General features: G+C 39.9%; 6 protein-coding genes across 6 annotated transcripts; 3 read left to right on the top strand and 3 right to left on the bottom strand.

The window, feature by feature from the left end:
- Positions 1-2177: 2177 nt before the first annotated feature.
- LOC109470176 lies at positions 2178-11547 on the bottom strand. Its single transcript, XM_019768982.1, has 7 exons — positions 11246-11547; positions 8799-9052; positions 7686-8070; positions 7132-7332; positions 4340-6084; positions 2987-3227; positions 2178-2499 (listed from the first exon to the last, which is right to left on the bottom strand). The coding sequence occupies exons 1-7, from the start codon at positions 11490-11492 to the stop codon at positions 2303-2305; spliced, it is 3270 nt and encodes a 1089-aa protein (XP_019624541.1). The 5' UTR covers positions 11493-11547; the 3' UTR covers positions 2178-2302.
- A 13005-nt stretch (positions 11548-24552) lies between these two features.
- On the top strand, positions 24553-42687 carry LOC109470182 (nucleolar GTP-binding protein 1-like). Its single transcript, XM_019768992.1, has 19 exons — positions 24553-24634; positions 25568-25738; positions 27273-27376; positions 28724-28860; positions 29334-29397; positions 29523-29652; positions 30662-30811; positions 32052-32093; positions 32417-32482; positions 35098-35187; positions 35951-36139; positions 37069-37120; positions 37341-37441; positions 38356-38421; positions 38805-38851; positions 39517-39604; positions 40640-40708; positions 40981-41127; positions 42266-42687. The coding sequence occupies exons 1-19, from the start codon at positions 24584-24586 to the stop codon at positions 42416-42418; spliced, it is 1917 nt and encodes a 638-aa protein (XP_019624551.1). The 5' UTR covers positions 24553-24583; the 3' UTR covers positions 42419-42687.
- Positions 42688-44173: 1486 nt separating this feature from the next.
- Positions 44174-52976, bottom strand: LOC109470230 (kelch-like protein 40). The gene is made up of 8 exons (XM_019769076.1): positions 52815-52976; positions 51560-51745; positions 49615-50712; positions 48863-48994; positions 48151-48253; positions 46650-46831; positions 45864-46010; positions 44174-44540 (listed from the first exon to the last, which is right to left on the bottom strand). The coding sequence occupies exons 2-8, from the start codon at positions 51724-51726 to the stop codon at positions 44417-44419; spliced, it is 1953 nt and encodes a 650-aa protein (XP_019624635.1). The 5' UTR covers positions 51727-51745; positions 52815-52976; the 3' UTR covers positions 44174-44416.
- Positions 52977-53024: 48 nt separating this feature from the next.
- On the top strand, positions 53025-57010 carry LOC109470199 (transmembrane and ubiquitin-like domain-containing protein 1). The gene is made up of 3 exons (XM_019769024.1): positions 53025-53206; positions 54491-55279; positions 56379-57010. Exons 2-3 carry the CDS (start codon positions 54516-54518, stop codon positions 56797-56799), a joined length of 1185 nt encoding a protein of 394 aa, XP_019624583.1. The 5' UTR covers positions 53025-53206; positions 54491-54515; the 3' UTR covers positions 56800-57010.
- A 4882-nt stretch (positions 57011-61892) lies between these two features.
- LOC109470163 (protein wech-like) lies at positions 61893-62726 on the bottom strand. Its single transcript, XM_019768946.1, has one exon. The coding sequence runs from the start codon at positions 62724-62726 to the stop codon at positions 61893-61895; it is 834 nt and encodes a 277-aa protein (XP_019624505.1).
- Positions 62727-69613: 6887 nt separating this feature from the next.
- Positions 69614-70072, top strand: LOC109470162. Its single transcript, XM_019768945.1, has one exon. The coding sequence runs from the start codon at positions 69614-69616 to the stop codon at positions 70070-70072; it is 459 nt and encodes a 152-aa protein (XP_019624504.1).
- Positions 70073-71782: the final 1710 nt, after the last annotated feature.

The following is a 71782-nucleotide window of genomic DNA, read 5'->3' as shown; positions in this document are numbered from 1 at the left end:
ACCAGAGGAATAACTTGTAAAAACTGGTAAGTACGTCAGAGTTACAGTGTTTTTTCAATTCATACAAGCATTGACAATGTATCCAGAGCGTTGGAAAAGTTAGTTAGCCCATGTATACTGCATATTAACCCATTACGCGGTCGGTTGCGGTCAGTTGTGGTACGTATTTAGGCATACCGCTTTTTTAGGCAACAATGCTATGTAACACCTAGAAACAGCGATTGACATAACCTTAGGAACATCATGGATCTATTGGCTAAACCAACATCATTGATGTCCCACTATAAACATAGTTATAACTAGAAAGGCCAATATTTGCTTTGGAGCAAATACAGCGATGGGTTCACCACATTTTACCACATGGCAGGGAAAAAATGAGAAACACAAGGGAAAACAATGATTTACATTGATATAACTATAATACGAAGTAACATACAACTAAAACAACAGTTGGATAGCTATTCCCTACTTTATTGGTTAGGATTTTTAATTGCATAATGCAAACTGTTGATTTTCAAAATAAAATAAAAAACGTTCATGCCCCGCATTCCAATGCTGGAGCAGAAAGCTTGAAATACCTACCAAAACACTTGAATAAAGACATACTGTCAGTATGGAAATGCTCTGTGCAGGTGTTAATCAAGTTAAATCCCAACAGCCAATCAGCAAGAAATGCTCTGTGCAGGTGGAAATGCTCTGTGCGGGTGTTAATCAACTTAAAATCCCAACAGCCAATCAGCAAGAAGTATAGAGAAAAGCTGCATGCCTATTGGTTGATGCCCTGCATTCCATTGTGATGACTCATGCCCAGACGTGGTAAACACGGCACACTAACACAGTAATACATTTGCTATAACACAGCCAAAAACTCAAATAAAACCATTCTAAAAGCCTGTATCACAAAAATTTAAAAACGCCTAGGGGTATTTGCCCACTGTACCTCCATACCAAATTTCAGGACCTTAGGCCCTAAAATGAAGAAGCTGAATCCATTTAAAGATATGGCAGGAGGAGGAGGAGAAGGAGGAGAAGGAGGAGAAGAAACATCAGAAAAAGCAATATGGGTTCACCACCACTTCGTGGTGTGGTGAACCCATAATTATACAGTAAATGTACCAGTCTGTTAAACAATACTGTGTATTAAAAAGTACAAACTAAAGTAGATTTTGTTGCTAAGAGGATGATGTTAGAGCAAATTCAATGTTGACTTTAAACAACAGTGTTTATACAATGTAGGTTGGAAATCACTAAAGATATAATCTACATGTTAATTCATATCTTTAGTGATTACGAAAGTATACACACCCAACATATGCATATGGGTGTAGACAAAAACCATTAAGTTTGCTTGTGCAATCCAGTCATATACTATAATATATAGTTATAGCCTCATCATCATCAACATAATCTTTGTTTCATTGTTTGGCACCATCGCATCAATGCCTACAAGTATATAGTATAATCTGTAGACTGATAATTTCAGCAAGTAAATTTTGTGGATGACATCCTCTGCAGAATCCAAATCTATTGCGATTATAACAAATATAAGGGGAAAAAAAACAAGACGGGCCAAAAAAGCAAGATTCCTATATTTTTAAATTTTGACAATCATCATAAACCTTGTTAACCAACAAATAATGTATATTGTGCCAAGTTTACTGGCAACTGGCAATCTATTTGTTACTGAAACAACTTTAAAAAATAAAAGCTTTAATCATTGTACGTATACGCATGTTTTCGATTTCGTGAGGACATCACATATGAAAGGAATTAAAAAAAAAAAGATTCACTGCATCAAAGTACCTGTAAAGGCAATTAAACAATAAATCAGTCCTGTCTATAGATCTCCTCTCTTCAGCTCTATCCACGTTCTGGGATGGCAATAGACATTTTTTTCACATTTTCGGCATGTTGACCACTGTCAAAGGGCAATAAATTTTTTTCCCCCAAAATCAGGTGAAAATTAATGTGCGCGCTGATGTCATACATAAAAATGACTTGCTATGGCCTTAATAAGAATGCTCAATGTATTCACAATTTACACACTCAGGTTGAATGATATGCTTCAATCTGTTATCATGAAAGTACATCTGTGTTGGTAGTAATTATAGTAAAACACTGAACGTCATTCCAACACACAGTTTACAGAGAGATCTAATTTTCAGTGACCACTGTCGCCTTCATCAGGATAATTAATGACCAATCACTGTCGCTGAAAATGTGATCTCTCTGTAAACTGTGTGTTGGAATAAAGTTCAGCGTTTTACTATGAAATGCTTCTGCTGTGAGTCATGCTACATGTTTAGGTCCCAGTAATCTTCTTGACAAGCTCCTTGAAGTGTTGTGGTCCCCACTTGAATAGCCTGTCAGGGTCCAGGGTGCCGTAGCCGCGGTCTGGTGTGTGGAAACCGCGGCTGGAGCAGGCTTCACGCAGGAGCTCCCGTATCATCGTGTTGGATTTGAGCTGGTCACGCAGGCTTTCCTCACCTGGAGTCTCAGCTAAACATAAAATTGAAAAGCATAAAGCAATATACTATTCTAAATACACTTCAAACTCAAGCTTTACTGTTGTACATGATGCCATACTCACCTGACCTTTGAACTTACATAATGATGTATGAATTGGCACTGATTTCGAAGCTGGCATTCTTTAGATTTCAAGGAATTTTCTTATAATTTTGACGGTTTACAAAGTTTTTAAAGAAGCTTGATCATGTGCTTTAGAACTAGTTGGGTCACTTTAGTACATGTCACAGTTTAATGCTCAGGTGAGTGTACATGTATGTACATGTATGACTGGCTTTATCACAATGCAAGTCATGGCAAATGATGGGAGAACTCTAAACTATCGTATAATGATGGACTGAACTACATGTAGAACACCTGAGAACTTGACTTTTTGGGGTATATCTAGCATACTATAGTATGATTTCCAATCCTAGATTTAAGATGCAGTTTAAAAGTTTAACTTAATAAAATGGCTTACAGACAGATTCTGCATACAGCAAGGTGAAGCCGACTACTGCTGTTGCCATGGCAGCGGCCACTGATGTCCCAGACACGCTGGAGTACTTGTTGATGCTCTTTTCTCCCACCATGAGGAAGTCCATCTCCCGTCCCTTCACACCGAAGCCGGAGTGACTGCCCACACAGATGACGTCACCATGTCTGGCTGGGTAGGAGATCTCTCGTGCCTCTGTGTTGCGAGCTGCTGCTGCAATCACAATCTGTGCACAATACATACAGGACATTCTAAATAAATAAACCAACAAGTGTATAGCATATGGAACCATTTTGAATTGTAATTACTAACACAGGAATTTTTACTTAGCAATACCCTGGGTGTTTTGTGTTGGAAAGTACAGCTCAAACTTGTTTCATAATGTCATGATGATCACTTCTACCAACACAGAATGATCTACTAGTAAACTAATTGTATAACTTGCAAGCTAATGCATAACTATTGTATACATGTACCTCTAACATGATATTGGCCTTGTACATGTATCCAATAAGCACAGTTACTGTTACAGTTACTGTAGTACTTTGATTATTAATTAATGTACATGATTCAATACAATGCATGTAAAGTACTATTTATGGGTTCACCACAAAGTGGTGAAACCATATTGCTTTTTCTCATGATTCTCCTTCTCCTCCTGCCATTTCTTTAAATGGATTCAGCTTCTTCATTTTGGGGCCTAAGGACCTGAAATTTGGTATGGAGGTACAGTAGGCAAATACCCCTAGGCGTTTTTTTAATTTTTGTGATACAGGCTTTTAGAATGGTTTTATTTGAGTTTTATTTGAGTTAGTGTGCAGTGTTACCACATTTGGGCATGAGTCATCACAATGGAATGCAGGGCATCAACTAATAGGCATGCAGCTTTCCTCTATTCTCCTTGCTGATTGGCTGTTGGAATTTAACAGGCTTAACTTAATTAATACCTGCACAGAGCCATTCCATACTGACAGTAGGTCTGTATTCAAGTGTTTTGGTACGTATTTTAAGCTTTCCTGCTCCAGCATTGGAATGCGGGGCATGAACGCTTTTTTTTTCTTGAAAATCAACAGTTTGCATTATGCAATTAAAAATCCTGACCAATAATGAAGGGAATAACTATCCAACTGTTGTAGTCTTAGTTGTATGTTACTTCATACTATAGTTATATCAATGTAAAGCATTGTTTTCCCTTGTGTTTCTCATTCTTTCCCTGCCATGTCGTAAAATGTGGTGAAGCCATTGCTGTATTTGCTCCAAAGCAAATGTCGGCCTTTCTAGTTCAGGATTGTAAAATCATAATTCTATAATACGGTTTTCTCTAGATTTCATTCTTACCTTGCCATTCTTCTGGGCTTCAGTCACGGCCTTATACACCCTGTGGTCAAACTTCTCAAATCCTACTGGGATGAGGATGACGTCGGCTGGATAGGTGCCGTGGTTGGCTGCCCAGTCGACTGCCCTGGCCACCCATGCTGGGTTTGACTTGCCCTGTTCATCCATGACTTTTGCTGTCAGAAGCCGAGTATGTGCAGGTGCAAATGAAGTGGCAATACTTGCAAGTGCTGTTCCTGTTCCGAGTGTGTCCACTGACAGATCCCAGCTCTCCTGGGGTACAAAGCAGGCTTTGTCCATGATGATTTGTGTTACATCTTTGTGGTCTAAGTTGATGCCACTTCCAAGTACTGCTACTGTGACGTGAACGTCTTCCTTCAGGTTACCCGCATGCTTCTTGATTGTAGCACGTAGTGACGCTGCTCCATCTCGAGATGTAGGATTATCGCATGAAATGATATCACAGGCCATGTCTTCTGCACTTACAACCTCCTTCCTGGTCGAATTACATGTACAACCAGGAGGGCATGCTTCAACGGTAACAATGCCACCAGTACCAATAGTATGCTCCTTCCCAACTCGGAAACCTTGTGCTTGTCTCCAGGTACACACAGCAGCAGAGTCACGGTGGTGGATGATGACTTTGACATTCACATCAGAGATGTCTGAGAGATTGCCTTTGAGTTCTTTGATTTGGTAGAAATGCACGGTCAGACTTTGCGCTGCCTTTCGCTTCTGTTGGAGATATTGGAGTATCTCTGTGAGATGCTGCCATTCCAAAGGTTCATTTTCAGTGCCCCCACACCACAAGTGCAAAAGATTGTTGACTTGTCCAGTCTCGTCCAAGACTGCCTTCAAAGCCTCCACTCCCTCCATGTCTTCCAATACAGCATCTGATACACAAGGCAAGATTAGACAGGACACTTTCCCACGTGGTTTGACTTTAGTTTTGACTGTGTTCATTGCTTGAGACAACAAAGTCTTCTTTCCTTCATCAGACTTTGGTGAGATGGGGAACTTAAGGTTGATCATTGACCCATCTTTACTGACAACTTGCTTCTCCCATGGCCCGGAGCTCTGATGTGAATCACATGGTACCTTTTGTCGGCACTCAGGAGAACATGCCTCTACAGTAATACATGTATTGGGAAGCGTGTGCTCCATTTCTGCAGGTTGACCTGTTTGTTCCACCAGGAGTCTTCTGTACTTACACATTTCATTGCCATGATGGATGATTACCATCACATTGGCAATGTGCGGGATTTCGTCTGGCGTTGGTTTGAACTTTATCAACTCCAGCGCATCAACTTCTTCACAGTGAACTGTCAGTTGACTGGTAGAAGCTGATTTCAGAGCACGAAGCGCCTGCAGGATTTTCTTGATGTCTTCTATTGTCAGCTTGGTCTCCGTTCCTTTAAGCCACAGGTCTTCCACACTGTTGACAAGGTCACCTCCAAGCTGGGTCAGAAACTCCGTCAAAGCAGCTGATCCTGTTGTGTCCCCATACATGTAGGCTGCATCTGATGGTGAAGGGAGGCTGAGGCACGAAATCTCTGTAACTTCTGTTTTAATTTTGTTACAGAAGACCTCGAGATCAAGATCTTTGGGCTGATTTGAATGTTCAGGAAGACGTAGAATGACAGACTCCATGGTTGACGCAAACTCAACGTCCTGTAGTAGCTGGTCTGGACGAGTCATGTTGGTTGCCACTTTTCTGAGGTCATAGTTCCTGAGCTTGTAGTCTTCGTCTGAAAAATATTTGTCAGACTGATATGAATTATTATGCCTTATGTATACCATCTTACTAAACCTGCAGAATGCAGGGCTCGAAATTAAAGGTGGTCCAATGGCCACTGACACCTAAAATTTAGGCTGGGAGCTAAAAAGACACTTTGGGACATTTCTGGGACAACAGAAATATAATCAACATCAGAATGTCAGCCCTTCTTTTGTTTATCAGGCACACGTCCCGACTTTTGAGTCCGGAAAAGTCCCTCCGAATTTCCTGTCTACTCTACAATTACAGTGCACCTGGGAGTGAACCAAAATAAAGACGACTTCAAGTTGAAGTCATACAATACTTCCCAGAAAGGAGGTTGGGACAGTTCATCCTCACTTCGGGACAATTGAAATTCATTTTTGGGACACAGTAGTGCTGGAACAACAGGAAGACAAGTTAATTTCAATGCCTGGCATGAGAAGAGATCCATCCACAATTCAAATCTTCTGCTAGTAAGGTAAGCAGTAACATAATTACATTTTGGACGGAAGGCAAATCAAAGTCACAATAATTATTGTAGGACTCAGTAGTTTTAAATAGACTTCACTAAATGCAACTTGGCAGCTTTTAAGCCATACATGTAATTATATACATTGTACATGTCACAATGTAGCTTATTAAAATTACATGTAAGCTACATTGTGACATGTACAATGGCATTTAGTGTAAATGCATGCACAGTATACAATCACACTTCCAAGTGAGAAGTTTAATCAATTTCAGGACTCGAAATAGTAGACTCTGACATAATTACAATGTGTGTACAAACTGTATGTTGGTGCAGGTACAAATGTATTGACTGTCTAATACCATCTATAAAGTACAAAACAAATAATGGCGATGGTTTCAAGACAGTTTTAGAATAATCCATACTAGCTAGTACATGCACATTTTGTACTTCTCAAAGTTGCCTTCTAAAATTTGTCTGTTGCAGGTAATTTTCAATGTTACCTCATGCACCAGTGGAGATATGCAGAATTATTTCAAGCCCAGGATTTAATGACTATTTCTGTACCTGGTTCAGGAGGAGGTGATAGAGGTGTGATGTTCCCCACTATCTGGCGAAAGAAGTCATGTGAGAAGTCAAAAATCCGAAGCAGATCCAAAGAGCCATGACCACGGGACTGGCTGTGATCTCCAGGTTCTGATGCCATCTCTCGCAAAATCTGCTTCATCACCACGTTGTTTGAAATGGCATTGCGGAGGCTTGGTCCACCTGAAAAGGAACAAAACTTACTGTGACATCATACTATTAATCAGATTCTCCTTTTCTGCCTGATGTAAAATATGTGACATTTTGGTTTCTGAATCAAAAAACAACAATGGTAAGTTTTTCCACCTACCTGTACATACCGGTTAACTATTAACGTTATATATATATACATAATTGTTTAAAGAATGTATGAATTACAAATAGCTGGTCTAAGGAATTTAGGGCTCCTAGCATTTGGGGCCATCATAAGATGTCTTTCCCTGTTTTGTTTTGTCCTGTCAGTTAATATTTTTTTCTAAAAAGTCGATAAACAAATCAAATTGATGTGGACTCATATAACATTACATTACACATACCTATTCGCTGGGCATTTGCCAAGATGATTGCCACTAGGCCAGCTACAAATGGAGCAGCAAACGATGTTCCTTCAGCTTCGTCAACAGCATTTGTGACCTCGGGTTTGCCATGGACAGGACAAGCTGAACTTAACTCTCCTGGTCCCAGGATGTCGATTTCTCTTCCCACAGGTGTGAAGTTGGATGCATGGCCAAGACAGTCGTGGCTCCCCACACAGATGACATGACCAAATCGTGCAGGAAACCATATAGCATTGGAGCTCTTATGCCCATCATTACTTGCTGCACAGACTACTATGATGTTGTTGAGTGAAGCCTCTTGGATGCACTTCTCTAAATCTGCATTGTACTTCTCCAACCCCATGGACAAGGAGATTACATCCACCTGTAGATTGTTTCAATTAAAAAAATTAAAGATCACATTCATTGTAAGTTTATTGACCGTTATGTTTATACATTGATTATAAGCAGCTTTATACCACCACAAAGAAAAGATTCTGTGCTACGTGCACCCAAATTAGGAGTTGTGCACCCAATTTTTTTCTGTGGGTGCACCAGTACTAGTGCGGGGTTCTCCCAAGGATTTTTCCACAGCGTAGGGGTCACGTACAGAAGGGCAACTTTCTGATACCCAGAACAGATGCAAACGGGCGAGCAGGGCATGAGTTAGGGCTGAAGTGGGAAAGGAGACTTTGCATATATCCCTGGTCTGTGATGCAGAAAAGGGCTGTGTGCAATGCGGATCTGTTTACAGGACTCCTTAGCTTTACGGATGTTGCAATGCACTTGTGGCACCTCCTGGATAAGCCACAGAAAAAAATGCCCTGATTACACGCATAAAAAATGTGCTGTTTAGGTCACGTCGTGCAGCGCAGCGCGTCAAATGACACCCAACAGACATATTTTGCTGTGTAAACCAGGCCTGTCTGACAATGAATACAAGAATCAACAGATCCTTAATTTTTTTCTGCTTTGCCATTCTAAAATTTAGTAAAAGAGTGCAAATATTGGAATGTGTACTATTATTAATTGTACTATTATATAATAATATTTCATTCTTATAAGATAAGAAATTTTAAAGGACAATTTTTTTAATAACCTTAGATCACTCACCTGCAGCCCACTGTTCTTCTTTTCTCCAACCAGATTCTTGATTGCATCAACAATCAACTCAGTCTTACAGATGTAGAGATTTACAAATGGTGCTACTCCATTCCAGAATGGAAATGGATCAGCATTCTTCTTTGCTCCTTTCTTGCATTCACTCTTCTTTACTACTTTCTTGTATTCTTCTGCGATGTAACACCCTCCTGCGATGATGGCTGCACATTTGGTCCCATGGCCCTTATTCTTTTTTTTGTCATCATCTGGGACAAAGACACAATCATTCTATCTGTTAATGTTGTTCTGAATGCCAATAAAAAAAGAGAGCATAATTTCTGTCTTAACATCTCTCTCTAAGCATGATACAGTAATCATCTTAAGTTTTCATTAAAAGATCAAAAGCTTTCGTCAGTGACTTAAAGACCAGAGGAGAAATGCAGGTTTATAAGCACAAACTATTAAAATTTGCATATCAATCAATAGTTTGTGCTTATAAACCTGCATTTCTCCTCTGGTCTTTCTCCTCTAACAAAAGCTAGTGGATGCTAACTGAAACATTTGACCGTTTCCAAAATCATATCCAGTTGCTTGAGTAACTCTGGGCTCAAAATTAACAGTGTCCTGATGGCCACTGACCGGTAAAATTTAGTCCGGGAAAACTACTAAAAAAAGACACTTCGGGACATTTTTGGGACAATAGAAAAATAATCAACATCAGAATGTCAGCCCTCATCAGGCACACATCCCGGCTTTTGGATTCGGAAAAGTCCCCTCAAATTTCCTGTCTACTCTACAATTATAGTGTGCCTGGGGGTGAACATATTATTAAGCAAAACAAAATTGACTTCAAGTTTTACAATACTTAAAAAAAAAACAGGTTGGGACAGTTCATCCTCTCTTCAGGACAGTTGAAATTTATTTTTTGGGACAGTGCTGGGACAATAGGAAGAAAAGTTGATTTCAAGGCCTGTAACTGCATTTTTACATTACATGTACCTTTGATTATTTTCTATATTAAGATAAAGACCATCAAACCTTCAGTTGGAAAGATGTGAGGTTAATTATATACACGTATACTTAGTATCACCGACAGGTGACCATGAGTACTTTTAGTCCAGAATCCATCGCAAGAGACTACTGATTATTTACAATCCTGCATATTCGGCAATTGAGAGTCTTCATGGGGGATCCTGGCATCGCTTAACTCACAGTAAATTCAGGAAGGCCAGTAAATTGCAGTACAGTTTTTCTTGTGTAAGGCTTGAGAAATACTTTACTGTCAGATAGTGACATGGGGTTAATGGAAAAAGGAGTCCAGTCCGATTGGCGGAAAAAGCAGTCCAGTCCGATTTTGGGGTGGAAAAAGCAGTCCGGTGGTTTCTACGAAAGACCATAGGTACAATTTTTTCTTGTGTGTGTACCTCTAGTTTCTATGGGTACTTCGAGTTTCTATGAGTACTTCGAGTTTCTATGAGTACTTAGAGTTTGTATGGGTACTTAGATTTTCTATGAGTAAGTTTGTATGGGAACTTACAGTTTGTAACTTACATATCATCATCATCATCATCATCATGCCTCCGGATTATTACATGTAAGTAATAATAATTAGTCAAAAGATGAAGCGGTCAACTGACGAAATTTCCAGGGCCGATCCTGCTTGCAAGTAGCCTGATTAAATCGCTTTACGGTTGCCAGCTGCCCAACATCCAGTCGGCCCCTGCTAAAGCCACGTATGGCAGACTTTGCATTACACCGACAAGCATGTAAGTACCGGAAATACATTATTGTAAGAAAGAATCCCTTAATAATTAACTTTTGTTTATTGTGGATAGGTGACCTGTATGCATAGAGACTACTTTTCGGTGGTCCCAAGAGGTGTAAATCGGTTGTCCGCTATTCCTCACCCAAGGCTGCCTGAATTACGGGTTAAGGCGGCATATAGTGAGTCACATATATGCTAATTCAAGTTCCCATACAAACTCTAAGTAGTCATAGTAACTCTAAGTACCCATAGAATCTCTAAGTACTCATAGAAACTCGAAGTCCCCATAGAAACTAGAAGTACACACCCAAGAAAAAATTGTACCTAAAAAATGTATGGTCTTTCGTAGAGTTTCGTAGAAACCACCGGACTGCTTTTTCCACCCCAAAATCGGACTGGACTGCTTTTTCCGCCGATCGGAATGGACTCCTTTTTCCATTAACACAGTGACATGTGGTGTCTGGAAAAACTTACTACTGAGTACTACGAGTACATGTACGTAGTAGTCTGTGGACACCATATATTCTTTTGTGATGTTAGGACAATCTGGTGTTCTTGATGAATTTAGTAATGTACTAAGTAACTAATTACTAGTATACGGATGTGACGGAAAAAAGAATGCAGACCCTCTGCTACAAACTGTATTTATCATAATATGTCGTTACACATTGTAGAAAAGTAATTATAAATTTACCAATATTATCATCATCAGTCCCAGGAGAAATGAAGTTTTTCCCCTGAATCTCAGCTTTAGGAATATGTGCGAACGCTTGGTGGTCCCTCTTGATGCCAGAATCCAAGACAGCTACCTTCACCGGGTATTTTTTTCTCCATGCAATCCAGGACTCTTTAAGGTTAAGTGAATCCGCTTCAGAGAGACGGCTCCAACAGTCTTGTATGTGGAGGAAGCCATACTCGTACTTACTCCCTTGCCACTCCATACTTTCATGTAGCCTAACTGTCCATGAAAGAACAGAAGACCATCATGCGGCAACTGGTCCTGTATGGATATCAGAGAGGCAGAAATTATATAAGATATGTAGGCCTGCATGCTGTTTAGCATAATGAGACATTTTCATTGCCTTCGTCAGAAGGGTACGTTTTCCGTTTGGGCCTGGTGGAGCAGCTGTGGTTTGGGTATGGTATGTAGCTATAGGTCAATGCAGGACTCCAGTACTTGTGGATGGATCTTAGATCTTATTGATAATGGTATGTTAAGGCCACACCAATTTAATTTGTTGTTTCTCGGATTTTTTCAGAAAAAATATGAAGCAACAGGGCAGAATAAAAATTAAAAAAAAAAAAAACTGGCCAAGGCACCATATGATAGCCGGAAATGTTACGATATGAGCCATGAAGTCAACATACCAGGCTGGTTTATAATTAAAACAATAGTTTGGAACTTTTAATTAAACAAAATTGCATTGTTACCAAAACCTTAAGAACTAGGAAGAAAAGGACTTACTTCAACTGTTAGGGCCAAAATATGTTTCCATTGAGCATTTCGCAGTTAATTTAAAACTGAAAAAATTTTTTGTTTTTTTTGCAAATCAGAAAAAAATGGACAGAGCGATCCGAGAAGCAACAAATTAAATTGGTGTGGCTGTGAAAATGAAGGTCAAGTTCAAAATGGTGTAGGTGGCTATTTCCAATAGTACTGTGCACAGCAAGCTATGCATTTGTTGACTGTACATCACGGTATGTGTACTGCAGCTGTGAATGGAATGTTAACAATATTTGGTAGGTGAGCAGCACTTATGGAAAAATGTTCAAGTTAGGAAATGATTATCCTGTGATGTTCCTATGTTGCTGCAATGGGTTGTGTTTTTTTTTTTGTTTCTGTACAACATAACTCGACAAGCAGTGGATGGTTGTTAATGATATATAGTGGATGGTAAGTGGCAGCCAAAATGAAAGTTAAGTTTGACAATGCATATCATTTTAACCTCCATAACCTGCACGAAAGAGTCTCGGCAGCTTTCGTAAGTACTGTGCCGCTCTATTTGTGCCCAGACTACTCTTGACCATGGATTTTTTTTTTGTATTTTAACTTACTCCATGTTTTGACTATGGGGTTTGCCCATAAATACATTTGTAACTTGTGTTATGTGACCTGTTCAAAGCATCATTTTCCACCATTTTCAATGTCACGTACCATGTCAGGGGAGGGTCAGGGAAAAATTTCTGGACCAACTGGACCTAAAGCCTGCCAGCTGCAGGCTAGCCAGCCTTTTCCGTAAACCCCTCTCACACACCACCCCTTCCCCCCAAAAAATTTCTGGACCAACTGGACCTAAAGCCTGCCAGGCTAGCTAGCCTTTTCCGTAAACCCCTCTCACACACCACCCCTCCCCCCAAAAAAATTTCTGGACCAACTGGACCTAAAGCCTGCTAGGCTAGCCAGCCTTTTCCGTAAACCCCTCTCACACACCACCCCTCCCGTGTACACTATATGACATCCAGTAAATTTCTAGCGGGGACCAATCATAGGGCTGCTGACGCGTCACCGACTAGCGGCTATTAGCACCTTGTTTCATGTAAATGCCATGAACTCAACCAGAGCGCGTATATTGTTTCTTGTTTACATCAGTACTAAGTACTAGTACTTCCACAATCAGTTAGTAAAGTCATACCTTAGTAAAATCTACTTTGATGAACGAATCAAAACGGGACTGTTACATTTAAGTTTTACACATTCAAATGTGGCTGCACTAGCGCTAATGGAGCGACCACTACGTACGGGAAGGAACGGATCTTAGCGAAGCCGAGATTTGTGAACCAAACCCAACCCATCGAAGACGGGCCGCCAAACATAAAAATGGAGGAAAATGACAGACAACAAGCCAACAAAGACAACATCACCAGACCAACAAACTTGGAAAACACCACTTCAAGCGCTAACGTTGTAAGAACTGTGGAACCTCAAACTAGTATGTTTGCGTCAGCGGAAAGGCTGTCGAAGTAGCCACTACATGAAAAACTGCGGCGAAAAAGTAACATGGGTTCGTCCCAAATCTAGACGCAAGTGAGCTACAAAAGTAATAGAACCTATGCATCTTGCTTGTTGCTGTCAACTTACCCGTTAAAGATTGAACCGATACATGTACGTACTATAACTTGCCATACCCGGGCAAAGACGACTACATTACTGTTACTCTTTATTTTGTGCTGTATAATGTTTATCCGTTACATTATCTATCATTGTCATTTCTGTGAATTCCTTAAAACATCTACTGATAGTTTGTGTAACATTACGTAGTGCTACAATCTGCGTAAAAAGTGGGCTTCATTACGTGTTATCTGCTAAGTCGTGTTGGTATTGAAAACTGTTTTATTTTGCCGTTCTTCTACAAACAACCAGCAGAATTATGAAGATACTCGTTCTCAATACACATGCTGCAAACTAAAGTAATGGCAGTCCTACGAAAATTCTGTTTGTAATGTATAAGCGCTTTATGTCGACGTACAATGGGTGTGAAATACATGTTTTCGCCCATCGTGTGCCACCGGCTCGGTGGTAATTGGCTACTTTACAAGTGAAAGAACCGCGTCCGTGGGCCTTGATAAATTATTCAAATTATTCAGCAGCCCTCTGATTGGTCTGAGACCGCTAGAAACTTACTGGATGTCATTCAGTGACGAGCCCCCCCCCCCCGATGGTAAAATGGTTCATTGAGGAATAAAGCCACTAATAGTTATAATAAGTGTTAAGCTATAAATATCTGTTCATGATTACCTTCGCCAAGAATTGAGGAAGGTTATGTTTTCCTGGCTGTGTGTCTGTCTGTCTGTCTGTCTGTCTGTCGACAGCATAACTTGAGAAAGCTTGGATGGATTATCTTGATATTTGGTAGGTGGGTAGGTCTTGATGAGACCTGGAAATGATGAGATTTTAGACCACCTAGCGGCTTGTTATGGTACTGCAGCTGAAATTCCGGTTTTGATATCTCATGATCTACACATGCTGGGGTGACGAAATGTGGATGGTAGGTAGCTCTTTTTCTGGGGAAGAAGTGGTGTGAGTTTATTCCCCCTAGCCGCTTGCTCTGGAACTGCAGGGCTATCTGTTTGAAAATATTCAAAAGAGGATAACTCAAGAACCGGTGGAAGCATCATCGTGATTTCTGGTATGTAGGTAGCTTACGTGATGCTTGGTATAATTATGCGGCAATTATGCAAATCTGGACGTAATTTGCATAATTAATGGAGAAATTCTATAAATCAGCTGCATTACATTATAGGACTATTCAGGCTTGTGACACGTAATTGAGAACGAGAGAAACACAGGCAGGTATTGACTATGTAAATCAACACTTAATTTGCATAATTAATGAGAAAATGTAATAATTCCATAATGCTAACTGCCTGGAATTTCATACTTGGGGTTGCTGGTGTCTTTTCCAAGTGACCAGTGTTACTACAGTAACGTACGGACCTCCCAAGAAGCCCATTTCCGAACTTGATCTTGCTATCGTCAACGGTAACTTGCTCGCAAAAAATCGTGAACACCCATTTAAAGATTCTCGAGTTATCTTGTACACAAGAAAAAACACAAAAAACAAAGGTCAACTGCAGTGACATAGAAACCCCCACGGGGCCCCTTTTTTTAACTTGACCTCGGCATTCTCAACGGTAACTTGCCCACTAAAAATCATGAACATCCATTTAAGGATACTCGAGATATCCTGTACACAAGGAAAAAACACCAAAAACCAAGGTCAACTACAGTGATGTAGGAACCCCCCACGAAGCCCATTTTTAGCCTTGACAATGGCCACCCCCAAGACAACCTGCCTGCCAAAAATCGTGAACCACGGACCATGCCTTCAAACTTTACCGTGCATAATCTACAAAACAGGCCAAAAGCGAGTTCATAGCCTTCTCGTCGAAGGCAATAAGCAGCTTTGTACCACCACAAACAAAAAAATTCTGTGCTATTAAACTGGGCTCAAAAAGGGGCATGACTGCACCTCAGTGCACCCAAATTTGGACCTGTGCAGTCCTGGAGGAAACACATCAAGCTCCTGTAAAAGTCCAGTGTGCGGCCTGATCACTACAATCTAGAAGAAGAACTTGCAACATGCAGCAGATTCTTAAGTCAATTTTTTTATATCCAAGTGTCAGAAAAATAAAAATAAAAAATCAATGTCATAGTACTTTTCTTTAGAAAAGAAAAATTAGTTTTTGACAGTTTACTAATTATACTATTTTATATGGTGCACCAAAAAAAATTTTGTGCACCAGTGCACCTATTCCCAACAAGAATTCTGAGACCTCATACCTCCATGAAATATGTAGAGTTTATGTAAATGTTTTGTTTCATTGAATATGGAAATAAGGTGGCAATTGATATAAAGTAGTTTAATTTATGGTGTTATAAACTCAACTTACAATTACAACACAATAATTTTGCGTGTCAAACTCCTATCCATTGGCAATATTTAATTTAAACATCCTCATTTAAACTTCCTCATTAATTATGCAAATTGCATCTATATTAACATAATATATGCATAGTGTTGTTAACATTTAAGTAGCCTACACATGTCACAAGGTACAGAATTGCCATCATTCACCATTAAGAAATCATATAATTTTCGCAATAATTATGCAAATTAGGTAATCATTTGCATAATTGGTATCTGTGGACGTTCTATCTGCCATAGATTACATATATTACATGTATGAATCAGAAAGTACTTTAATGTAAAACACTGTAATTATAGAATTTCCTCATTTATTATGCAAATTAGGTCCTCATTTGCATAATTTGCATTTAATCGTGTACATCTCTCTCTCAGCTAACTACCCACCAAAAATGATGAAAATATGTTGTTCCTATCTGGACTTATTGGCTTTGAAAGATTTCGCCCGAAAGTTCCCTGCAGTTCCAGAACAAGCTGGTAGGGGGACCAAACCCACACCACTTATTCCTGACAGGAAAAGCTATCTGTCACCAAAAAGTCAAGACCACAGCATGTTCAAGACAAAAGATTAAAAAACCGGAAGTTCTGCTGCAGTACCAAGGTCATCCACCAGGAGGCCCATATTTGACGTTGACCTTCGTCTTCGTAAGACTTACCAACATACCAAATATCACCACAATCCATAGAGGCGTTCTGAAGTTATGATGACCACAAAGTTGCGGAAACACACACAGACACACACACACACACGGACACACACACACACACACAGACAGACACGCCAAAAACAATACCTCCATTTTTCATTGAGGTAAAAATGAATTTCGAGCTTTGCTGAGGGTGAAGCAGGGTTCTCCCCAGGATTAATTTCCACAGCATAGTGGTCATGTACAGTTCAAGGGCAACTTTCTGCCGCACAAGCCATGCTTAGGCCACAGCAGGGGTCTGGTAGTCTAAAAAAAAAATCATAATCCCCCCCTAGACACTATTTCCTGCTTATTTAGGGATAGATTTTGTGAAGGTTATGTTTTTCCTATGTTTTGGCTTCATTCTAAAATCAAATTTGTTACTTTTTACCTCCATGAAAAATGGAGGTATTGTTACCTCCATGAAAAATGGAGGTATTGTTTTTGGCGTGTCTGTCTGTATGTCTGTCTGTCTGTGTGTCTGTGTGTCTGTCTATGTGTGTTTCTGAAACTTTGTAGTCAGCATAACTTCAGAACGCCTTTATGGATTGCGATGATATTTGGTATGATGGTAAGTCTTGGAAAGACAAAGGTCAAAGTCAATTATGGGCCTCCTGGTGGATGACCTTGGTACTGCAGCAGAACTTCCGGTTTTTGTATCTTTTGTCCTGAACAAGCTATGGTCTTGACTTTTTGGTGACAGATAGCTTATCCTGTCAGGAATAAGTGGCGTAAGTTTGATCCCCCTAGCAGCTTGTTCTGGAACTGCAGGTTAGTTTTTTGGTAAAAACTTTCAAAGCCAATAAGTCCAGATTGGAACAACATATTTTCATCATTTTTGGTGTGTAGGTAGCTGAGAGAGAGATGTACATGATTAAATACAAATTATGCAAATGAGGACTTAATTTGCATAATTAATGAGGAAATTCTATAATTACAGTGTTTCATATAATTGTACTGCTATACATGTAATCTATTCAATCTGTGGCAGGCGGAACATGAACAGATACCAATTATGCAAATGATGACCTAATTTGCATAATTAATGTGAAAATTTTGTGAATCCTTATTGGTGAATGATGGGAATTTTATACCTCGTAACATGTGTAAGTTACTTAAAGGTTTGCGTCGCTATGCATATATTATGTTAATGTAGAGGTTATTTGCATAATTAATGAGGACAAAGCAAGTATGTTTCTGCTAAAGCAGATCAGCATCGCTTGGCTTTTCTTGCCGTTCAGGAGCATCTCGTTGCGGTCCGCCCAGGTGTCAAGCTGCGACGCTTCCTCTGTCATAGTAGTGTCCGTGCCAGCATTCTTCAGGGAGACTGATCTGGACAAACTCACGTCGTCTGCGTAGCCCACGTCTAAAGTGTCGCTATGGACCACTTCGCGTGAGCTCATGAACAGAAGGAACAGATAAGGCGATAACACTCCACCTTGCGGTACCCCTGACGTAAGCTGCCGCCAGCCACTGAACTCGCCGTTGGCAGCCACTCGCTGAGTGCGACCCTGTAGGTAGTTTTGCAACCACGCTACCATCCATGGACTTGGCACAACGTCGTTCACCCGCTGTAGTAGTATTGCGTGGCTCACCCTATCAAACGCTTTGCTCATGTCAGCAAAAAGGGTCTGAACACAGGTTTGATCCCTGGAGTCGAGAGCGCTCAACCATGTATGGATCATCCTGATGACGGCGATGACGGTGGACGAGCCATTGAGGTAGGCATACTGGTTGGTGATGACAGGTGTGATAGACGGGAGGAGTCTCTTCAGTATGCACCTTTCCAACAACTTGGCTAGGACAGGGAGGAGAGACACAGGTCTCATGTCGCTGGGTTTGGTTGCTCCCTTTGACTTTGGAATGGGGACTACGTTTGCTGCCTTCCAAACACTCGGTACCGTACCCCCTCCATAGGAAGCATTGAAGAGGTGAGTGATGACGGGAGCAAAGTCCTCTGCGTACTCCTTAAGTGTCCAGGTAGGAAGATCGTCCGGACCACTAGCCTTGTTAGGGTTTATGTCCTTGAGTAGGGCTTTGACTTCCCCGATCGAACAGAGGTCCACAGCTTCGGTGGGGCGTTGGAGAGGAAACAGGTACAGAGCATGGCCAGGACACCACGCCTCAGAGAAGTGCTGGTTCAGAACGTCAGCAACATCCCGGTCTGGCACATTCTCAATGGTGGTGCGGTTAGATCTCTCTTGAGATCTGCCAAGTTCTCGGTTGACAAAACTCCACCATTTGCGTGGGTTCTCCAGCTTGAGGTACTGGATAAAGTTCCGGTAGTACCAGAACTTTGCCTGCCTTATGATGGTCTGGGCTCGGTTTCTGAGACTCTTCCAACGATCAGATTTCCCATGACGCTTGAACTCTGCAGTTCTGCTCTTGATGGCACGTTTAACTCGCTCTGTGACCCACTTCTTGTCACAGGCCCTGACTGACGCGACCTTCACCGGGAGGTGCTGGTTAACCAGTGCCCTGGTCAAACCGTAGAACGCGTTAGCCTTCTCCTCCACAGAAGCCTCACTGTAGACAGGTGACCAGTCTGTTGTGGCGAGAGAAAGACCAAGGTTCAGCTTCCCCACTGCAGTGACCACCCTCCGCACAACCTTGACTGACTTGGTGCACTGGGGTTGTAACTTGTGGGGTCGGAGTAGGACACTGGAGTGGTCACTGGTTCCGACCGGTGCAAGAATGAGTGGGTCATTGTAGTGTTGGGCCATATTGGTAACGATCATGTCCAACGATTATGTTTATATAGAGATCATTTGCATAATTAAAGAATAAATGCACATGTCAAGCCCATATTTCATGGAGGTATGAGATCTCGGAACTCTTGTTAAAGATTTGTGAAGGGCTAGAAGGTTCTGCCCCTTAAACAAAACCCTATACGCTGGTTGACAGACAGTGTAGGGGGCTTAAAATTACAGCATGGCGGGTACAAATCACTGGGGGCCCCTAGGCCTACGTATACGCTCAAACAACCTACTAGTACATGCAGTGCACTCTGGTTGGTTTGTCAAGCCTTGAGCCATTCTATGATCTATTATTTTGAAAAATTCGCATCCTGCATACCTGTCTGACAATAAATACTAGTACAAAAATCAACAGATCCTTTATTTTCTGTTTTGTCATTCTCAAAATTTAGCAAAACAGTGCATTGGAATGTGTATAATATTTTGTACAATTTTTTAACATCATCTTAGATCACTCACCTGCAGCCCATTGTTCTTCTTTTCTTCAACCAGATGATTGATTGCAGCAACAATCGTCTTAGTCTTACAGATGTAGAGATTTACAAATGGTGCTACTCCATTCCAGAATTCAAATGGATCAGCACTCTTCTTTACTCCTTGCTTGTATTCTTCTGCCTCGAAACACCCTCCTGCGATAATGGCTGCACATTTGGTCCCATGGCCCTTATGCTTTTTATCGTCATCATCTGGGACAAAGACACAACCATTAACAGTTAATGTTGTTCTGAACTCCAATAAAAAAAAACATAATTTCTGTCATCTTTCTCTAACTCTAAGCATCTATACAAGGGGTAAATCATCAGCAGAGCTTTCTTTTTTCATTAAGTGAAATGAAACACATGAAAGAACATATAATAAAGCATTTAGGATACGATGGTCAGGTGTACTTAATTTGCATCTAGTTTGATATCAATGACAATACAATGTACCTTGAATAAAGACTAGTACATGTAGTACCAATTGCAACATACTGAAGGTTACCTTTATTTGATTGTCTATAGACCATCAGTTGGAAAGATAAATGTGTCAGCGGTGAATTATACTGCAGTATATATTCATAGACAGGTGACCATGAGTACTTTTAGTCCAGAATCCATCGCAAGAGACTGATTCAGCTGCTATGACAGTCTTCATGGGGGATCCTGGCATTGCTTTATGTTCTCTTTAGGAAGGTTGGCAATGCTTAACGGTAAATTCAGGAAGGCCAGTAATGCAGTACAGTTGTTCTAATGTGTAAAGCTTCAGAGACTGGATAGTTCTTTCACTCATGAAAAACTTAGTCACTCTGTGGACACCAGATAATTTCTTTTTTGATGTTAGGGCAATTTGATGTTCTTGATGAATTTAGAATTCTTTTAACAAATTCATGTAATAAAAATGTGTTCGATTACAAGGACACAGAAAAAACATGCATCTACCCTCTGCTACACACTGTATTTATCAAAATATGTATAGATCACAATCAAAAGTAATTAAGATTTACCAATGTTATCATCAGTCCCACCAGGGATTAAGTTTTTCCCCTGAATCTCCGCATCTGGAATATGTGTGAACGCTTCATGGTCCCTCTTGATGCCAGAATCCAAGACAGCTACCTTCACTGGGTAGTTTTCTCTCCATGTATTGTTATCAGCAATCCAAGGATTTTCTGAAGACAGACAGCTCCAACAGTCTGATATGTGGAGGAAGCCATACTTCTTCCCTTGCCACTTTGGATCCTGAGCCATACTTTCATGTATCCTTATTCCATGAAAAAACCACGAGTTCAACAGACCATCATGCTGCAACTCAGATCCTGTATGGATATCAGAAAGGTAGAAATCATACTAAGAAATATGAAGACCTGCATGCCGTTTTACATTATCAGGGCTGAAATACTGGTTGCACATGCACCTGGTGCACGGCCAAATTTTTCTACATGTGTGCACCAGTGCACCCAAATTTTTGTAGGTTTACGTATATATCAAGATGTGAAATTTTGAGTAGTAACATTTGTAGTATTCAGCATATTTTTTTAAAACACCTAAGGCCACACCAATTTAATTTGTTGGTTCTCGGATTTTTTCAGAAAAAATATGAAGCGACAGGGCGAAAAAAAATAAAAATAAAAACAGATCTAGGCATCCTATTATAGGCTTAAATGCTACGAAATGAGCCATGAAGTCAACACAAAAGGCTGGTTCAAAATTTAAACAATGAATTTTGAACTTCTAATGATACCACTGCATTGAAAGATGGAATAACTGTAAGGACTAGGAAGAAAAGGACTGTTTTCAACTGTTCAGGGCAAAATATGAGCATTTTGCAGTTGATTCTGAATTTTTTTTTTTTTTGCAAATCAGGAAAAAATGAAGAGGCGAATCCGAGAACCAACAAATTAAATTGGTGTGGCCTAAGTGTCAGAAAAACTGTAAAATCATTCTTGTAATACTTTTCTTTAGAAACAAAACATAATTAGTTTTCGCTGACATTCTACTTATTTTATCTAATAATATATATGGCACCCACAGAAAATTTTGTGCACCCAATTTTTTACGTTGGGCGCACCAGCTGCAGTGCCCCCATGCATGTACCCTTTGGGGCACAGAAAGGATAGCCTGCAAAGAAGCCCTAGACCTATCCACCTAAAGCCTGCCAGCCAGCCTTTTCTGTAAACTCACACACCACCCCTCCCTTGCCTCCCCCCCTCCGATAAACTGTGCACTGTCCCCTATGAAAGCTGCCAGGAGGCCCCAAAATCTAATCATTTCCTGCCTTTGTTGCAACACACATAAACTGTTAGGCCACACCGTCTTAATTACCTCCATGAAAATGGAGGTATTGTGTTTGGCGCGTCTGTGTGCGTGTGTGTGTGTGTTTGTGTTTCCGCATATTTGTACCTTCATAACTCCATAACACCTTTATGGATTGTGATGATATTTGGTATGCTGGTAGGTCTTAGGAGGACAAAGGTCAAGGTCAAATAAGGGCCTCCTGGTGGATGGCCTTGGTACTGCAGCAGCACTTCCGGTTTAAGGTTGAGGCATGGCTGAGAGGAATCTCCTTTGTACTTGCGAGCCAGGTTAACAGATCTGGCTATGCCGAGTCGAGGCAGCGCGCTCCCTCAGGGGAATAGGTGACCTATTTCAGGGCAAATGTGCCGCTGTATGGCTGTGTGTTTGAAAACAAACAACCTGTGTTATTACCTCCATGAAAATGGAGGTATTGTTTTTGTTGCGTCTGTCTGTGTGTCTGTCTGTCTGTCTGTCTGTCTGTCTGTCTGTGTGTTAATGTGTCTCCGCACATTTGCGGCCAGCATAACTTCATAACGCCTTTATGGATTGTGATGATATTTGGTATGCTGGTAGCTCTTAGGAAGACGAAGGTCAAATATACGCCTCCTGGTGGATGACCTTGGTACTGCAGCAGAACTTCCGGTTTTTGTATCTTTTGTCCTGAATATGCTATGGTCTTGATTTTTTTGTGGCAGATAGATTGTCCTGTCAGTAATAAGTGGTGTGGGTTTGGTCTCCCTAGCAGCTTGTTCTGGAACTGCAGGGGACTTTCGGGCGAAATCTTTAAAAGCCAATAAGTCCAGATAGAAACAATGTATTTTCATCATTTTTGGTAGGTACTAGTACTAGGTAGCTTAGAGAGAGATGTACATAATTAACTGCAAATTATGCAAATGAGGACTTAATTTGCATAATTAATGAGGAAATTCTATAATTACAGTGTTTTGCATTATAGTACTTTCATACATGTAATGTATGTAATCTATGGCAGATGGAACATCACCAGATACCAATTATGCAAATGATGACCTAATTTGCATAATTAATGCGAAAATTCTATGACTCCTTAGTGGTAAATGATGGGAATTTCATACTTGATACATGTGTAAGTTAATCAAAAGTTAACATCACGATGCATTTATTATGTTAATGTGGAGGTAATTTGCATAATTAAAGAAGAAATTAACATTTACATGTCAAGCCCATATTTCATGGAGGTATGAGATCTCGGAACTCTTGTTTTATGTATGACATCCGCGCGCGCATTGATTTTCGCCTGTTCTCAAAAAAAAAAAGATCACGTCCTCCGTGACTGACTGGCCTGGGTAAGCGACAATACAGAGCCGGTGGTTACTACTCTGGACAGTCTGGCACACAGGAAACCGATGCTCCACGACTCAGGAACTGAGTAAATACGTACAGTGCCCACCCATAAATTCCGCAAAAAGCCAAACATGTGCCGCTTGTCGTATATATATACGTCGCTATGTAATGCTGCAAATTTTCATGGTTTGGTAGCATTTTTATTTTTGGCCGGATTTTTTTTATTCGCCCGCGCGCACTAGTTTGGGGGTCTTCAGAGGATGTTATCCATAAAATTAAGTCGGTGTGGCCTTACATAAAGTTGATAAACTCAAAAGTGAAACCAATCCATCCAGCCTTGAGCCCTGCACCCCACACCATGTAATTACATGTATTACAAAATTCTGTTGCAAGCTGAGGCTTGCTCTCTCTTTTAGGACCCTTTTAGTCTTTACACACAGTGACATATACTGTACACGGCGGGCGGCGCGCGCAGACATAACGTTTAACACTGCTGATATATTTTCCATATTTCTCTACTTCTCATGGAGATCATCATTTGTAAAAACGTGCGAACTTTGGACCCCTGTCGACTACATCGATCGGTACCTGTACCGTTTATACGTTCTGGCCTTCTCCATACACTGTGTATCTTGATACCGTCGAATTTTTCGCAGTACTAGTATATTTAGATCATTGAGATACGTATTTGAAGACAACTCGCGATCGTTATTGCTAAGTGTTAACTTTCTTCTCGTACAAATTATGTAGAAGAAAACGACTTGCCTTTTATACTTCCTCTTCAAGTTCTTGAACAAACTTTCCGCCCACTTTACAGCTTTGCATATATCCCATAATCCCTGGGGATTTTAAACCGCAGCAAAACATCACAAAGTAGTGTTATTAGTATCAGTAATCTTCGTATTTTCGGTATATTTACCAATTTTTACATCAGTATCAATCGTTCCTAAAATATTTATCGTTTAGAAAATAGAGTCGTTTAAGTCAAATGAGCAACAATGTACTGTAATCAGTTTTAGAAATACTTTTGCGTTCTCTTGCCATCATCTTCTCAAAGCGACGACAAAATGGCTGCGTCGTATAATTTCAAGAAGATCACTGTCGTTCCGTCGGCTACGGTAGGTTTATCCTGAAGAATTTCGAGACAAACTTCTTCCCAAGGACTGCTGGAGTGCTGAACTCTGTAGTTTGTACATTAGAATGGTTTTGCACCGGTAGAATGTCGCTCAGAATAGTCCTCCAAATTCACACGTGTGCGCACGCGCGAATGCGCCCCCCTCCCCCACTGATAGGTTCAGAGAAAAACTGCTTTTCGGGGGAATTTTATGCCAAATTTAATAGAGAACATTACTTACAACAAAAAAAGTGAGTCGTTTTTAATATTAAAATGATCTGCCAAAAAGCATTACATTCTAATTTTCTTGGTTCTTTTGCGCATCTTAGTTAAAAATTTGGGGCCGAAAAAAAAGATGTCTGCTTCAGTTGCATGTATGGGCTTGAAGTCCAAATATTTGCAATACAGTACAACAAATTATGTTGCAGGTGAGGATACTAGTGTGTTTTCTTGCTTCAATCCCTAGGGATGAAGTTAGATATAATTTTGGCTTATATGTCTGCACATGTGTTTCTGCTTGAACGTTGAAGGTACCTAGCTTCTGATGGGGTAAAGTCTGCCATCACAAATTTTAATTTGCCTTGTTACATGTCCGACACTGTCATCAAAGGGGGCCCGCATGACCTTTTCAATAGAGCGTAATTGGCCGTTTTATTTCTAAGTAGAGTGTAGACGGATAGCTCTAATTCAACGTACAGTGTAATTGGCACATTTTGCATAGAGCGTAATTCGTGTTTTAATTCTATGTAATGCGTAGTGTAGCCACTTCGTATTTATCGTAAAGCGTAATTGCTACTGTAACGTAATACGTAGCCGGTCTCAAAATTTAGTGTAGAGCATTGTCGGGTTCCCCCCATGCAGGCCCCCTTCAAAGTTTGGCTGTTCCCAGTACAAGTTATAATTGTGCGTACATTCTTTTAACTCCTGCCATTTTTAGGATTTCGTGGACATTGTCCTGTCCAAGACGCAGCGAAAGACGCCGACCGTCATCCACAAGCAGTACGCCATCGCACGGATTCGCCAGTTCTACATGCGCAAAGTCCGCTACACGCAGCAGAACTATCATGACAAACTCTCCCAGATACTGGACGACTTCCCCAAGCTGGAGGTATGTTGTTTCATACAAGAACCTTCTGAATTTTTCACGAATAGATCAGTCAAACCTGTTATAAAAGGTTGTTGTGAATTTGTACAAAGTAGTGCTGCATACCTAAACCCACTTTTAGGTTCAGGTCCGGATTCAAGTCCAGAGGTTTAGGTTTAGGTTCAGTTCTGGACTTGTAAGTCCGGACCTAAACCCATGACATATACAAAACTGCATGTTGGCAACCTTGCAATGTTGTCTGGGTGAAACTTTGGCCACATAACATGGAGGCTGGTACTTGATGATGCCTGATGGCAATGTTTTCTTCATTTTGCAGCAAAGATTTTGCAATCTATGGAAGGTTTTAGGTGGTTTGGAAAGAAAAGGGGTATGTGAAATGGTCTTTTATGGTAACAAGTCCGGACTCGGTTCTTGACTTTTAGGTCTTGAACCTAAACATTCTTACAAGTCCGGATCCAAGTCCAGTGAACCGGTACGCAGCACTAGAACTAGTAGAAGTAGTACAAAATATTTTTTTTGCAAAGTGAATTGCATTGGTTGTTGGACTGTTACAGTACTGTTATTTAGTGATTCCTTGTTCCCTGGGCTATGTTATAAGTTATCTTATTAGCTATATGCCAAAATACAGCAACTTGGGGTGTTTTATCATTAATGTAGGGTGTATTCCAGTAGATTTAAGCCTCCTATATGTGTTTTCCGGTGTATTCCAGTAAATAGGCAGACCGCATTAAAGTAGCAAGGTTATTTCCCTTAATTCTCTATAACCTAGAGAGATGTGATAAAAGATATACGCTGTATATGGGTTTCTTTTTTTTAAAAAGAAGCTTTTTACGTTGTAGTAGATCAAAGATGGATATGATTATATTGCATCACAATACAGACTTTCATCACACAATCATATTTTACAAATACGTGTAAAAGTATTGCAAAATGCCATATTATACAAACGTCTAAGCCATTTTTTGATTGCACAATATCTACATATAACTGTTACTTTAATTTACTGATTTAGATAGAGTACAGCTTATGTAGTAGACAGAAGAATTTATGTTAATACATAATAATGACAGTTATAGTTATACATGTATTTATATCATACCTGGGCCGCAATAACGTTCGATAACGGGTTCCGGACCGGGCTGTACTTTACGGTACGGCCCGGTCCGGAACCCGTTATCGAACGCTTCCATGGTTTCCATAAAACGATTCGAACGCGTTTTGCCCTAACCGCGTGTGCCCCTTTTGAAAATTTGAATACAGAATCCGGACGTTGGAACTGATTTTGTTGCATTTGAGGGTTTAGGGGCACCAACTTTTGGCTCATATTGCATTGAAAGGCGCGTTTTCTTGGGTGGGTATGATATAAATAAAATACAACGCGGTGTATTCCGCATCGCCCTCGGTCCCGGCCCTCCCGCGAGTCGGGCCGATACCTCTGGCGATATGGAATACCCTGTGTTGTATTCTATATGTCTACTTCGTAGCTGCAAGAATTTAGAAATGTGTTTAATCAGGGTTGTTCTATGTTGTTTTGCAGGACATCCATCCCTTCTATGCTGACCTGATGAATGTTCTATATGACAAGGACCACTACAAACTAGCCCTGGGTCAGATCAACATGGCCAGGCATCTCATAGACAAGTCAGTACCAAAATTAATTATACTTTACACGGGCTCGAAATTCATTTTTGGGAATAGCTGCACTGGTGCACCCAACCTAAAATATTAGGTGCACAAAATATTGGGCACAGATCTTACTGCCCCTCTTCTGAGCTTGAATCTAATTTAGGAGCTAACTTCAAAATCTTAAACAAGTACTACAATAAAGATTTCTTTATTGTTCTGACACTTAAATGCCAAGAATATCCTGCATACTATTATACATTTGATAAGTACATTGGGTGCACAGCTGCAATTTTGGGTGCACTAAGGTGCACATGTACCCAGTATTTTGAGCCCTGCTTTACATAATGGCAGCATGGATTTGTTGTTCACAGTTCATGAAAGAAGGGTAAAGCAGGAAAAGAATATCTTACTACATGTAACTCTTAGAAATGTACAGAATGAATCAGATGATTCCTTAGATGATATATAATCATTATGTAATAAGCTATTACAAAGAGCCTTGCAGAGAGGCCGCAGGTACTATTTTACTTGTTTTTGTTAGTGCCTTCGGGAACAATGCCTAATTGCAAATAACTGTGTGGTCCCAATAGATCTGAAAACAGATGTACTGTGTATGAATTAATGATAAAACAGGTCAGTTTACAGTTATTGAAAATGTTGTGAAGTATTCTTTTATACCATGTAATACTCTGACAATATTGTAAATGCATTTACCGTCACAGTGGTTTTATTTTGCAGTAGCGGGGGAAATAGGTTTTTGTAGTGTTTGAAGTTTGCTTATAATGAATATTCTGTAACTTTCAGTCAACTTTCAAAAAGTGTATTGTCCATGTTGTGATTTTGCAGTTCAAGATTAGGCCATGTTGATTTGATTATATGGATGACATCCGCGCGCGCATGAATTTTCGGCCGTTTGAAAAAAAAGAAAAGTTTTCAACCATACTGTAAATCGTACAAAACAGTTGCAAAATGAGCAAAAATATACCATAAGTTACAAAAAAACCATACCAATGTCGTAGAATGCCAAAATCAAACGAAAAAAGATGAGATTGTAAAGAAATGAACTTGAAGACTAGATTATTCACCAAACCATATTCCGTCCCATTTGTTCAACCCTCATGACCACGTAGATTTCATAATGAAAACAACTTTTTTTTTTGCAAAACTTTTTTTTATTCGCACGCGCGCATCAATTTTGGGGTTCCCGGAGGATGTCTTCCATATGATCATGTCAACATGGCCTTACTGCAAAAATCATGAAAATAAAGCATTCCAAGATTGACATTCCTATTTTTAGCAGTACCCCTCCATGGTTGCTTTGATATATTCACATGTACTAAAATCTGCCCTCCATCCCCCCAGTGTTGCCAAGGACTACGTGCGACTGTTGAAGTATGGAGACTCCCTGTACCGCTGTAAGACCCTGAAACGTGCGGCCCTGGGAAGGATGTGTACTGTCATGAAGAGGCAGAAACAGAGTCTGGAGTATCTTGAACAAGGTGGGGCATCTTTTGGACAACTTATCATGTCAGCTTGACTAGATTACAAGCATTTATGAGTATACACTGTTAGATGGTTTCCTTGCAAGTTGCAAGCTGTTCTGTAGGCCTAGGGAAAAAAATGTTGTTTCCTGTTTCAGTCCTGAAAAAAAAGGGTCAGTAGTTAAGGATTAACTTTTTTTCTTCTTTTTTTAATAGACTTTGGCAATCTCTAGTGATCCAACTTATATACAATACAGTTTAAACTTGCAGGAGGACACTATATTTTCAATCATTCAATGTCAATGTTGCAAAAACATTTGTACAACGTTTTATCACTCAGGACTAGTGTGGAGCGAGAAAATTTTTTGTCCTTTGCAGGGGTCCACCCCAAAAAGGCTAGGGTAGGTCGAGAAATAGGAAACACATCTGTTATTTTTCTAGGCCCTATGATTGTATGAAGTAGGAGGCTAAAGTTGTGTTTTGTCCAACAGTGCGTCAACACTTGTCCCGTCTTCCCACTATTGACCCAAACACCAGGACTCTTCTCATTTGTGGGTAAGTCTGGCTCCTCTTTTGTCTATATACAGTTTTCTATGATATAGAGGTAGTTGTTTTGCTTGTTCAGTGTCAAAATTTTTGCCGTCATTTTTGAGTTAACATTAAAATTCTCCCATTTCTAGTTTCCCCAATGTTGGAAAGTCCAGCTTTATCAACACCATCACCAGAGCAGATGTGGAGGTCCAGCCGTACGCTTTCACCACCAAGTCTCTGTACGTGGGACACACTGACTACAGGTATCTCAGGTGGCAGGTAAGTCTTCATGGCTGCAGCATACTTTGGGATTTTATATCCAGGACTCAAAATACTGGATGCATGTGCACCCAGTATTTTGTACCACTCATATTTTCCCCAGGGCCGCACGTTTCGTACCACTCATATTTTTGCCCCAACAGTTGAAGAAAGTTCTTTTCTTCAACTGTCATGGTTTTACAGTTTAAAGCTGGTCCAAATGAGCATATGGTAAGTTCTATATCTGTATAGCTGGTATAACCACCCTTCGGCGAGCACACCAGCTTCACAGGCATGCAGCGCGGCGGCAGCTTGCTATATCACACCAATCAACTTGTTACACCTAACCCTTGAACATCTAACTCTAGACATTGTTTGCTACAGTTGGTTGGTCATTGACTCGTTGCTTGAATGATTACATCTCAGTACCAACCGCGCTTGGGCTGAATTGACATTTATTAACATGATGTCAACTGGTCTGGATGACAAGCAACAATCTACTCTGTTATCATTGAGTCAAGGAAAAAATATGTTGTAGAATCATTACAGTTTGTACATTGAGGTCTACCTCCATGGTTTGTAATATATTATAGGAAAGAAGTGTAGAGTAACATGCATAGAAATATTGGACTACCGGTAGTGGTATTTACCATATGTAGCAATTTAGGGTTAAACACGTCAAAACAAGTTTGGCTGACATAGTCATAGGCAGTGAGTTTGTTCTCCTATATTATCATGTTGATTTGATTATATGGATTGGATGACAAAGTTTGTCAAAAATTGCCTTCATTATGAAATCTATTGATTAAGTCATGAAGGTTCTACAACTGGCTATAAACATTTAGGCATTCTACAACAATAGAATATTATAGTTTTCCAATATTTTTTTTGCAAGGTCAAAAACCTTTTTTTAAAAAACAGACGGAAATTCATGTGTTTGCATACATGTATGTCATCCATATGATCAAATCAACATGGCCTAATATGTACAACCTGATGATGACACTGTTTCTGCCCGTCCGTTGCCTAGGTGATAGACACCCCAGGAATCCTGGACCACTCCCTGGAGGAGAGGAACACTATCGAGATGCAGGCCATCACTGCACTGGCACATCTCAGGGCTGCTGTACTGTATGTCATGGACATCTCTGAACAGTGTGGACACAACCTGCACCAACAGGTAACATCCCTACAAACTAGTGGACTCATCCCAGGACTTATCAGTGGGATGTACCGTTGGCTGTTATATAGGGGTATAGGGTTTATGGACATCTCTGAACAGTGTGGTCACAACCTGCACCAAAAGGTAACACCCCTACAATCTAATGGAGTCATCCTGGGACTTATCAGTGGGATGTACCACTGGCTGTTATATAGGGGTATAGGGTTTATGGACATCTCTGAACAGTGTGGTCACAACCTGCACCAAAAGGTAACACCCCTATAACTAATATGGACTCATCCTGGGACTTATAAGTGGGATGTACCACTGGCTGTTATATAGGGGTAAAGGGTTTATGGACATCTCTGAACAGTGTGGTCACAACCTGCACCAAAAGGTAACACCCCTATAACTAATATGGACTCATCCTGGTACTTATCAGTGGGGTGTACCACTGACTGTAGTATGGGGGTATAGGGTTTATGGACATCTCTGAACAGTGTGGTCACAACCTGCACCAACAGGTAACACCCCTACAACTAATTGATCCATCCTCGTACTTACCAGTGGGGTGTACCACTGGCTGTAGTACGGGGGTGTAGGATTTATATGGATGGTAAATCAAGTAACACCCCTACAACAAATGGGCTCATCCTGGTCAGTGGGGTGTACCACTGGCTGTAGTATAGGGGTGTAGGATTCAAATAGACATGTACAGGAAATCTTGGACATCTCTGTGCACCAACAGGTAACACCCCTACAACTAATGGACTCATCCTGGGACTTACAAGTGGGGTGTACTTGTCTGTTATAGACCTCTCTAAACAATGTGGGCACAGCCTGGCAACAGGTGACACCCCTAGAATTAATGGACTCATCCTGATACTTCCTATTGTACCACTGACTAAAAACAATTATGTATAGGGTTTAATAACGGTTACATTGACAGGTTAGTTTTATGTTATTAAATATTAACAAGCATTTTCTTGAGTTTAAGGTAGTTTCACAAGTACAATGTAGAGACTGAACATTATGAATGGTGCTGTGATGTTACAATGTCATGTTCAGACATCTGTATGATGACAAATGGGAGATAAACTGAGCATCAGTTATATACAGTTCCTAACTTATCTGTACATGTATATATTTACATGTAGTATAGTACATTGTACATCATCGGAAATGATGGACAACCAGGAGTATGATTTCAGTATAATTTATGAAAATCCATTATGACAATTTCTGTTCTTTGCTGCAGGTGGAACTTTTTAACAACATCAAGCCACTGTTTGCCAACAAGGTAATTATTATCTATCACTGTTTATTCTGAGAACTAGATTGATATATTCTGTAGCTGTATCAGTATATCCAGTATAACCGCCCTTCAGCGTAACACACAGGCACGCGGCGCGGCGGCTGCTAGCTATATCACACCAAATGACTTGTTACATTCAATCTTTGCACATTTAATTGCAGGAGTTGTTTAAAGCTTTCTAGTGATGATGCCCTAACTGTGCGTGATGCCAACGAGTGATATACATTTGTATGGTGGTTTAAACTTTAACCCTTTAATTTAAACTTTTAAGTGATTGAGTCATTTATTTTTTTTTACCTTTGTTTTAGCCTCTGATGATTGTCACCAACAAGATCGATGTTATCCGAAGGGAGGAGCTTAGTGAAGAGAATGAGGTGGGCACAAGCATTATATACTTCTGATTACGATATGATTTTTTCCGTATTTCTCAGTGAATTGTCTTAACACATTGAATTTTCTACATTGTAGGTGAGGTGCTGTGATGTAATAACCATGTCAGAACTTTCTGCTGACAAATGGGAGATAAACTGAGCACCAGATTATTATAATGAGTTTATTGCAAGTTCGTGCCCAAGGGCTAATTGCAAACAGTCATTAGGCCACACCAATTCAATTTCTTGGTTAACGGATTTGCCGCTTCATTTTTTTCTGATTTGCAAATAAAAATAAAAATCCAGAATCAACAGCAAAATGCTCATATTTTGCCCTGAACAGTTGAAAACAGACCTTTTCATCCTAGTTGTCACAGTTATTCCATCTTTCAATGCAATGGTATCATTAAAAGTTCAAATTCATTGTTTAAATTTTGGACCAGCCTGGTGTGTTGACTTCATGGCTCCTATCGTACCATTTTGGGCCATAATACGATGCCTAGGCCTGTTTTTATTACTCCGTGAAGGAGGTCAGGACCTCCGGACGGAGTGTTGTAATCGGCTGATTTTTCATGTTCGCAGTCAAAACACTGGGTTCTCTTTGTGTAATCGGCACGCAATTTTATACGCCGTCTGCGGGCATGCCCGTGTTGATGCACGAATGTGTATTTTTGCCGTTGCTGCTTTCGCGGTCAATGTAATATCGCAGACGCACCCCTACAATTACGAGGCGAATTGGAATGGTCCAGAAAAACGCGTTGTTTGGAATAGCAGTTCATGCAAAAAAAGTTCATGCAGATACGGGGTGGTTTTTATAAGTGGTTCCAGATGTTTTTGCCCATGGTTAAGAGATGCCAAGTTTTTTGGAAGATGTTCGCAGCCAAAATGCATTCTTCCGTACGTCGCATTTCTGTGTAATTTCGCATGTGGTGTTGCATTATGTCCGGGATGATGCACGTCTTTTTATTTTTACCGTAGCTGTTTTGATATTGGAGTAAATGCATATTTTAGAAACATCCCTACTTTTACAATCCTGTGGAATAGGCCGTAGGTTTAGGCAGTTGTCTGGTAGCAAGCAGATATCCTGGTTATCTGGCCGCCGGTAGTAACACTCGCGGTGCTTACCGCAACTGTTGGTGGAATTCCAGGCGCGCTTAATTAGGTACAGGCACGGTAAGACGGTTGGGCCTGTCTTTGTTTATAATACTAGACACGACCATGATAGTCCGATCTTTATATGAATGCAATGATTGTGTGTGTGTAATTAAAATGAACTTCGAACTTGAAGCACAGTATCTTTACACGCCCTGGGAGCAGTAATGGTAGTAGAATGGTTTATTATGACATGTCGCCATCTATATCACAACAGTGGCAGCCCGCAGGCTGAATTGATGATGTGATATTACCCAGATTGACTGCACAAGAGCATTATATACATAACCTAAAATCGAGAGTCATTACATACACAACGATCGAAACAATTATAAAATAAGTATATATTAAAATCGGATAAAAATACATGTTATTTATCATATAGGGCAATATAAAAACAATTAAAATGGAATTACGTATTCAGTAAACGAACCATGTGCGGTACAGCACTCATTCTATAACGTTCGGTTCGACACTTGAGAATGTCCAGATTACCAGCAGAACGAGTCTGTCGGCAAGTAATGTTCATTCTGTAGGCGGTAGTAGGTGGCGGTATTGTTCAGACACAAGGAGTGATTTCGCAAACTTTAAAGTCAAGTTCGATCGTCTGGAGTGCAGAGATGGCAAACCGAGGTGTAAGCATGCTTCGGAGTAACGGGTGTAGTCATGTCCCATAATGATGCGGACCGCCCTACGCTGGATTCTCTCAATCTTATTGTTCAGCAGTGTTGTTAATCCCGGGTGCCCGACAGGGGCTGCGTACTCGGTAATGGGTCTTATGTAAGAAATGTACACAGTGACAAGGTCATCCTTTGCGATATGGAAATGCTTCAGTCTACGTAACAGGAAAAGTCGCTGACTAGCTTTGTTGTAGACGAAGTTGACAATGGATTTAGCTCTTTGTATGTTTTATGCTTGTGACGCGCCCTCATTGTATTAACCGTTGCGTCTGCACAGTAGGTCTGGCGTTGACGCTTGGGATTTTGTTGAAATATATAAAACTTCACGGAGGATTGTCACCTATGGCTTCTTGTTTTTATTTTTTTTTCGCCCGCCCGCTCCATTATTTTTCTAGAAAAATCCGTTAACCAAGAAATTAAATTGGTGTGGCCTTAACAAAAGCAATGAATACAGAATGTGGTGAATTTAAGACTATAATTATGCTAACATGGAGTCCTACTTATACAGTCTGCTTATTTAACTTACTATATCTACTTTAAAACTAACATAACATTGGTATACATGGTAGAGAGTGGATATGCTTCCCATCAATAGGAGACATGGTATTACTGCTATTCTACTAAGTATACTATTCTATGACCAGAAGATTGACTTTGCTGCCCTGAAACTGCATTAGATGCATTAAAGTTTAATGTTAGACTTGTGATTATTATTAAGATTTCTAAACAGTTTCTTTCCAAGTTTGCCCTGAACATCTTTGAATGTTCTGTTTAATGTGTTTTCAGGCTCTTCTGGCAGATTTGGAAAAGGAAGGCATCCCTGTAGTTCCCATGAGTACTCTATCTGGGGAAGGGGTCATGGAGGTCAAGAACAAGGTAATATTATGGGTTAGAACCTACTAGAACATGCGGTCTCACTGTAGTTATTCCATAATGACATAATATATATGATTGTGTCGTAATAGTTGGTGTTAGTCTTATCTAGCTGGATTTTACATTCTATAGGTTATAACTAGTTTCTGCTTGAATGATTACATCTCAGTACCAACCGCGCTTGGTCTGAATTGACATTTATTAACATGATGTCAACTGGTCTGGATGACAAGCAATGGAAACTATAGTTTGGAACACAGAAAAGTCATGTTGCAGAGACAGTTTTTTGTTCTCTGTGCTGTATTCTAAAACGTATGTATTTGTAGTCACATCAGCTTATATGACAAATAAGGCTACATGAAAAAAAAAAAATTCCAAACATGTGAAAAATCACAAGACGTGGACAGGTGATTGCACAATTTTTTTTCCAACTTATTTTCATACCACTACCAGCACAGAGGACATTATAGTACTCATTTGCACCTGATTGAAGTGAGGAAAGTTGTTTTAAGTGCCTTTCCCAAGGGCACAAGATTGGTGGCATGGCAGGGTTTGAACCCAGGACCTCTTGGTTTCAAGTTAGACACTCTTCCGTTCCGCCACACAACCCCACTCAATTTTTTTTCTAAGAACATATTAACGATAAAAAAATAATGGTGTACAAATTATGAATCCAGTAAAGTCATCTTCAGTTTCTCTTGCTGTCTAGAATTCAATGGGTTAAGTTGATTTTAACTATAAAAGTCCCCCCCCCCTCCTCCTCCAGGCCTGTGACCAGCTGCTTGCCTACAGAGTGGAGAATAAGATGAGGAGTAAGAAGGTGAACTCGGTGCTGAACCGGCTGCACCTGTCTGTCCCGCAGCAGAGAGACGAGAAAGTGCGCCCACCCTGCATCCCTGACGCCGTCTTACAGCGCAGGGCCGCCATGGACACAGACAAACCCAAGAAAAAAACGGTACATTATTCTTATTTCATTCTGATCCATTCCTTGATTTTCGTGCTTTTGACCTTTGAATGGCTAGGACTTTAAGTATAGGACTATGACTCTGTTTTGACGTATCAGACTTTTATGTTTACTGTATGTTGTCCACTCTTGTCTTACTATATGTAACAGTGTCTTGTGTAATTTTGCTGGGCCCCCTTGGAAAACAGCTAATGTAAGCTGAATGGGGCTACCCAGTCGTCTTAATATGATGAAATAAATAAATAAATATCCCAAACACTGGATTGGATGTAAGGCCTAGGAAAAAAATGTTGTATTTCCTGTTTCAGTCCTGAAAAAATTAGGGTCGGTAGGTACTGTAGGGATTATCTTCTTTTTTTTCGACTTGAGTGATATCAAAACAGGGGTCCAACTTGTACAATACAGTTTAACAAAGTAAAACTTGCATGAGGACACTTTTATTTTCAATATCAATGTTAGACAGCCAATTGAAACATAGTACCACTCAAGTGTCAGATCATGGAGCTAGAAAAGTTCGATCAGCTTGAAAAATTAATTATTTATGTCCCTTGCAGGGGTCCACCCCCCAAAAAAAGTCTAGGATTAGCAGGTTTTTCTAGAGTTGGTCAGGAAACACAACATTTTTTTCCTTGGCCTAATCATGTGAAATCCTTAGTTTGTTGTTGTTAACAGTGCAAATGTTTATGCAATTTGAAGTGACAGATTTCATATTATTAAGAGCATATTGCTATGATGTTATCAACAATTGTCAGAATGTCATTGAAGACAACTTGGGAGATAAGCTGAGCAATCTTTACTTTTTTCGTTTTTATGCAAAAATACTTAGACTTCTTTCAGTTAAAGTCAAGTTCATAATACATGTACATGTGAATTAAATCTCTTACATATTTTATTTTTTTTGCCCACTACCCACTCTACAGGAAAGAGACCTAGAACTGGAGTTGGAGGAAGACTATGTCTTTGACATGAAGAGTAAGATTCCAAACTATAACTTATATTAAGAAAAGACCGGTAAACAGTAAGGTACATTGTAAACCATTTTAGGAGACTTAGTTTTGACTGTCGAGTGTAAAAACATTAAATTTTTGCTTTCTCATGATTCTGTGTTGCATGTACATCAAATCTCGTATCAGTCCAATCTGATTCATAGTTAACAAAATGTTGAGTACATGTCACCTTTTGTTTTTTCCAGAACGCTATGATCTGAAGAACCCGGAGGAGAAGTATGATCCTATACCTGAGTTGTGGGAGGGGAAGAATGTAGCCGACTACATTGATCCAGATATCATGAAGGTCTGTATCTAACACAGTTTGAGCAAAAATAACCAATGGCCTTACTGTATTTTGTCTAACAAGATCACTAATATTGCCTTTGCTGATAAAAGCCTTTGCTGATTTAAATCAAGGTCATGGAAGGATCATTAGCTAAGGTCACACCAATTTGATTTGTTGGTTCACGAATTTGCCCACATCATTTTTTTCTGATTTGCAAAAAATAAGCAAAACATTTCAGCCTCTGAACTCTAGATGCTCATATTTAGGCCGCAATTGCCCTTCTCTTCAGAGTTGTTACAATTTTTCCATCTATCAATGCAGTGGTTTGATATAAAGTTTGAAATTCTTGAATTACATTTTGTACAAGCCAGCCTGGTATGATGCCTACATGTAGCTCTGTTTTTATTCTTATTTTTTTTCGCTCAGTCACTTCAACTTTTTTTTCAACAATTCAAGAACCAACAAATAAAATTGGTGTGGCCTAACAAGGGAATAGTATCATTATAGCATGGTATTAACTGTCCAGAATACATGTACATACTTTGAATCTTCCTCTAAATGCATAGGGGTGGTGCCCATCTCCATTTCTGTAGCCCTTGAGTGACACACTGTTGTGCAATGCACTACAGCAGGGGGCTGGTCCGCTGGTAGTGCTGTGTGTTTGACCTTCCCACACTCTTTCTCATATGTGCTGAGTGAGAAAGAAGTGTGTACCATTTTTAAAGTCTTTGTTAATTAATAATGACCTGGACGGGGTTTGAACTCACAACCTCCCGGTTACAAAGCGAGCGCTCTACCAATTGAGATATTGCACCGGTAATATAAACTTAGGTGTCAGATATAAGAGACACATGTTAATCAGAAATACAGAAACTCAGGGTTGAGATGTTGATCCTATTGTTTGTTTGTTTGTTTGTTTGTTTGTTTGTTAGAAACTGGAGGAGCTTGAGAAGGAGGAGGAGATGAGAGAGGCAGCAGGGGAATATGACTCTGACATGGTACAAAAGCACACTCATTTACAATTGCAGAAATATCTCTTTTTATATTTAATAAAATGTAGATCTGTTTCACCCTTGTGAACAATTTAGATTTGAGCATGCAGCGTGTGCAACAGAATTTCAAGCTCTGAAAAAAAATCAGCATGACTTATCCTAATGGTACAGAACAATTTCTTCCACATGTTTTTTTCATGTACATGTATGATAGTTTATTGTTTCTCTTTTGCATTGTACCACTGACATACATGTCTTTACGGAGAAAAGCTTCATCCTCCAATGAGTAATACTCTCTAGAGCTTACAAATCATTTAGTATGCAACAGAATATGAAGTTCAAATGGTTGGTTTTTATGGAGTTATCAAGATTTATGTGTTTTTTTACAGTCAGATGAAGATGAAGAGACCAGAGAGATCAGGAGTATGGCAGCCAAGTAAGTTCAACTTTTGAAATACACTTAGATTAATTTTAGCTGAACTTCCTACTTTAAATCTGTCCTTTCAATGGCAGCCATTTGGTATTTAATTTGTATTCACTACATAGGATACAATATTTCTTACCTTGGTGCACTGGCTAGCATATACAAATGCCTTGCAAGCAGAACACGTGTTAGTACAGTCTTATGTTATCTGTTGAATATTGAAACAGTTTCTAATTCTTTAGTGGCGTCGTGGGGTGTAGTGGTACATCACTGGACTATGAAATGGGGAGACCCGGGTTCGATTCCGGGTCGTACCCGAACAAGTCCGAACATGCGCCACGACGTTGTACCCTTGGGAAAGGTACTTTACACGACTTTCCTCACTTCACTCACTGACAGGTGAAAATGAGTACCTAGCTTTGGATAGGGACATCCCTCGGATAGGACGTTAAATGGAGGTCCCGTGTTTGGGAGAGCCACACCCCACACACGTTAAAGAACCCACCACACTTATCAAAAAGAGTAGGGGACCTTCCCGGTGTGAGTAGTTCAAACGTTACGGTCTGGTCTCAGGGTTGACATCTTGAAGAGGTGATAGTCACCTGTTATGTCAATCCTTCCACAAATGTGGTAAATCGTCATAAATAAATAATGATTTATTTTGTTGGTCTTCTTAGAATTCGTAAGAAAAAGAAGCTGATAAAGATGGAGTCAGACATACGCAGGAAGGTTCAGAAACCCACACTACCCAGGGTCGCCAGGAAGGTAAGATTGTTTGTTTTTTTTTATGTTAGGCCACACCAAGTAAATTTTATGGATGACGTCCACGCGCGCATTGATTTTGGCCTGTTCCTAGAAAAAAAAAAGAAATTCCGCTTCCTGTAACTATGACCAAAGAGTGACGACAGTGCCACAAATCGTTAGATTGACGTGAAACCCGTAACGCGAAATGGGTAAAGAGCACATGCTTTGTTTCTGCAGGCCTGCAAAAAAGTGAAAGAAATAGGACAGGACGACAACTGCTGTTCCACCTGATTTATTGCTGTTTTGATTATGAATAAAAAGACTTCTTGCTTGTTAATCTGTGTCACCTCATTCAATTTGTGTCCTAACATTTGTCATCTCTTAGTATATTTCTAATCTAGGCATCTTGTTTTTTAGGGCCCTTCTTGTTTTTTTCTCGCTCTCTCGCATTAGATTTAGGGTCTCCAAAGGACGTCATCCATAAAATTTACTTGGTGTGGCCTTAAACCTTTGGGTACTTGTGTCACTTATGGCTCACAAACCTTTGTTAATTATGATGTTAAATCTTGATTTAAGTTTATTTTCTTTGTTATATAGCTGATTTTATTGTTTCTGTAGTCTGGGCCCCATTGAAAATCAATTTGACAAAATCGAATGGGCCACCCAGCTGTCTGAAGATTAAATATAGATGTCTATAGTGTAATAAGACCCATTTTATTGAGTTTATAAAGGCTATTCTTTCTTAAGTCCTTTCCACTCTCTACAGCATGCACAGCAAAATCAGGTGGTTCAAAAACAGATTTTGATAGTAATTTACTAAAAATAAGGAGGAAGGATTTTAGGATTGAACTGTTTCTAAATGGCATATGATGCAATGGTGATGCAGTTATACTTTCAAAGTTTCAACTCAATCAAAGCTAGCTCTTTTATGGAATTAACCAACACATATGGGCTTTCATGCTAAAATGATATAATTGCTTGGTGAGCAATGTTTTGATTGTGTTGAACGAAAGTATCAACTTCATCATGATGTAACTATGTTTTCCCCATGTCCAGGACTATAATGTGGGTGAATTTAAGTCCCAGATGGAGGAACTAGGGGTGGACATGGCAGGCAAGGACAATGTGAGTGTGCAGCTTACATCAACTTTTGAGAAACTTTAGGACATTTTAAGTTTTTTAAGTAATTTTAAGTACCATCAAAATCTTTAAACTTCCGGGGAAAAAATAAGAAATTTTTGCCTCTAACAGCGCTATAGCCAATAATTTAGGCGCACAGGAGGTTTGTGTTGTAGTCTAATTCAGGCTAAACTTAAGTGTTATTTTCTTGCAGAATGATTGTTGCACTTGTAACTGTAGACATGTCATAATTGTGGCATTTTGTGTGTACATCTCAGGCCCACTTCAAGCGAGCCCGCAGTAAGACTCCCACAGGCCTGAAGAGGAAACGGGAGCCCTCAGCAGAGGCTGGGAGCCGGGCTAGGAGCAGGAGTATTCCAGCTGGAAAAGTACCCAGAGACAAGTCTGGAATCAGGGACCCACAGGTAAAAAAATCAATCAAAACAAATGTTAAAAAAAGTAAATTATACATTATGCACCATTTACATAGTAAAACGAAAAAATTTAAACTGATTATGCACAACTAAAAAGTTTCAAGCACATAAGTTTTCTTCTGCCATGTTCTAAATTTTTACCCTTTACAGTATTTGCAATTTGTTTGTATACAAATGACATGTATTTTTCACATGTACTCTTAAAAATTCTCTCACAATTTGAAGTAAGCAGGGTTTGCCTATGAGAAAAATTTGACTATTTAGATATGTGTACCAGATAGAAATTATGTGTAGATAGCATTCAGCACCCAAGGACAGGCATGCTAATGCATAAGTGTGGATATGTGTGTGGATAGTGTTCAGCACCAAGGACAGGTGTACTAATGCCTGTCCTTTACATTAGCCTACTTTGCTAATGCCTGTGTGTGGATCTGTGTGTGGATAGCATTCAGCACCAAGGACAGGTATACTAATGCCTCTGTGTGGATATGTGTGTGTGGATAGCATTCAGCACCAAGGACAGGTATACTAATGCCTGTGTGTGGATCTGTGTGGATAGCATTCAGCACCAAGGACAGGTATACTAATGCCTGTGTGTGGATATGTGTATGTGGATAGTGTTCAGCACCAAGGATAGGTATGCTAATGCCTGTGTGTGGATATGTGTGCATGGATAGCATTCAGCACCAAGGGCAGATATACTAATGCCTGTGTGTGGATATGTGTGTGTGGATAGCGTTCAGCACCAACGACAGATATACTAATGTCTGTGTGTGGATATGTGTGTGTGGATAGCGTTCAGCACCAAGGACAGGTATACTAATGCCTGTATGTGGATATATGTGTGTGGATAGCATTCAGCACCAAGGGCAGATATACTAATGCCTGTGTGTGGATATGTGTGTGTGGATAGCGTTCAGCACCAAGGACAGATATACTAATGCCTGTGTGTGGATATGTGTGCATGGATAGCATTCAGCACCAAGGACAGGTATACTAATGCCAGTGGGTGGATATGTGTGTGTGTGGATAGCGTTCAGCACCAAGGACAGGTATGCCAATGTATGCGTGTGCTTTACAATTCTTTTCCAATGAGGAAACTTCAAGACTTTTGTTCTACCTTTTCCAGACCCAACAGAAGGCCAAGGTCATTGCCAAGAATGCCCAGAAGAAGATGAACCAGTTTGGAAAAGCCGGCGAGTCGGATCGCTTCATCGGAACCAAGATGCCCAAACATCTGTTTGCTGGGAAGAGGAAGCAGGGCAAGACACAGAGGAGATGAGGAGGCTGTTGGCCTTTCTGGTGTTTTCATGGATCTCATAAAGAACAGGGACAGTCTCTACAATTGAGATGGAGAATATATTAAGAATACTGTTAAAAAGATTCAAGAGTGATATAGTGCTGTGTACCGGTTCACTGGACTGGTTCTGGACTTGTTTAGGTTCAAGTCCAAAAAAAACTAGAACCAGTTCTAGACTCATTACAAAAAACATGTCACATACCCCGTTCTGTTCGTTCCAAACCACCTAAATCTGCAAAGTCTGTTCTACAAAATGAAGAAAACATTGCCATCGGGCATCGTCAAGTGACGGCCACCATGTTATGTGGCCACAGTTTTGCCCAGACAACATTGCAAGGTTGCCAACATACATTGTATATTTACATGCAATTTTGTATATGCCATGGGAATAGGTCCAGACATACATGTCCGGAACTGAACCTAAACTTTTGGACTAGAATCCGGACCTGAACTTAAATGTGGGTTTAGGTACACAGCACTAGAGTGATATCTAACAATTATGGAAGTCAAAATGTATGCATTTTTTGTTCACATGTTTTGGAGAATTTCATGTCTTAGATATCATGGATCTCTAAGGAACAGGAACAGTTTCTACATTTGAGATAAAGTATATAAAATGTATGCTGTTGGAAAGATTAAAAAATGATATCTAACAATAATTATTATAAAAGTTGAAATGTATGCGTTTTTCGTTCACATGCTTTGGAGAGTTTCATATCTTCATTATATTATTTAATATCAGTCTTTAATGAAAACTATGAAAAATGACTTTCATACTAGGAAGAAACTAGGAATGACAGCTTAATGTTTTTCAGAATAATACATGTAATTTGAGGCAAAATTTCTTGTTGAAATACATGTTGACTACTTCTCTAGAAGGGGGAATATCATTTACATATAACAGTGTCCAGTTTAATTCCGGAATTCCAGTTTAATTCCGGACTAATTCCCAACCTTACGTCTAGATGGGCTAATATTCTAAGATATAGGTAAAAATGATGTAAGAAATACGTAGCAGCCATCGGTGACCCCTTGGGAATTAACCCAATTCTGCAGAATTCTGCAGAATTCTGGGAACTGGAGCCAGAATTCTGCAGAATTCTGGGAACTGGAGCCAGAATTCTGGGAACTGGAGCCATCTAGACGTAAGGTTGCTGAGATATGGGAATTAGTCCGGAATTAAACTGGAATTCTGGAATTAAACTGGACACTGTTAAAATTAATCGGTGACCCCTTGGGAATTAGCAGAATTCTGGCTGCAGTTCCCAGAATTCTGCAGAATTCTGCAGAATTCTGCAGAATTGGGTTAATTCCCAAGGGGTCACCGATGGCTGCTATGTATTTTTTACATCATTTTTACCTATATCTTAGAATATTAGCCCATCTAGACGTAAGGTTGCTGAGATATGGGAATTAGTCCGGAATTAAACTGGAATTCCGGAATTAAACTGGACACTGTTATATGTACATATACATTGTACTTTACTAAAGAGTCAATGTTGGCTTTGAAGTATTTACCATTCAGAAAATGGTATTTTGGGCTGGCATAACTTAGTATAATGTAGAATCTGTGTAAAGATACATGTTGTAAGAAAGAAGGCCTGAATACTGGTATACAATGTACATTCAAGCAGGTAGATACATGTACTGTACAGTAGGCCCCAACTCATGCATTCATTAGTAGTTACAGGATTGTCATTTCCCCTTAAATATTACCTTAGCATGGATTGTATTTTCTTTTTTTTTAGACTAACAAATTTGTGATGACCCTGTATGAAATGAGGATCATTCTTGCTAACAAAGATTCCTGGTGTGCATAATTCAGACATAAAAGAACTAACATGACAATTACACCAAACACTTTAAAATATCTGAGCCTCAAACTCATAACTTCAAACTCTGTAATCATTCATCTTCAAGATTCAGCAGTAAAAAAGGAATTTATACAAAAGCTGACTGGTTGCCAGTGTCAATCTTTCACTAGTTTTGTTCTTCCTTAGTATGGAGATATTTGATGCTGACTTTGGAGGTAACACAGACACTGGTAGTAGAGAAGGGGATGCTGTCCACTACTGACTCCCATTGCTGATTCCCACGGTCATACCTGTAGGAACAAGCAAACATCTGTGAGTCATTGTATATTGTGCAGATGTAACCCCCATGGAAGAAAAAAGAAGACATTACAACAGAACGTATAGAAACAGACAATGCCACAGTTGAGCTTTGGTACATCTCACACTCAGAAGCCAACTCATAATGTCACCTGAATATGGATAAAATAAAATTTATCGAATTCACAGCTGTCCTTTTTGTTTTGTTTCATGCTGTTCTTGATAACCTTTAAATATGTCCTCAGTAGTTGTGTGTGCATGACAATATGATCTTTACACATCTTCTACATGTATATGTTATTGGAGTTTAAACAAGATGCAGATTTATTATTCATAAGGGGGTAAAAGTACATGTAACATGAAAGTAAATGATGGATAAGGCCACACCAATTTAATTTGTTGCTTCTCAGATTGCCCTGTCCATTTTTTTCTGATTTGCAAAAAAAAAAAATTGGGGGGGTTCTGAATTAACTGCAAAATGCTCAATAAAAGACATATTTTGGCCCCAGCGGTCATTTTCTTCCCAGTTCTTAAAGATTTTACAATGTAAGAATGAAATTTTGTTCCATTAAAGGTTCAAAATCTATTGTATTAATTATAACCAGCCTGGTATGTTCTCTTCATCGCTGATATTGTAACATTTCCAGCTATCATCTGATTCATACCTTGGCCTTTTTTTTTTCTAAATTTCGCCCTGTCGCTTCATTTTTTTTTTCTGAAAAAATCAGAGAAACAACAAAATAAATTGATGTGGCCTAATAAATAAATATATTAGGCCACACCAATTTAATTTCTTGGTTAACAGATTTTTCTAGAAAAATAATGGAGTGGGCGGGCGAAAAAAAAAAAAAATAAAAACAGGCCTACGTATACCCTATTATGGCCCAAAATGGTACGATAGGAGCCATGAAGTCAACACACCAGGCTGGTTCAAAATTTAAACAATGAATTTTGAACTTTTAATGATACCATTGCATTGAAAGATGGAATAACTGTAACAAATAGGAAGAAAAGGACTGTTTTCAACTGTTCTGAGCAAAATATGAGCATTTTGCAGTTGATTTTGAATTATTTTCAAATCAGAAAAAAATGGAGCAGGCGAATCCGTTAGCCAAGATATTAAATTGGTGTGGCCTTAAGGGGTAAAATGCTGCCAAAATATGAGAGCTTTAGAATGTACCTGATTTGGCACAAACATAATTATTCAGAAAAAAATTAATTACTAATAGGACACTGGAGGAGTGTTACTAGCTGCATTTTCAAACTATATGTAACTTTGTGTCACGTAACACTTAGCTGATGGTTTTTCATCTCACCTCCAGAGGTCATGAGCGTTCCGTAGTGACCAGGTACCCTGTGGCCTATGAACTATGACCTGACCTCCACAAGCGTACAGCTGACCCCCGAGTACGGCCAGTTTAACAGACTTTCTGTCCTGGGGAAAGTCTGGGAGATACCGCCATCTGAAGACAGAGAGAGAACATTAACAGTACTATGATATCAGTTTTCACATTTTTGTATCAAATCTGGTAGCAAGGTGTTGACTTATTAGATTCTGAAGGTTCTGGGTTCAAATCTAGCCTCCACCAGGCCCTTCTACGGGAATATGGATCGTAGAATTCGGCAAAAAAAGAGTTAAATTGGCCAAGGGACTGTCTGGCCGCGGGGAGGTAGTTTCTTTCCCCGCTGCCAGTCAAACCTACAAGGTGGCCACACTCCCCTGGCAAATATTCTCCTACACCAATTTAATTTGTTGTTTCTCGGATTTTTTCAGAAAAAATATGTGAAATTAAAAAAAAACAGGCCAAGGCACCCCATGATAGCCGGAAATGCTACGATATGAGCCACGAAGTCAACATACCGGGCTGGTTTATAATTAAAACAATATATTTTGAACATTTCATGAAACGAAGTTGCAATGTTATATTGAAAACTTCAACAACTTATAGGAAGAAACCATTGGGGCCAAAATATGTCTTTTATTGAGCATTTGCAGTTGATTCAGAACCTAAAATCTTTTTTTTTTTTGTAAGTCAGGAAAAAATGGACAGGGCGAATCCGAGAAACAACAAATTAAATTGATGTGGCCTAGCGTCCCATACCTGTCCCTCCTGATGTCGTACACCTCCACGGAACAGAGCAGGCCCTGTGGAGAGATCCCGCCGACCACGTAGATCTCCTCCCCGATCACCGCCGCTCCGAACTCACACCGCGCCGTCCCCATAGGGGCAAGTTCACGCCATACCTCGCGCTCAGGGTCATAGGTCAAGGTCGACGCATGAACCTGAATATCAGATGGTAAAATAATAATAGCTTAAAACTGATGAATATCTGAAGGAGGATGCATGATTGTGAATTCAAAAAGCATACTACTACATGTACGGCAGTTAAACAGTCTTACAGGGTACTGTAATTCCTGATTTTTTCACAGTACTTTTATGTTCACAGTTTTTGCAGTCACAGTATAGCACAAACTTATCATGACCGTTAACCAAAAAAATGAATTAACGACTTTCTTTTTTCTACACCTACCGGCACCGTGACCATATACATTGTACATGTAGTTCAGATCTGTAACTACCTTCATTTTTCTCCGACCGCGAACTTTTGCTACCACAAAGTTAACATAAACTTTAAGTGAATTACAGTTATTTGTGTTAAGTTAACTAGACGTTTCTTCTCATATACAAGCAAGTACTAGTGTTATCGTCCTTAAGTAGTTAGGACAAGTGATCGAGAGATCATGGGTTTGATTCCTGCCTTGAAATTTTGTCCTCAGGAATGGCACTCCACACATTGTGTAGGAATACTAGGTTTACAACGTAAATGAATCTGTATCTGTATTAAGCCGGTATAACCGCCCTTCGGTGTAACACACCAGCTTCGCAGGCACGCGGCGCGGCGGCAGCTAGCTATATCACGCCAAACGACTTGCTATACTCAACCTTTGCACATTTGATTGTAGGAGGAGAGGAATGGGCTCCCATCTCCCACATACAGTAACACAGTCGTTACTGTACGTGCCCTAAACATAATGTATAAACAACCTCTAGCTATACACAACGAAGATAGTTTTAGCTGCCTTTGTATTTGTACTAGTAGTCAGTATTCACACTCTGGTTATGTGATAGCAGATATTATAGATCGCATACTTCTAATTCAACACAGAAATTGATAAAAAGAACAGAGACAAAAGGCCCACCAATTTGATTTGTTGGTTCTTGGATTTGCCTCTTCATTTTTTCCTGAATGCCCCCCAGAAAAGATTCTGATTCTGAATCAACTCAAATATGCTCATATTTTGCCACCAACAGTTGAGGAAAGTCCTTTTCTTCCTAGTTGTTACAGTTTTTCCATCTATCAATGCAGTGGTTTGATTAAGTTCAAAATTCATTGTTAAAAAATTATTAACCCAGCCTTTTGTGTTGACTTCATGGCTAACATTGTAGCATTTGTGGCTGTAATAGGATGCCTTAGAGCTGTTTTTATTTTTTTTTTCGCCCTGTTGCTTCATATTTTTTCTTAAAACATCCGAGAACCAACAAATTAAATTGGTGTGGCCTAATGTACAATTGTAAGTATGATATATACATGTACATGTACCTGGTCCTTTTCATCTGTCCCACCCAGTACATATATCCTGTCTCGAGCTGAGACGACTGCATGGGAACACAGTCTACATGGCATCGGGATCACATACTCCCAGCTGTACAAACAAACAAACAAACAAACAAACATGCAACTTAGAGGGAGAAAATTACAAAACACACTATTGGTATAATTGAACAAACTGTGAAATACTGACCATTGTCAAATAATATTGAAGGCTCACCAATTTAATTTCATGGTTAATGGATTTTTCTAGAAAAACAATGAAGCGGGCAGGCGAAAAAATAAAAAAATAAAAACAGGCCAAGGCATCCTATTAATTTGTATTATGGCCCCAAATGGTACGATAGGAGCCATGAAGTCAACACACCAGGCTGGTTCAAAATTTAAACAATGAATTTTGAACTCTTAATGATACCACTGCATTGAAAAATGGAATATCTGTAACAACTAGGAAAAAAAGGACTGTTTTCAACTGTTGAGGGCAAAATATGAGCATACTGCACTTGATTCTGAATTATTATTTTTTTTTTGCAAATCAGAAAAAAATGAAGCGGGTAAATCCGTTAACCAAGAAATTAAATTGGTGTGGCCTACATGTAAGCATGCTACCTGAATTCCATATAGAGTAAACAAAATATCTATGCCTCAGATATATGATTGTTGTGTTTAGTTTGTTACTAATGCTCAGCAAAAGGTTCCAGACCTGTCGTTCTGTATGCTGTACGCCTCTACAGTGGAGGTACACTTGGCGTATGTGAAGTGAGCTCGCCCGCCGACCGCGTAGATCTTTCCTCCTGCACATCCCATAGAGAACATACAGCGTGCTGTGGACATCCTACAGGAGAGAACATAACAGGGGAAACAGAACAAGTATTCAGTCTTTCAGCTGATAACATTCTAATTGCCTTAACAGGCCCCAAAATTCATTTTTGGGAATAGAATGCACTTAAAAAATTAGGTGCACAAATAATTTTTGTGTGCACCATATAAAAATATATTAAGTAGACTCAAGGACTAAATTTATTTGTTTCATTTGTAATGAAAAGTACTAAATGTAACAACAATGGTTTTATTATTTTTCTGACACTTAGATGTTAGGAATATGCTGTATACAACAGTGACTAATATTATCAACATCTTTACATAAACCTACAAATGTTTGGGTGCACTGGTGCACCCACAGAAAAAAAAAAATTGGGTGCACAGCTCCAGCTCCAAATTTGTATGCACTAAGGTGCACATGCACCCAGTGCTTAAAATACATGTATTATACAATGCCAGCGCAATGGCCAAGTGGTTACAGAGTGTTCAGTAGGTTATGAGTTCAACACTGAGCCTAGTCATAGCAAAATTGTACATACATGTACTACATAGCTACTTTCTATGCCTAGCACTCAGCATTTGGGAAAGAGTGCGGTAGTTAAACATTAAAACATAAAAACATTTATTTAGCACCTTTTCCTCTCCATCCAAGCCCCTTCCTGTGGATTGTAGACATGGAAGTCAGATTCACAGTGAGTCTGTTCCCGGCGCGACCCTCCCGGTCTCACGTTCACCCCGCCCGCCACGAACACCTCGTTATCCGGCGTACAAATCGCGGCGTTGTTGTGGCACTTCCGTCTCGTCATTTCGCCACCCTCATCGCAACGCCCCAGGTAGAACTTGTGCTGAACAGGGTTGAAGTACGTCGGAGGATTTCGCCCATCGATGAAACACAACAATTCTTCAACATACATACCGAATCTTACTGCAGTGTTGAGTTCAATGTGAATATTGTTAGTGGCCGTATATGTATGTTCTGCAAATGGTAACATGTTCCACAATGTTAGATCTTCATTCGGAGGGTCTTGGTCAGTCCCTGAGATGTCAGCACCTTCAATATTATCATTTTCGCAAACATCTGTGTCTGTATGTTCTAGTTCGAGTCTTTGTTTCTTTTCTTCCACCTTCTTGTGATGCTCTTTGACCTTCAAGATCAGCTGTTGTCCAAGGTCAGTCTCTAGAACCAACTTGTCCTTGGCAATGACCTTTTCAAAGTATTCCGTGGGAATAATGGCCAGACGGACATCTTTGAGTAAATTGCCAAGGTGATGACCCCTAGTAGCAGGGTCATGTCTGACCCAAGCCATGACGCTTTCATACACAGTCTCCTCCTCCTCAACATTCAAACTATCGTCTGACAGAATGTCAATCAAACAGGACAGAGGCAGGTTCACAAACTCCGCCCCCTTACAAACTTCAGGGTACCCGTCAGAGATGCACTCTTTCGCCTTCTTGATTAAGTCTTCGATGTTCAGCCAGCTTCCGAACTGGAAGACGCCACAACAGTTGTTTACTGTTATATGAGACAACATGAACTGTACGCAGGCACTGTAAACACGGGATATACCCAGTATGTTGGCCGTGACCAGTAAGTCTTGAACGTTGTCCTCTGTTATGTACAGTTTGGAGGTGTACATGTACAGGATGATCGTCCCTAGTGCCATGGGGTCAATGTCCTGCAGGGTGATGACCTTTTGTCTGCTCTCCTCCAGGTCATGTGCAAACATTGCCCTGTATAAAGAACAGAGTCACATTAGAAAGGCTGCTGTACTCAGCAACTTATGAAATAAAATCTTAGGCCACAGCAATAAATTTTATGGATCACATCCTCCGCAGACTCCAAATCTAATACCAGCGGGCGAAAAAAAAACAAGGCGGCTCCTACATTTTAAAATTTTGACTGAATCAATGTACAAATGGTTTTGATTCAGTGGGAACATCACATATACACAGCCAGCATCACATATCACTGCATAAAGTAAGAAACAAAACATTAAATCAGACTCTCGATTCAGAGCCTTTTCTTGTCTCCTCTCTTCATATTTATCTTCCATCCACCTTCCGGCATGGTAACAGACATCTTTAACCATTTTCGGGATGGTTATCACTGTCAGAAGGCAACAAAATTTTTATTTTTTTCCAAAATCAGGCAAAAATTAATGTGCGTGATGATGTCACCCATAAAAATTACTTGCTGTGGCCTTAGCAAGAATTGCATGGAGTGTATGGGTATCAAGTGGCTGGTGTGTTACGTACCATGGCACCAAAGGGCAATTTATATATTAAACTTAAGGCTGAATAGTTACATAGCAGAATAGATGTTCTGATATCCCTTAATATGTTCTGATACCCCTATGTTGTGATGCCCCTACGTTCTGACATTAGGCCACAGCAAGTAATTCAAGCAACCCATTCACACCTGGGTGAAGTGAGGAAAGTCGTGTAAAGTGTGTTTCCCAAGGACACAACGTCGCCTCGGGGCACATGTCCAGACATGTCCCGGATACGACTCGGGATCGAACCCGGGTCTCCCCAGTTCATAGTCGAATGCTCTACCACTACGCTATCACGTTTGTACCTGAAGTATGGGCTACTGGCTGCCAGCACGACACGATGACAGGCGAACCTCCATGTCTGCACCCGCAGTGTGACGTCTGTCAGTATCCCATCATCCAACAGCTGCTTCAGACCCTCCAACAGGTCACATGACTGGTGCTGCAGCAGCTCCAGGGTCCTGGTATCCATGGCAACAGCTCAGGGTGATCTAGGCAAACCAACACACATATGAGGGCCTGCATGGGGGGGGGGGGTAGTGGTTTAATGAATTACGTAAAATTTTCATTGCTGATTATAGCTGATTATGAACAGTTAGGTGCTGCAGCAGCTCCAGGGTCCTGGTATCCGCATGGCAATGGCTCAGGGTGATCTAGTAAAACCAAAACACACAAGGGCCTGCATGGGGGTAGTAGTGATTACGAATTACACAAAATTTTCATTGCTGATTATACTAGTAGCTGATTACGAACAGTTACTAGTAGGCATTTACAGCTGATAATCACAGTAACTGATTACAAACTGCAGGATCCTGGTATCCATGGCAATGGCTCAGAGTGATCTAGTAAAACCAACACACACACATGAGGGCCTGCGTGGGGGATATATATAAAGTGATTACAAATTACGTAAAATTTTCATCGCTGATTATAGCTGATTTACGAACAGTCAAGCATTACAGCAAATGTACTGATTATGAACTACTGACACGTTCAATTTGGAGTGACTTCCTACAGATTACAAGGACTAAAAGGTGCCTTACAAAAAAAGGCACACAGGCCCTCACATATGCATGTGACAGCCACAATGAAGTCAGATGAAATGGTAACAGATGCAAGTGACATAGATGTTACATCTAACTTATTATAAGTAGTTTAATCGGTTTAATCTACAGAGCCCTATCAGGTTATTGTCATGCAGGGGAAATACGTTACATAATTGTTAATTTGAGCAACCATATTTACACATATAACGTTATAAGTCAAATATGATTCAATGTTATAAGTTGAGCGAAGCTTTCAGTTGAGCTCACACAGTGTTTATATAGTACGTATAATCATTACAGCCATGCTGTAGCGATGTCAAAAGAATAATGAAACATTTGAGTATTGAATAGACAATGCATATATAACTTGCATGTATGATATAGCGTCACACGCACCAATCTACATTGTACGAATTGTACGCAACTTGAAGTTGTACTCCAGTTGGCGACAACCTATCTCAACGAACAAAGCAACCCACAGAAGGTAGTAAGTCTTCAACAAGACGATTCTTACCTGATTATCGGGCAGTGTTCAGCAGAAAGCAGCCCGCCCGACATTTGAGCTGGGCTATTTTGGGTTGAATGCAGTGGCATCACTTTATTTGGAGCGGTAACATTTTCTGGCTGTCAGAAGTGCGGAAGTTCAGATATGAGACCTGCAATTTTTAAAAACCTCGCAAGGTGGCGCAGTGGTTGTGAAATGCATGATGGGAAGGGTTTTTTTTTTCGATTCCACCGTTCACTTCCGGGTTGTCGAACTGGGCGTCGTGTCACCAAACAGCTTTTCTTGATTTCTTCATTCCATCCAACATTTCTCTTTTCTTCTGTACATCCACGTTATTTTTCAAAACAAACTGATGTGAACTGCCCGTGTTGGAGAGAACTCGCTGCTGCCTAGCTGCTGTGGTAAGTATGGGCGGATTTTCTTTCGAGATGTCTTTGGCCAAAATTGGCTATGGGCTAAAAGCCGGGTACGTCAGAAAATTCTTACCACTACTAAGGGTCAGACAAAGAATGCCAACGTCGTGTCCGGCGTAAGATATCCTTTATAGTCAGAATAATCGTTATCAGTGGGGATAAAGGTGATCAAAATGTTTTCGATGTGCTTCAGATGACTGGGATTTTTTTGTTATGTAACGTTACATGTGGGGATATAACAATAAACAGGTTATTTTGAATGTGGGTCACCCATGCACAACAAAATACTCCGTATGACTATGATAAATTTCCAGGCATGATCTTTAAACCGTCATGTGTAGATTTTAATTGGAAACACTACATGTAGTAGTAGTAGTACCGAACGAAGAGTATATCAATCAATCAATCTTATATGTTATTTGAGCAGCCCTTTAGATGTTCATCTGATCTGGGCTTGGGTTTGATTGACTTTGAATTCTCACTGTAGTACTAGTATATAACGTAAGCCCTTTAATAATACACATTACAAGGCTGCAAGTGGAGAAGAACCCTACAACAGCGACAACATCTGATCATGTCTTATCCATGGCAGCAGGCTTAATTTGATTTTTATTACTTCTCAGTAATAGTAATACTTATGAATCATGTAGAGATGTATGCTACTTCATTTGTCGTTTTTCTTATTTCGAGGACACCTTTACAATGAATGTAGGTGAAGAAAGCTTTAAATACTGTCATGTAATAAATGTCACCCACATCACAATCCTCGTACTTCATGCAGTACTCATTCAGTCAAGTCTTGTTCAGGCTTAGGAAAAAAATGTGTTTCCTGTTTCCCGACCGACCCTAGAGAAAACTGCAGACCCTAGCCTTTTTTTGGGGGGACCCCTGCAAGGGACGAAAATTTTTCGCGCTGATCAACCTTCTCTAGCTCCATGATCTGACACCTGAGTGAAGAAACGTTGTACAATCAGTTTTCCAAGTTCCAACATTGACAAAAAATTGAAAATAGAAGTATGCTCATGCAAGTTTTACTTTGTTAAACTGTATTGTAAATCACTAGAGATCGCGAAAGTTAAAAAAAGAAGAAGAAGAAAAAAAAGATGATCCCTAGATAGACCTACTTAGTACGTATACTGACCTTAATGTTTTCAGGACTGAAACAGGAAACACAACATTTTTTTCCTAGGCCACACTGTCAACACTGTCTGTGCAATTACAACTCTATCCAGCAGGGTATTCCCACCGTTTAACTGTTCTAATTTTCCTCAGGTGTACAAGAGAAGATCTGTCCACCATGGCGCTGATCGAGGGAGTGGATGACGAGATCACGCTGATCGTGGCGGTTCTCGTCATCGCCGTAACGCTCACTGCCGCCTGGTTCTCTACGTACGTCGCCGAGCGGCCCATCCCCACCGACAGGGTCGGCCATCTCCAGACCCTACACGAGAGAATACAAGGCGTCGTCGGGGAAACGGCTACCATGGCAACAGAAGGCAGGACTAGCGATGTGCAAAATGTGCCCCTGAGAGCGGAGAATGTAGCTGGGCATGTGGAGCCACCTGAAGCACCTGCACAGGGGAGTATGGAGAACATACAAGCAGACGAGCAGTCTGGGAACTCTACATCTGACGCTTCCCATGATGCAGTGGAAGGAAACTCACAGGAGGGTAATGACAAATCCCATGATGCCTTGGAAGGGTCCTCTGATCCAGTGCAATCCAGTAGTCCCACAGATCATTCCCAGAATTCCGAGCCCCCAGATGAAACAGAGGCCCCCACAGAAGATGCAAAGACTTGTGAGAACTCGAATTTGCCTACAAACACTACTTCAGACAAAACGGGTGATTCTAAGTCTGCGACTGGTCGCAATGCCTGCACCCGCACCAACAGTGAAACGGGGTCATCCGTGGGTCATGACCCTCTGCTGGGGGCAGGAGTGAGAGGTCAGGAGCAGATTGAGCCAGGGGAGGGGGAAATCGCCATCCGACTAAAGTTCCTCAACGACCAGGAACGAGTTGTGTACGCCAAACCAGAGGAGACAATATCAGAGTTCAGACGGTAGGTCAAGTGTACAATTGCACATGTACGAAACAGTTCAAAGTCAAAGTATCAGTTTTTGTGGTACATTTATTACAATATGCAGGGCTATAGGTGCAATTCCGCACGGTATACAGATTATTGAATTATCAGGGCTTGAATACTTTTTTCAGGTACATGTACATGCAAAATTGAACATTGGCAAAAATTTTTAGGTGCAATTTTAAAAATTAATGTGCAAAATTATATTTAGTCCGGGTCGACAACCGTTTTCAAGCTGGTTTGTGGTATATAATTTCTTTTCCATGTGACTCAGTGGAAGGATCCTGCAAAAATCATGTACTCCCAGTAAGCCCACAATGAATTAAACTGACCTTCCTAGTTTATGTTATTTGCATGATGTTTCAACTTTTAAGAAAAAAACTTAAAAATGCAAAGCTTTGAAACAAGAAGAAAATTATCAAAAGAAAAATTGTTGCATTTCTTGGCATTAGCTAAATAGCTTTCCAGGGCACTGCTAGTAACTCCCCAACCCCTGACCCGCTTTCCACATGTCACAAACAACTTCCTGAAATTAAAAACATTTCATATGGCACATAAAGAAAATTTACCAACATTCTTAGAGCAATAAATTGTTTTTATTTTGCATACTAGTCTTTGTTTCCCTTGACTATCATGCATGATATGACAAAGTAAAATATTCTGCTTGTAAAAATAACGCATGGTTATAAGCTAATATTTGGTTCATTGATTGCAACGCCCCCCTCCCCCTCTAGGTGCAAAATTGCACTTTGGAAATATTTTTTTGTGCAAATCTTGAAAATCATATGTATTTTGCACATTGCACATGGGTATTTCGAACTCTTAATATGCAGGGCCATAGGTGCAAGTCTCCACAGTATCCAGATCATTATTAAAGCACTGAAAAATTTGGGTGCACATGAAATATAGTAAAATATTTGATTGAAAATATGAGCCCAAATTCTACAGAAGTGTAGAAGTTTACTGCAACAAATGTTTTATTGTTATTTTGACACTTAGAAGAGCTAATTTTTTCATTTGTACAGTATTTGTAATTTGAATGGACCAGCAGTAATATTGACATGATGGTCTCTCACAGGCGTTTCTTTCACGAGGAGGTGCAGGCCGACCATCTCGTCCGCTTCATCTACCACGGGCAGGTCCTAGTTGAGAACCACACGCTGTCGTCCTACGGACTCAACAACAACTGTGTGGTTCACTGCCAGGTAACGCACGAGAGCTCGCCTTCACAGAGCACCGTGGAACTCCTGCCCGAGACGGAAGCCCTGGACATCGGGAACTTTGTCACGCCGCTGTTCGGACTAATCGTATCACTGGTATGGTACGTCAAGCTTCAGTACCCACATCTGTTCAATCAGACGACCAGCATAGCCCTGGCGGCGGTGACCTTACTGTTCCTCCTGGGGGTCATAGCCTTGTACCGTACTGACAGGGATGAAGTTCAAGGGTCAAGAGGTCATGGAGGTGAAAGGTTACAGCCTGTCAATGGCCAGGAGTAACAAGAAAACCTGAAGTCTTTTTGAGGTGAAGATTCTTGCAATTTTTATCCACAAGTAGAAATTGTATTGTCAGTTGTAAACTTCTCAACATGGAATCCTACAGCTAGTGATGTAAAGAGACAGTTTCAAGTTATTGCATCACACATTTTTGTTCAATTGTCAAAGAAGAGGAAGAGAATATGGATGTTATTTATTTCTGGATGAACTAAATTCACAAAATATGGTAAAACAGTTAATGGTAGAGTACCTGTTCCTTAGAGAAAATTCTGTCAGACTTGATCAATGTTTTAGTTCAGGTTTTTGTTCGTGGTTCAGTTGTCTGTGTAGGGGATTGTTTGAAAAGTTCACCTGCAATGTATGTCTTAAAAAGAAATCACTTTTACTGTTTTAGACAATTACAGATGTATCCTACATGACTAAAAGGCTTCATGAGAGTGGGTTCACTGCTCTATGGACAATTTGCCATATTTCTCCTTTCCGTAAATAATTTCTTCATCAGGTTGGTAAACGAAATGAATAGCAAAGTTCTTAGATCACAACCATTCATTTTTCATGAGCCGACGTTTTGATGACCGGCTGTCATCTTCATCAGGGCAATTCTGACTGGTTCACTGTGCACTGACGCTAGATGTTACTTGGGCATTGTGCACTAAAGGTGTGACATGGTTCACAGTGCTCTGTTACTTGGTTCACAGTGCACTTGATGTAACTATGCCTAGTATGTATGTCACAATTGCACCACGTTTGGAAATGCATTGTTAGCAGTAAAAACTAGCTTAAGTGCACTGTGAACCAAGTAACAGTGAACTATGTAACACTATGCACCATGTAACATCTAGTGTCAGTGCACAGTAAACCAGTCAGAATTGCCCTGAATCAGATGAAGATGACAGGCAGGCATCAAAACGTCGGCTCGTGAAAAATAAATGGTTGTCATCAAATAACTTTGCTATTCATTTGCCATATTTCTGTATCTGTATACAAAGAACTTTATTGACACAGCATACATGTAGCAAGTATGACTGCCTTTTGTTGTAATGTAACACACATACGGTAACAGCTGGTTACTTTACAGTGTTCGAAATACCTGTCTGCAGTCTGCAATCTGCAGATAGATTTTCAAGATTGCAGAACAAAAATTTATACAATCTGCAATTTTGCAGCAGGAAAAATTGGCACTTGGGATTTGGCACTCGTGGCCCCAAGGACAGAGTTCTGAAACAACAGGAGCTTCTTCACTAATTTGCATCAACCTTGTCTTGAATTGTTTATCTTTTGTTTCCTTTTGGACTTCCAAAAATTTGTCTTCACTAATTTGCATATCAATCAATAGTTCAAGCTTATAAACCTGCAAGATTGTAGTATGGAGGCTTGTGTATTTGCAGAAAGTATTTCCAAATTGCAGAACAAAATTTTGACTCTTCTGCAATATTGCAGAGCACTGACAAAAAGTATTTCGACCACTGCTTTACATCAAATGTCCTGTCACACCTAACCTTTGCACATCTAAGTCCAGGTGTTCACAGCTTTTTATTGAGGATCACACCTTTTTATTGAGGATGCTCCTACTGTACTTGGTAACATGTATTTTTAAATCCTGCTACATTACAAATGCTATAAATTATGTATCTTTGGTAATTTAAAAATGCCACATTTTAGTAGTTTGGACATTACCTGTACTGTAAGGAATGTTAGGCATTTAATTGCACAGCCAAATGAAATTTGTGACTTAATCATTTCCTCCCATATTCTATCAAAACTGTCTTGATTTCATCTCCCAAGGTCTATTTCTGATTGGCTCACACATCTAAAAACAATTACATGTCAGTGTTCGAAATACCTGTCTGCAATCTGCAGATAGATTTTCAAGATTGCAGAAGAAAAATTTATACAATCTGCAATTTTGTAGCAGGAAAAATTGGCACTTGGGATTTGGCACTCTTGGCCCCAAGGACAGACAACACTTATAAGCTCCTGTTCTGAAACAACAGGAGCTTCTTCACTAATTTGCATCAACCTTGTCTTGACTTGTCTATCTTTTGTTTCTTTTTGGACTTTCAAAAATGTGTCTTCACTAATCTGCATATCAATCAATAGTTCAAGCTTATAAACCTGCAAGATTGTAGTATGGAGGCTTGTGTATTTGCAGAAAGTATTTCCAAATTGCAGAACAAAATTTTGACTCTTCTGCAATATTGCAGAGCACTGACAAAAAGTATTTCGACCACTGCATGTAATTAGGGAAAGAACATTTCTATGAAAAGATTTTAATCTCAGACTCAGAGGACCTAGATATCCTCTAAGTTGCTAACCATGACTAAATAAGAAGCTTTTTAGATAGTTAGATTTTCTAGCTTAGTGCAGGTGTAGCAGGCTCAGATGTACCCATGGCCAGAATATACCCGGGTACATTTTGGCCAGGGGTATATTCTGGCCTACTACACTGGTATTAGTACTATTGTGCATTGTTGCACCAGCACTTTGGTACATGAAACTTATAAAGTCCAGGTTGTGAGAGAATACACGAAATGAAACTATGAGAGAGATGAAACGATGAGACAATACTTGAAATGAAACTTGAAATGAAACTTATGAGGTTCAGGTTGTGAGAGAAGTTCTTTTGGGGATATTTAGGTTTATTGCACCAGTTATATTGGCTTGATGTACAAGAACATTGACAAGAAACATTTCAGCCCTCAGTCTCAATTGACAGATTCAAGCCATGTATATTAATTATTGCTGTGGCCAGTTCTAAATAAATGTTTTTTTCGTAATTCCCGTTGACTGAATTTCTGAGTCAAGATGCGAAAGATGTTACATGGTTCACAGTGCACTGTTGTAATTGGTTCACAGTGCACTTAAGCTAGTTTTTACTGTTAACAATTGCATTTCCAAACGTAGTGCAATTGTGACATGCATACTTAGGCATTGATACATCATAGGGACATTGCACTGCAACAGTGCACTGTGAACCATGTAACACCTTTAGTGCACTATGCACTAAGTAACATCTAGTGTCAGTGCACAGCAAGCCAGTCAGAATAATTGCCCTGATGAAGATGACAAACGGTCATATGCGTCGAAACATCGGCTCGTGTAATCAAAGAACTTGGCTATTCATTGATATTTAACAAGTTTGAAAGAAAACTGTGTGGAAATGGCCATGTTCTAAGTCATATAGACCATGGGCTTGGGCCCGTTTACTCGGATAACATTCATGTATGGTTTGGGCTGTTATGATAGAGTATGCTGAAATCCGTCATATTCTATCATTTGGTTGGAATTTGCATAATTTCGGAGGAAATTCTATAAATCAGCTGCATTGCATTATAGAACTTTTTAAGCTTGTAACAAGAGAAACACAGGCAGGTATTGATTATGTAAATTAACATTAAATTTGCATAATTAATGAAAAAACTTAAATTATGGTAACTGCCTGGAATTTCATACATTGTACTTGGGGGATTTGAAAGTTAAGTGAAGTTGAACATCATTAAACATAACTTATTCAAATAAGGACCTCATTTGCATAATTTATGAGGAAATGATAGAATGGCTTTCTTTGTTAAGATAAGGCTGTCTTTTGATGGAGAATATGATCAACTGATATAATTCATGCAAATGAGGATCCTATTTGCATAATCTTTACTTTGTCAGTCATAAAGATTAACATCATTTGGCGAAGGTATGAGATCGTGGAACTCTAGTATTCTTTATTCAATAACATCATAGTTGTTTTTCTAGAAAAGTGATACGCCAACTTCAGTAAAATAATTCTTTCAATCAGTGACTATTAAATCCTAAGGTACCTTAGGATTTAATAGTCACTGATTGAAAGAATCATTTTACTGAACTTGTACTATACGTGACTGATGAATCTCTTCAACGATGATACGCCAACATTTTAAAAGGAAGGTAGCGCAAACTTTGTTTTTCTTCCCCTTTTCCTGAATTACGGTAATGTGAAGATTTCAGTCATATTAACAAATCTCAAAGTCTTCCCTATAGATTAATGAAGCAATATAGGTATAGCAATAAAAGAAAGATCCAACAGAAAATGTAATTTCGCTCAAACTTTAAGTTAGCAGACTATTAGTGTATTATTACTGACTGACATAAAAACTATATATACTGCTTGGGAGGCCAGATAATTTCATTATACAGATGACTTATATAATAATGCTACCTCTTATATTCCTTTTTAGGCCACACCGATTTAATTTGTTGGTTCTAGGATTTTTAAAGAAAAAGAATGAAGCGACAGGGCGAAAAAAATATAAAAACAGGTCTAGATCTAGGCATCTTATTATAGCCCCAAATGCTACAATAGAAGCCATGAAGTCAACACAAAAGGCTGGGTTAATATTCAAACAATGAATTTCTAACTTCAAACCACTTCGTTGATAAATGGAAAAACTAGTACTGTAGGAACTAGGAACTCTCCTCAACTGTTGGGGGCAAAATATGAGCATATTTTATTTGATTCACAACCAAAATATTTGGTTGTGAACCGAGAACCAACAAATTAAATTGGTGTGGCCTTACATATACTCTGGTATATCAGCATTATTGCAGCAGCTAAGTAACTGTTTAGTACTAAGGACTGTGGTATACATCCAAATTTTAGGAATTAAGCTACATCATAGGAATCAAGTTTTTATGTACAAATATATGTAATGTACACACACACACACACACACGCACACACACATATATATATATATATACATGTATAAGAGACAGTGGGAGAGAGGGAGGGGGAGTGAGAGAGAGAGAGAGAGATCAGTATGAGCAGGGTTGTCACCAGGATTTTTTTCACAGTACAGGGGTCAGGTACAGAAGGACAACTTTAGCGGCGCAAGTCGCATTGAGGCGAAAAAAATTGAAACTCGTAACCATCTGAGACACTATTTCTCACTTATCGAGGGACAGATTTTGTGAAGTTATGGTTTTCCCTTTGCTATAGCTTAATTCTACAGTTTTAATTTTTTTTTGCAAGATTTATGAAGGTTCTCACCAAAAGCACCCCTATGCTGGTTCAAAGACAGCATAGGGGTCCAAATCACAGCATAGGGGGCCCCTGTATGCTCGAGTTAAGGAAGCACCATGTGGCGAGGAAAGATGGTTGCAGTGTAGGTAAATTTACTTGGACTAGTCACCACCAACTCTCCACATGGTCCCATAGCGACACCCCACGGGCCTTTAATGTCCGCGATAGTGCGGACAAACTCGCCCTGGCGTGTGAACATGTCTACCCGGTTGTTCTTACTCATAGAATTCGTCACGATAATGCGACCGTAGGAGTCCAGACAAATACCTCTGGGATGAGGCAGTTGGCCCTTAGCCTTTCCATAGGTGCCAAATTCAAATATCTTTACTCCGGATTGATTGTACATCTGGACGGTTTTATACCCATCCGTCAGCAGGATATTTCCTTCGGTATCCCATTTAACTCCCCCGATGCCGTATTCCGTACTCACATTTGAACTCCAAAAACGAGAACCGTTTGGATCAACCATAGTAATTGTATGTTCGTATCCCAGAATAACTTTATTGTTGCGCACGTCCATCGCGCTGACGGAATGGAAGCTGCCCAGGCTTACTTCAAATTTTTTAATGGGCTCTCCGTTCTTACTGTACTGTACGACGTGTCCTTCACTGTAGTACAACCTCCTTTTCCCCAGTACCCAAAGGTAGCCAGGCCCCACGTCCAAAGCAACACTAACAGGGAACATTGTCATATTTTCACCCGGCACGACGGTTGGAAAGAGGCGGAGATAGGTCCCATTCATACTGAAGACCTGGACTCGTTTGTTCTTCAAATCAGTCATATATATCTCATTGTCAGCAGATACGGCAACTCCGTAGTTATATCGGAATTTTCCAGGTCTTTTTCCGTAACCGCCAAACGTGATCTTCTCCGGCATTCTGTCGCCACCTTTTGCCATTAGAGATAAAGAAAATATTTCCTAGACTAAAATCTAAAACATTTATAATTACACGCGCCACTCACCGTCTCTGTTTAAGAGAAGGTTGATATGGGTCCTGATGCATATAGCTTCTTTTACCACCAGAAGAAATAACCTTGCTCATTGTCCAATCAAATTTTACAGCATTGTCTCATGACACAGAGGGACCAAGTTTCAGGGATTGTCTAATTACACAGAAAAGCAAAGTCTTTAAAACATTGTCTAATGGCAGAGCTCGAGGTACCAAGTTCAAGACATTGTCTGGCACAGAGGGACCACATTGTCCAGTGACACAAAGAGACCAAGTTTAAGACATTGTCGGATGACACAGAAGGACCAAGTTCAAGACACTGTCTAATGACACAGAGGAACCAAGTTTAAGACATTGTCTAATGGCACAGAGGGACCACATTGTCCAGTGACACAGAGGGACCAAGTTTAAGACATTGTCTAATGACACAGAGGAACCAAGTCTAAGACATTGTCTAATGACACAGAGGGACCAAGTTTAAGACACTGTCTAATGACACAGAGGGACCAAGTTTAAGACATTGTCTAATGTCACATAGTGACCAAGTTTAAGACATTGTCTAATGACACAGATGGACCAAGTTTAAGACATTGTCTAATGACACAGAGGAACCAAGTCTAAGACATTGTCTAATGACAGAGAGGGACCAAGTCTAAGACATTGTCTAATGACACAGAGGGACCAAGTTTAAGACACTGTCTAATGAAACAGAGGGACCAAGTTTAAGACATTGTCTAATGTCACATAGGGACCAAGTCTAAGACATTGTCTAATCACACAAAGGGACCAAGTTTAAGACATTGTCTAATGTCACAGAGGGACCAAGTTTAAGCGAACGTCTAATGACACAGAGGGACCAAGTTTAAGACTTTGTCTAATGACACAGAGGGACCAAGTTTAAGACATTGTATAATGACACAGAGGGACCAAGTTGAAGACATTGTCTAATGACACAGAGGAACCAAGTCTAAGACATTGTCTAATGACACAGAGGGACCAAGTTTAAGCGAACGTCTAATGACACAGAGGGACCAAGTTTAAGACTTTGTCTAATGACACAGAGGGACCGAGTTTAAGACATTGTCTTATGACTCAGAGGGACCAAGTTTAAAACATTTTCTAATGACAAGTTTAAGACATTGTCTAATGACAGAGGGACCAAGTTTAAGACATTGCCTATGACACAGAGAGACCAAGTTTCAGGGATTGTCTAATGACACAAAGGGACAAAGTTTAAGACATTGTCTAATGACACAGAGGGACCAAGTTTAAGATATTGTCTAATGTCAAAGAGGGACCAAGTTTAAAACATTGTCTAATGACAAGTGTAAGACATTGTCTAATGACAGAGGGACCAAGTTTAAGACATTGTCTAATGACACAAAGGGACCAAGTTTAAGACATTGTCTAATGACACAGAGGGACCAAGTTTAAGACATTGTCTAATGACACAGAGGGACCAAGTTTAAGACATTGTCTAATGACACAGAGAGACCAAGTTTAAGACATTGTGTAATGACACAGAGGGACCAAGGTTAAGACATTGTCTAATGACACAAAGGGACCAAGTTTAAGACATTGTCTAATGACACAGAGGGACCAAGTTTAAGACATTGTCTAATGACACAGAGAGACCAAGTTTAACACATTGTGTAATGACACAGAGGGACCAAGGTTAAGACATTGTCTAATGGCACAGAGGGACCAAGTTTAGACATTTCACAATTGAAAATTCGTGTTAGACTCACTTTTGTCATGTTGGGTGTTGGAGACTTGCTGAAGCTTGTGGATAGAACAACAGCATCCAGTGGTAGTAGTGGCAGCAGTATAGTGGTTAATCAATTATTGTTATTGCAGGCTATCGCAATTGGTTCATGGAAATCATAATAAATCATATGAACCCTGTCTGAATTTGATAGCTGCAGGCCGATGTCAACGTATTTTTGCACCAAATTGTATTGGAATAAGTACAATAAGTAGTAATTGTCTATTTCAAAACTATCCTCGAATTAGAACCTCACCGACAAAGCCACAAATCGATAAAGTCAAACCTTGTGTGTATAAAGCATCCGTTTGTTGTTTCGTCACTCTCAACTAAGGTAGAGTGTGACTTTTTTTAAGTAGCTTTTAACGCAATGCGCTTCGCTCCGGCTTGCGCATAAAGGAAACACAGTTATTTCAAAATTACAAAGTTCCAAGCAAAATTCATTCCGGAATTCCAGTTTAATTCTGGACGTATTCGAGCAACCTTACATCTATAATATCGGTAAAACCATAGGTGAAATGATGTTCAAATATTGCAAAATTCTGAAAACTGGAGCCAGAATTCAATAAAGTTGGGTTTTTCCCCAAGAGAATGGCTGCTACATACATGTATTTCTAACATCACTTTTACCTATAGTTAACGATATTAGGCCATCTAGATGTAAGGTTGCTGATATATGGGAATTAGTCCGGAATTAAACTGGAATTCCGGGATTAAACTGGAAGCTGTTTCAGAAAATGGTGAACAAAAAGCGACAATACTATTTGACAGAGGCGTACCTGTGGTGGGCTGGTGCTAAAGTGTAACCATAGAGAGATCCCGCTGACAATGCACAAGCCAAGGACGGCAGCCGTTTTTATCGCTAGGTAGACCCGGTGGTGACGCGTACATCCTGAAATATTGCAGATTACAATTACTGAAAGATTCTTCCAACAGTGACAAGTTTGAAGGGTAGAGATACTGACCTCCAAACATTCGATGACTATCAGTCCATCTTGTTCACGAAGTGGCCTAGATGGACTGACAGTCATCGAAAATTTGGAGGTCAGTATCTCTACCCTTCAAACTTGTCACTGTTGGAAGAATCTTCTAGTCATTGTATCTATACGTGACAAATGAATCTCTTCAACGATGCAGATTACAAAAATTGAATAGGAAATAAATGAATTGTATTTAAAGGCATCCAAAGCAATTTCAGAGCAGCAAAACTGGAAATATTCTGAATAAGGCAATCTTTATGATATTGACACATACTGCTTCACATTTAGCACATTTCAATTAATATTTTATATTTTGGGTATACCGGTACTTAAAACTGGAGAAAGAAGCCCCAAGATGAGTCTTTTATTTCATGTACCCTAAAAATCAGCCAAGGGCCCTTCCAGTAACCATTTTCCGTCAGAATTTTGGGTATTTTTGCTCAATGAGGGTCAATATACATTGAGATAGCGAAGTTTCAACTTAGGAAGTTGATAAGTGATTCGAAAATTGACTTTGAAAAATCGGGCCCTAAAAACTGCACTGTTTTGTTAAGGAAAAGGTTAGTAGGCGTCCATAACACAACATAAACAAAAATAAGACGAAGCAAAGACAAGGTTGAAAGAATGTTTTTCTTATGCAAACGTTGGATAGATTAGTCTTGTATTAGCATTATTTTTTCATATAGTTATTGCCATATATTGTACCTGGAAGGATTGTTAAGCAGTAAAGATATATACAGACATTTATACAGTGTATAAAGATCGTGGTGCTTCAAGTGTATGGTTTCTATGTTCGTTTGTGTGATACTAAGTTCTTGATGCTGCTAATACTCCTCTTCACAGATGAACAGTACCAAAGATGATGATGATGATGAGGTGGAGGAGAGGGCTTCTATAAGAATATATTTTCTTTGTCCAACATTTTCAATGAATAAATATAAATAAATCAAACCAATAAAGCTCTTACCGCGAGCCTTAGGTTGCTGAACGTTTGGCAAGTTCATCTGATTTGGTACATTCGGGTCATTATTGACGAACGGGTTGTTTGAGACGTCATTGATTCTGTTAGAAGCCATTTGAGTGTCAGCTGGAGCTGTGTTGCACCCCACGTCATCCTGGTCCACGTAGGCGACGGCATACGGCTGAATGTCCTCATCATCAGGGGCTGTATGCCTGTTTTTAGACGCAGAACCACGTGTTGTGTGTAGGTCATTACTGCAACTATCGCCATTTTCTTGATATTTAACGGCGTATGGCTGGATGACGTCACAGTTGACATTCCCGGGCGAGGCGACCTCGTCTCCCTGGTGTCTGTCTGCAGAAGATTGCATGCTGGGATCGTCATCAATATTAGCTGACTCGACAACAGTATCTTCACCTTCCTGGTATTTAACAGCATAGGGCTGGATGACATCACAGTTAGCTGATTCTACGACGGTTCCATCATGTTCCTGGTATGCAACTGCATATGGATGGATGCAGGGATTGTCCTCGTTGTGTTCTGAGATTGTGGTTGAGGCTGTCTCATTATCTTGCTTGAAGCTTGTTAAAGCACGTGGCTGGACGGAATGGTTGGCATCATTGTTAGCTGGCCTGGATGTTTTTGTTACGGCGTTGGAGGGCACGTCTTCAGCCATGGCTCCGGGACCTTTTCTGTTTTTTTTCACTGATCTACCTAATAGTAAGACGAAGACAGAGTGACGCTGCATTCAAATCAGTGACATGAACATATATACATGTACTTACTCTAGGTACGTAATGACAATGCTAAAGTCTGCCACTTTTGTAGTCCTCCCCTCTTACATAACAAGAAAGTGTCATGTTTATTATATGTAGGCGGCGTAGTACATTGCACTTTTCTCTGAATCTCAACAAGGTCTACAAACGTCTTTAAGTAGATTAGAAACTTATGGTAAATCATGGAAGTTGAATGTAAATCTCAAGAAAACTAATTAAAGGTCATTGTTTTTACAAAAGTAGGTCGCCTGCCAAAAGACTGCCATTTCCTTTTTAGTAAGAATGTAGTTAAAATTGTAACAAACTATTGTCTGGGCATTATTGTAAACTCAGCTTGTATATTCAAGGCGAACAACAAATACTTGCACTGCAAAGGTCTGAAGACCCCATTTGGAATTAACCAATCTCTTTGCCAAGCCGATACTACGATTTCTGTAATGAGCAAACTATTTGTTGCCTGTGTAAAACCAATTTTATTGCATGGGTCCAGAATATGGTGATCTTTCAAAAGTCCTAAATCCTCCCCAATTGAAGCCGACCACCTAAAATTCTACAAACAGTCTTTAAATGTGTCCAAATGCTCTTGTAATCTTGCGGTAATGGCCAAATTAGGAAGGTATCACCTTAGATTAGAATACGCCAGAACATACCAGCTGATAGTCTGTCTGCAGACGCCCTATTGTGCCAAATAAATTTAGATGCAGTAGGTGCCAAATGCTGGGCTGCTGGTGTCTGCGAGACATTAGAATGTGGTTTTGCCTATGTCTGGCATTCGTCCTTGTCATCTACCTTTAATTTACCTCAAATTATACCATCCATCTACCAACGTCTTAAGCAATGTATCTCCAATCTTTCATATCAGAAATGCGGAACAACAAAAAATTACGAACATACAGATTACTAACGAATACTTATGCAATAAGATAGAATGATTGGTTATCAGAGCACAGCACATGTAAATAATTTTTAACTGAATCATATATGGCTTATAATGTACACTGTATAGCCAGAAGAAGAAGAAAAAACCCTTGACGTTAGCTTACGTCACTGTCAGACAGAATCAATTCATTTCTATGTAGATGAAGCAGTGCACGTGTCATCTTCTGATACCAGACAATTCATAACTCTCCAAGCAGAGGTTTAGGATTTTTTTCTCGGGTTTTAGGCGTTATCAGGATTTCCTTTTAGGAATAGTTTCTCTTCCTTCCAATGATACTAGTTATCTCTTGCCAAGTTGATACTGTCTTGCTGCCACATAACGTATTGTCCGTAGTAGGGTTGTAGCTGAGTTTTTTCTAGCGATTTATCACATATATGATAATAATAATATCTTGAGTTTGTTTTGTCAAAAATTTTCCAATCCTTCTAAATTAGTTACAAAAATATAGGCATGCCTACATATTTAATGAATTTAACATTCATGTAGTGTATTTTAGGGAAATCGTCACCTTTAAATCACATGCTTTTCAATTTATCTTTGGTACTGTATAAAACAAAACTACTCACTTTTCTGCACAATAAAATGGTTGCTGTGTTTCGTTTATGGTAGAAAGAAAATGACCATATACACCAATCAGTTTCTACTGCTGCTGCTACTGCTTCAAGAAGAAATAAAATATCATCCAAACTAAAATTACTATCCTTAAACGGTTTATGGTGGTCATATTAAATTGAGAAGAAGGATTCAGACATTCTGTACTTACGGAGAGGCTTCTGTGAGCGGCTTGTCTGCAGGGTGAACCGAACTCAATGCACAATAGACAATCAGTACCGGGAGATGGTATAAATATTGAATAAACACATACAGTAGACGTTAGAACCCCACCTAGAAGTCTTCTCTAGTATTGTATAGAAAACATACCAAAAAGTATTAAGTATCAAGAGCGGCATACCACAGGGTAGTGTCCTGGGACCAATTCTGTTTGTAATCTACATAAATGACCTACCCGAGCCAGTGGCTTGTGGAATAAAAATATTTGCAGACGACAGCAAACTGTACAGAACCGTCCAAGACAAGACTGGGAAAGATGCTCTGCAGCAGGATCTCATCACAGTGGGGGAATGGTCTCAAGCATGGCAGTTGCATTTCAACGTCGCTAAGTGCAAAGTACTGCACTTAGGCAGAACGAACCAGAAAAGTAGCTACAGTCTGGGGGGACAAACCATTGAAGAAACGGTGGAGGAGAAAGATCTTGGCGTAACAATTGACAACCAGCTCTCGTTTCACTGCCACACAGCAAAAGCTGCTAACAAAGGAAACCAAGTCTTGGGCTTGATTAAGAGAACCTTCTACAACTTGGATAAAGACACAGTCCCCATACTCTTCAAGACCATGGTACGTCCCCACCTGGAATATGGGAATGTAATCTGGGGCCCCCACTACTCCCTCGATCAGCAGAAAGTAGAGGCAGTACAGAGAAGAGCTACAAAACTGGTTCCTGGGTTCTGGGAACTCCCCTACAGTGAAAGACTAAAAAGACTTAGACTACCGTCCTTGGGGTATAGAAGAAGAAGGGGTGATATGATTCAGGTTTTCAAGTTCCTGACTGGGCAGGAAAGAGTACAGTCAGACCGTTTCTTCGAGTTAGCTAAGGGAACAACAAGAGGCCACAACTTCAAGCTGAAGGTGCCACTGGCCAAGTCAAGAAGTAGACAACATGTTTTCAGTGTGAGGGTCATCAAAGACTGGAACTCGCTGCCGTCGACTGTAGTATCCAGTGATTCTGTCAACCAGTTCAAAACAAGATTGGATCGACACTGGGAGAACCTGAAGTACGAGGAAAGCGACTAGACCAGTCCACAACAGACAGGAAGAAGCCTCACTCGACTGTAGACGGTATCAAGGTATCAAGGTATCAAGTATTGAGCATCGAACTCTCTGAAAATAGCCACATTGTAATTTCGTACGATGTAACAAAAAAAGGTTGGTTATAGAGTACTTCTGAAGATATATTTAAGATGTGTGTAGAGAAGTGTTTTTTAAAAGACGTTTTTCAGGAATCTATGAATTTAAAATTTCCCATGGCGCTATCCTGCCCCTCCCGCAGAGAGTCAAAGTGGACTAGCCCAACTTTTTCTATCTGTAGACGTGGTTGGAGGTTTGGGAGCAGGTAGAATATATATGTATGGTTAACCTGATCGAGCAGGACCTTGCAGTGATTGGTTGCAGAAGGAAGGGGGGGGGTGAAACGGCAAAAAAAAACGAATAAAGGAAAATGACGGTCCGCCTTGATGTTCTACATTGAAATGCGGTGGCAGTTATGATGATAACATGTCATTACGTAATTCCAAAAATTGACTTGTCATCAGTAACACAGCACATACATGTTAAAAATGTTTGCCTGAATCCTATATGGTTTACAATGTACACTGTATGGCTTACTGAAAAACAACTCTTACGTTAGCCAACGTCATTCTCAGACAAAATCAATTCATTTCTATGTAGATGAAGCAGTGCACGTGTCATCTTCTGATACCAGACAATTTATATGTCCGCACTAAGATTAGAAGTACTCTCCAAGCAGAGGTTAAGGCTTTAGGCTTTTTTGTCAGGGCTCTTGTTTTAAAACTGGTTTCTTTTTACCACCTGTATTGGATTACGCTGCACTCCCTAAAATGGCCACATTTTTTGTATTGGTCATAACATGATACGAAAATTGGTTACAACAGTGACATGTTAGATGTGTGAAGAAAAGTGGTTTCGTCAAGAAAACCTGTATTTTTATAAATGTGTTTAATGAATTTAGAATTTTAGACGCTAATCTGTCCCTCCCTTGGGAGGAGTCAAAGTGGCCTGATCCAACTTCTTCGTCTGTGTACGTGGTTGTAGGTTTTAAAGCGAGTAGACAACACATGTATGATGAACCTAGTAGTAATTGAGGTTTTGGAGCTGTTAGACTATACAAGTATGATGTACCTGGTAGTAATTGAGGCTTGCCTGTATACCATACATGTATGATTCATTCTACACCCACGTACTTCTCATCAACGAAGATGGTCTCAAGCTTTGGTTATGCCTGGTGATTTAGAATACAAAGGTACTTTATAGAGTTCCTGGTAGACCCCCAATGTTGTGCCCATGAGAAAGATTCTTTACACCTATTTCGATTATTATCTCAGATGAATGTGAGTACCTAGCTTCGGTTAGAGACTCTCTAGCAAACCTGTTTTTAATGGGATTTGCTTATTGCTGTAGAAGATATGCTAAAATCTAATGCTTGCATGTCGTTTAAAGGGTCAAAAACGGACCATGACAAAATCAGCACTTATGTTCCTTCCTTGTTTTACACATATTTCTATATTCTTTATTCAGTTGTTGTCATCATGGGAACAAGCAATCATTTTGTAGAAAAGTGAACACCAATAATTCTGTATCTGTATCTGCATAACCGGTATATAGCCTAATGTTTCAAGGAAGGTAGGCAGCGCAAACTCTGTTTTTCTTCCTTTTTTCGTGAATTACAGTAATGTAAACTTTACGTTTTTATTCATATTACGTATT

This window comes from Branchiostoma belcheri, unplaced genomic scaffold (genome assembly GCF_001625305.1).
Source record: "Branchiostoma belcheri isolate BF01 breed outbred unplaced genomic scaffold, Haploidv18h27 scaffold22, whole genome shotgun sequence".
NCBI classification, from domain to species: domain Eukaryota; kingdom Metazoa; phylum Chordata; class Leptocardii; order Amphioxiformes; family Branchiostomatidae; genus Branchiostoma; species Branchiostoma belcheri.
Note: the sequence above shows the minus strand (reverse complement) of the source record. Positions and strands in the feature narration are given on the sequence as shown.

What these genes read in the sequence shown, in the direction of transcription:
- LOC109470163 (XM_019768946.1), bottom strand. Translation starts at nt 62,726, where the DNA reads ATGCCGGAGAAGATCACGTTTGGCGGTTACGGAAAAAGACCTGGAAAA.
- LOC109470182 (XM_019768992.1), top strand. Translation starts at nt 24,584, where the DNA reads ATGGCTGCGTCGTATAATTTCAAGAAGATCACTGTCGTTCCGTCGGCT. An exon ending in ACAGGTATCTCAGGTGGCAG is followed by an intron (nt 29,653 to 30,661) that starts GTAAGTCTTCAT and finishes TCCGTTGCCTAG; the next exon opens with GTGATAGACACCCCAGGAAT. An exon ending in CTATGTCTTTGACATGAAGA is followed by an intron (nt 37,121 to 37,340) that starts GTAAGATTCCAA and finishes TGTTTTTTCCAG; the next exon opens with AACGCTATGATCTGAAGAAC.
- LOC109470230 (XM_019769076.1), bottom strand. Translation starts at nt 51,726, where the DNA reads ATGGATACCAGGACCCTGGAGCTGCTGCAGCACCAGTCATGTGACCTG. An exon ending in GCTTGGATGGAGAGGAAAAG is followed by an intron (nt 48,995 to 49,614) that starts GTGCTAAATAAA and finishes TCTCTCCTGTAG; the next exon opens with GATGTCCACAGCACGCTGTA. An exon ending in GGACAGATGAAAAGGACCAG is followed by an intron (nt 46,832 to 48,150) that starts GTACATGTACAT and finishes TCTGATATTCAG; the next exon opens with GTTCATGCGTCGACCTTGAC.
- LOC109470199 (XM_019769024.1), top strand. Translation starts at nt 54,516, where the DNA reads ATGGCGCTGATCGAGGGAGTGGATGACGAGATCACGCTGATCGTGGCG. An exon ending in ACAATATCAGAGTTCAGACG is followed by an intron (nt 55,280 to 56,378) that starts GTAGGTCAAGTG and finishes GGTCTCTCACAG; the next exon opens with GCGTTTCTTTCACGAGGAGG.
- LOC109470176 (XM_019768982.1), bottom strand. Translation starts at nt 11,492, where the DNA reads ATGGAGTGGCAAGGGAGTAAGTACGAGTATGGCTTCCTCCACATACAA. An exon ending in GACTGATGATGATAATATTG is followed by an intron (nt 9,053 to 11,245) that starts GTAAATTTATAA and finishes TCTTTGTCCCAG; the next exon opens with ATGATGACAAAAAAAAGAAT. An exon ending in GCTGTATGCAGAATCTGTCT is followed by an intron (nt 2,500 to 2,986) that starts GTAAGCCATTTT and finishes TTTTATGTTTAG; the next exon opens with CTGAGACTCCAGGTGAGGAA.
- LOC109470162 (XM_019768945.1), top strand. Translation starts at nt 69,614, where the DNA reads ATGGTACGTCCCCACCTGGAATATGGGAATGTAATCTGGGGCCCCCAC.